Here is a 61,158-nt window from a genome sequence, read left to right as displayed (position 1 = left end):
GTGGGGATAGAATAGAAGAAAATCCCTCCATTCTTCAAAAGTTATAATTCCGTTATTATCCTTATCCACATGCTCTACAAAGAGAGCAAGCTTCTCCTCATCAATTTCAATCCCTGCAAAAGAAAACTGGCTTGACTTATAAGATGAAAGCAATCAACTAAGCAGAAACTATAGACTGAGAACGTCTTTTAAGATGAAAGAACCCCAAACACACACACACACACACACACACACACACACACAAACACACACAAACACACGCACACGCACACACACACAAAACAAAAAACAAAAATAAATAAATAATGAAAACAAAAAATTTGAGATAAACTAGAGGGCTTCAAGTTTTGAGCATTCAAATAACAATTAACAATGCTCCAGCATATCCACAAGATGAAAAAAAGAAGTTAAATTACTCTTCTCCCATATAGCAAGTAGGAAAATAAATGAAGATATAGAATGGGGCAATGAAATTGTTTCTTTATCTGTGCCTAATAGAACCTTGAAATATTGCATGCAGAATAAGTTAACAGGCAAATCATACAAGATTACAAGAACAACATTAATACAGATGAATCCTCTTCCAACCACAGACTACTACCCACTTCAATTAAGGTCCCCATGCACACCGATTTCAATTAATCTCCATAATTAATAACATGCACACTTAAGGAAAATTTGGAATTTAAAACAAGCTACCTAAGTTTTGGAAATTACTAACTCGCTGAGGCAATAAGAATTAGTCTTTACTTATCGCCTAAAGTTAAGAATTTTCAAGATATACATAAAACTAATAATGGAATGCTGGTATTAGGGTACAGATTACCAGTTTAGGGTAAGCTAATTGGTTTATGACTTATAAGATAGATAAATGGCCAATTGCCAAGTCAGTGGGGTGGGAGTTTGAATACAGTCACCATCCTGAGGTGGAAAAAAGAGAAGGTTTTAATGAAAAGATCCACTTAAAACTGATTTTTATCACTTTAAATTTCAACCATCAATCATGTGGGAGTTGGGAGAGATAAAATTTAAGATTCTCACATAACAAAGCCAACACCCTGTTGATTTAGCAGATGAGGGAAAATGGATGAGATTACTAAATTGATCTTTTGAGTTTTCTCAAATCTCACCTCGAAGTTCCCATGATCAATGTGTTGCCTTTTGCTCTAACCACCTTTAGGTTTTTAAAGTTTCAGTTGGATATGACTGCTAGATCTTCTACTCTGTTATCCCACATCTGCATCTTTCTTTATTCAACAGTGTTATGCTAAAATGGGTCAGGGTTGAACTCTAATCTACTCTTTATAATAGTAGCATCATCAAGTGAATCCAAACAAATGTATTGAGCATTGAAAGATGAAAACAATCAAACACCAAACTAGTGGAACAAGGAAGATACAACATACCTGCCCTAACAAATGCATCCCGAAGCTCTCCTGGAGAAATGCAGCCATCAAGTTCAATATCTATTGCTTGGAATATGTGATAAAGCTCAAGTTCCTTATCATCTATATACTGCCGGAACTCTTGGTAATCAACATGGCCATCTCTATTAGCATCACATACCTCTAAAAGATCCTTTGCATACTCCGGTATCTGGAGTTCAGACAGACCCGTCTCTATCCGTGCGTAGTCTAAATACCCAACATTTGCAACATCAAAGAAATTAAAAAGACTACGAATTCTCACCTCCCTCTCTTCTTTTGTCTCTCTTAAGGCCGATAGGACCTGATCCATTGTCACCAGTCCTGGTTTCCTAACTGCATTACTACTACAGCCAGGATGTCGTTCATTCTCAGCCATCGATTTTTCTTCCATTTTAGGGAATTCAACATGCTCAAAACATCTTTCAAACCATTTCTGACTGTCACGATTTATGAAATCCCAGCAATACACTATAATTAGAAACACGATATCAAAATCATATAAATAACTCATAGGAACTCCCTTTCAACCTAAAATCAGAAAGTGACAGCAAAAATAACTTGAAATTTACAAAATCCCAGCACTCCACTACAATTAGAAACACAATATCAAAATCAAATAAATAACTCATAGGAAGTCCCTTACAACCTAAAATTAGAAAGTGACAGCAAAATTACATGAAGATTGAGCCCTTTTGGGATTTCAGAATTTGATCCACCAACTCCCCTGAGTTCCAACCTGATTCTCTTGAAGAAACAATATCTTCACTAAAATGAAAGAAGAAAGAACAATGAGAAGGTCACAGAACCCTCAAGATTCGAAGAATTCAAAGGATTCCAGAATTCTCAGGCAATTAATAAATCTGAAGCAAGGAAGAAGGTCATTGTTGCTGTGTCTCCTTCACCTGGTCCAGAAACTTTCAAACTCCTTCACCCGGCAATGTAGCGGAGACAAGCATGCGAAACATGTCCAAGGAGAAAACGGAAATGGCTCCTCCTCCCGTGGACCCTTGGAAAAATTTCTTCAAGAACCAAACCCCGCCACCTGCCCCTACAAAGCTTGATCATATCCTGCCAGCGAAGGAGGAGAAATTGAGCATGGAGCTAAGTTTTCAAGATGCAGAAGTGCACGAATCCGAAAAGAAATGGGCCAACTGCCTGGTTGGATATTTCCTTGGCACAAGACCATATTTCCTGTCTCTAAAAGAGTCCCTCACTCGCAAATGGAAACTCACTGGATCTCTCCAAATGTTCACTCTCGAACATGGATTCATTCTCTTCACGTTCTCTAATGCGGATGAATGCACTCGGGTTTTAGAAGATGCTGGTCAAAATTATGGAGGAAGACCCCTGATCCTTCAGAGATGGGATCCCTATTCCTCCCTGGAAAAGAAGCAACTCCCAGAGATACCCATTTGGATCCGACTTCCGGGTTTTCCTCTTAAATTCTAGACTCAGCATTGTTTGAGTAGGATTGCAAGTTTGATTGGAAAACCGCTTTCTATGGATACTCAAACAGCAGAAGTGTCCAGACTCAACTATGCAAGAATGAGCATCCAAATAAGTGCTGATCAATCCCTTCCCGATTCCATCAAGCTCAAAACCTCTTCAGGAGTTATTATCCAACCAGTCATCCATGATTGGAAGCCTAAATCATGTTCCACCTGCAAAGATTTCGGCCATGGAACCGAAGAATGCATCCACCATCCCTGGCAATACCCACTCAAAATCAGAAAGGAACGGACACCGGTTCCAAAAATTTCGCATTCTGTTGAAACACATCCAAATGAAGCAAAGTCACTTTTGGGGATTCCTTCAAATCGTACTTCAATCGATGCTATAGCGAGTCGGGTTGAGTCCGCAGCAGAAGGAAATAGATTCTCGGCTCTAAATTATCTTCAACCTGATCCAATCCATATTGGAGAGACCAGTCCACAACCAAGGCAGATATCCACTAGTAATTCATTCGGTAATGCCATAGACTCCACAGTGGAGAACCCACCCATGTCTCCGAGTGCTCCCCATGACAATGGGGGGGAGCAAGAGGTAAGTAGAAAGAATCATAAGAACTTGTGGAAGAGCCAAAGAGCTAGGAAATTCAGTCAGAGCATGACAGACGCTCTTGGTTATAAGGTAAGCTAAGATTGTGGTATGTTCTATTGCCGGACTTAGCGATCATCTTCTGGTTTTTGTTATTTGTTTTGCGTTGGTGATCTTTCTTTTCTTGTTTTTTATCTTGTTGTTGTGTTTCCCCTCCCCTTTGTGTGATAGGGTTTTTGTTTACATTCCTCGTGTACATCTTTTTTTCCCCCCTTCTGGTCGGGGTCTTGCCTAACCCAAGCATACCCATTAAAAAAAAGGAAGAAGATCATTTTAAACCAAATTCGTTTTTATTAAACTAGTAAAAGATGCACGTGCAAATGCACGTGCGGCGACTAAGATATTTTACAGCATGGTTTACTTTTCACATGTATATGAATTCTCAAGCCTTCAAATATGTATTTTCACAGATATTATGTCAATATATTCAATATCAGGGCTCATTTTGTGTCATACAAAACATTCTTTATCCCATCGAAAGCAATCTATTCAAAACCATGGGTTGTTTTTTTGCTGAAAGCCTGCTCAAAACCGCAGTGGACTGTTGGTAGGTATTAGAAAACAGATTATAATCATAAATAATAGTGAAGCCGCAAAAATTAAACCTGAAAAACTTTGATAAAACATGATTTTCAAGTACTGATCTCATCCATTAAAACCCAGTTGCTGCTTTAGCAGCTATGGTACCTAACAGACAACTAATCATCAGATAACCAGCTGCCAGAAACTACAACAAATTTGGAGGGGTTCAAATAAAATAAATCTCCCTCACAAGGTTTAGGTCCAGTCCCTTGAGCATCTTCTTTGCAAAATACTCCCCTACCAAACTTCCAATTATTCCTTTGCTTCACAGCCCACCTCAAGTTCTTCTTTGCTGCAAAATACTCACCAACCAAACTTCCAACCATTCCTTTGTTTCACAGCCTACCTCATGTTCTTCTTTGCTCTTATTATTAGCAGACAATTGAAGGGACAGGCTGTTAGGTACAACACTTGAAATAACCTGATTTTGTAACTTGCTCAACGTGAACTGGTTTTGGCTGCAAATTCTACAAATGTGGTAAGTGGCTTGAGCTTCTTGTCTTGCATAGCCTTCAACCGGCTTTCATATAAAATCTATGATTTGGCTGACACACTTTGAATTTATTGCGACACACTTGTCGTGTCATGTCCGATGCGATACCCGTGTCGACACTCTTTTAGACTTAAGTGTACTGCTAGAAGTGTTAGTAACTTTATATATATGCATGTGTATGAGTGTGACATTATTTCTAGATTTTTAGAGGTTGCCATGTTAGGTACCTCATATCCATGTCGAAACTCGGCACACAAATCCATGTCCACAAATCATGATTACATGTACTCTATATTTTAGGCGTGTCTCTGTTTCTAATTTTGGGAGTGTCCGACACTCTCTGTCACTCGTATCCGTCTCCACAAATCATAGTATAAAATCCAATATAGATGTCTTGCTTGAATAGTTTGTAAAAGAGTTCAAAATTTAAAATGCCTTGAGATAATTTAACCTCCCGTGTATCTATGCTATTAAACATTTCTCATCAGAAAATGTTTCACTTTCAGTTTCTTTTATAACAAATAAATCCGTCAGATTGTCTTGGCTGAATAGTCTTAAAAATGTTCAAGTTTTCTATTAGATAGTTTTAAAATGTCAAAGATTTCAGACAATCAGGCACCCTTATTCTTATAAGAAGAACTATCACTCTTTTGTTTTCATTCAATTTTATATACAATTTAGAAATTTGGACATGCAGGTAGTGCCTAAAAAACATGGGGAAATAAAATGCAACTCATGGAAGAATTAAACTATGTGCACTATTTTGTTCTTAACATTTTTCTTGAAAGTACATAAATTTCATATTCGCTTTTTGAATGATGCATAAACACATTTGCTTTTCAATAGAAAATTGATTTTATTTTGCGTGGTGCAATGTAAAGATATCATTCTCATATTACAGTCCTTTGTTTGCATGTGCTCGTAACTAATGTAAGGAACTGGCTTTGCTGATGATAAAATACTCCACAAAAGTATTTTATCTTTTGTCTTTTATTTATTTATTTTGATTTTCTGTTGCAATTAGGATGTAGTTCGTTGACAATGACATGAGATATGTAAGTAAGGTGGGTATCCAAGGCTCTGTTTCCTGAGATATGCAAGTTTATTTATGAGCATAAATCTGATTTCATACAGTCGATTAGAAAATTCTGCCTTAGTAATGCTAACAGCAGCAGCAACGAATCTAAAAACTTTCCTTGGGAATGATTCCCTATAATAATGCTATTATAATCTTTCATTTCATTTAAATTAAATAATGCTAAACCTACATAATTATAGATAAATATGAATTAAAAGAAGCTGCAGTCATTGAATATTTATAAAACAAGATGAAAACTCTAATAGGAAGGCTATAAATCTAAAAGATTACCCATCATGAAGCATTTGGAAGTTGGAACTGCCATTAACATTTAAATCCAATGGAATTTTTAAACAGAAGAGATATCAATAACTAAGAGAAAGACCATCTGCAACAAAGAAATAAAGCTTATTTTTCTTGAAAACACAATTGTATGTGCACCACCGGCCTTTGCAATTGAAGGTATTCTTCAATTGTACCTTCTTGTCCAACTTTGTTTCTTCGAAGAATATACAGCTACAGCATAACCACAAAACATTGAGGCAACTCATACAAAGAGTATTTCCAAACAAATTATAGTCACCTCTTCAAGAGCATGTACACTGACTGTAGCTTGAGGTGAGCTGCAATCTAGGCACTTGTTAGAGTAACTGGACTTCAGAAGAAATGATTGATCAGCCTACACAGATATGGTTGCGCGGTTGATAGAAAGTGATACATGAACATAAGACAAACCTGGAGAGTAACTCCTGAGACTCATTTATTGCTAACGAATGATTGGAGTCCCTTAAGAATTTTCTGGATATAAAACTCCCAACGAAGTCGAATCAAGATCAGATTGTGGGTGCTGTCTACAGACCAAAATTCGGGTTGGCTAACTTGCCATCTATTTTTTTTCCTCACCTGCAATGGTTATTTGACCCCTTAACAATTAAAATGATGTCCATCAGTGAAGTATACTTCCCTTGTTTTACGAGCAAATTTAATTTCCTTATTGGTTGGATTCTCTGTCAAATAATCCAAGCATTCTATGAGAAATTGTGCAAATATCTGTCTGTAGACACCCCATTTTGACAGGGCCCTAAACCCGCGTATTCGAATGGAATTAATCCGAGCAAAAGAGAATGTGGGGCCCACTTGTGTGGGACCCGTTTGTGTGGGGCCCGCTAATGTGGGATCCGCTTGTATTCAAATAGAGAATAAGGACATCATCATTTTCTTTTGATTTTTAAAACGGGCGTAATGATTATGTTTTTTGTTTTCTTTTGGTATCCTATGCATGTAATGATTTTTTATTTTATTTTTTTTGAAAAATTAAGAAAATGGGGGGGACATGAGGGGGACAACCACTCTCATTTTTCTCTCCCCCTCATGATGACTCATGATGGTTTTCTTCTCTCTCGCGAAGAAAAACCAGAAAAAAAAGAAAAAGAGGGAACCAGAGAGAAAAAAAAAAAGGGAAAAACCAGAGGGGAGAGGGAGAGAGAGAGAGATCTGCAGAGGGGAAAGAGAGAGGGAGGGAGGAGAGATCTGTAGAGAGAGAGAGAGGGAGAGAGAGAGAGAGAGAGAGAGAGAGAGTCTTCTCCTCCGGCAATCCAGCCGGAATCCGGCGAGGCCAAACCCATCTCCGACCGGCCATCCACCGATCACCACCACCTTCTCCGGCATCCTCCCAACCAACCACTGGAGCTCCACCGGCATCCACATCTCCTCCACCCCACCTCCAGCGGGCCCCACCTCCAGCGGATCCCACATCAGCGGGTCCCACATCAGCGGGCCCCACACAAGCACGACTCTGTCAACACCTTCCTGGATCTCTTGTTCCTCCTATAGCTGGCGTAAGTTCAGTTTTTATTTTAGAATTATTCATTCTTTGCACTACACGGGTCCCACAGCGGGTCCCACATCAGTGGGTCCCGCAGCGGGTCCCACAACAGCGGGTCCGCAGCGGGTCCCATAACAGCAGGGCCCAGTGGGTCCCACATCAGCGGGTCCCGCAGCGGGGTCCCACATCAGCGGGTCCCACAACGGGTCCCACAACAGGGGGTCCCACAACAGTGGGTCCCACAGTGGGTCCCACATCAGCGGGTCCCACAGCGGGTCCCACAGCAGTGGTCCCACATCAACGGGTCCCACAGCAGTGGGTCCCACATCAGCGGGTCCCACAACAGCGGGTCCCACAGCGGATCCCACAACAGCAGTCCCAGCGGGTCCCACAGCAACGGGTCCCACAGCGGGTCCCACATCAGTAGGTCCCACAGCGGGTCCCACATCGGGTCCCACAGCAGGTCCCACAGCAGGTCCCACATCAGTGGGTCCCACAGCGGGTCCCACAACAGCGGGTCCCAGCGGGTCCCACAACGGGTCCCACAGTGGGTCCCACAACGGGTCCCACAACAGCGGGTCCCAGTGGGTCCCACAGCAGGTCCCACATCAGCGGGTCCCACAGCGGCGGGTCTCAGCAGGTCCCACACAAGCATACCGACTCTGTATTGCAGCCACCTCATTTTTCTGTTTATATATATATGTCAGCCCCCTCATCTTGATATTGTCAGCCCTCTTCACTTTAATAATGGCAACCCATTTCATTTTGGTTTGTACAGCCCTCTTCACTTTAATAATGGCAACCCATTTCATTTTGGTATGTGCAACCCTCTTGCAAATGGTGTTAACACCCTTATTTGTCCTCCATCTCTTTAAGAGACATGCCTTGTCTCATTAGCATATCTTTTTTAGAATTTCCAGTTTGAGAGTCAGTCCTTCAGTCAGTCCAGGAATTTTTCCTATCATCATAGGGGTTAGGATTCTGTCCATCCTCTCATCAAGTCGTGATCTTTACCCGCTCCTGCAAGGTATAGGATGCTGTCCAACCCTTGCCGAGTTATTTTCCTGATCGTTCCCCCGCAAAGCATAGGATGCTGTCCAACCTTTGCGGGATTCCAGAAGTCTCCCTACCCTTATGATGATAGGATTTTATTCTCTGGTGTCAAAAAAAACAACAAAAACATTCCAAAAACACTTAAAAACAACAAAAACATTCCAAAAACACTTAAAAATTCAAAAAAACATAATCAAAATCAAAAATCTCAAAAAATCTTGAGTCATGTGCAGAGTAGTTAGGAATTCTGGTCCGAACTACGGATGGCTTGATCCCTAGCTGAGGGGTACGTAGGCAGCTCAGGCGTGCTGCTGGCACCCTGAGTTCAGTCACCATTTTTACACCCTTTCACCATTTTCAGTCACCATTTTTGTAAATATTTCTCACAACTTTCACCATTTTTCATAACTTCAAAACCTCCCAAAAATACAAAAAACTTCAAAACCTTTTCAAAAAGATCTTCCCCTAGAGTTAGGAGTCTGTCCTAGATATTTAGGGTGTTTTAGAGTTAGGAGTCGGTCTTGATTTGTATTGATGTGGTGTGTCACGACCTCGTGTGAGTGTCCCTAGAGTTAGGAGGCCTCAAGTCGATCGGTTAGACATTTAGTCGAACCGATGGCTAGACTAGGAAGCATATAGTCAACCCATGGTTTTCCTTAGAATGCACAGCCTAGATACACATAGGATATAGGGCCCACTTGCATTAGCTTAAGGCTAATCAACTTGCATTAGTTAGGGCATATAGAGTCCTAAAAATTACAATCCACTTGAATTTAAGCAATCGCACAAAAAGCTTTAAACATCAGTCGAGTCTAGTGGATCGAGTCTAGGATAGCGGTCCTAGAGTTTTAGGCATCGTAGTTTAGAATAGGGCACCGAACTACGTTGGCTCTGATTCTTCCCGAGGCCGGGATACGTAGTGCAGCTAGGATGGATGGCCATTCTGGTCCGAGTCAAGTATTGCATTAGAGTCTAGGGTTTGTCGTGTCGGGTCGTGTGTCGAGTCGTGTTGTGTTGTGTGTTTTGCTGTGTTTTCTTATTTTTATGTACAGATCCTATACCTTTAGCTGTAACATGCATGTGCTTGTCCACCAGAACTTAGACACCAATTAGGCATGTCACTCATAACCTAGCTATTCTTAGGCGACATATCTTTCATTTCTTTTGTGTGTGCTTCTTATTCATCTCCGAGACATGCATGATTAGCTAGACGTTATCTCGGAGATATTCGTTCTCATTTCGCATGATTTTCGCCCAAAACTCTTCAAAATTAATAATAAATGGCATAAGAGACCAGGTGCTAGCACTTGGGCGAATTGGGGGCGCCTAATCCCTTCCTCATTCGTCATCAGGCACGAACCCTATTTTATATCTCTGGTTATCCGTTGCAACAGAGCACAGCATGGGATCCAGGGCCCACTTCCTTGGATGGCGACTCTTCTTTGTTTAAGGTACGCCTCGAATCTGGGCTAGTCCCCCGAATCGAGAGGTATCTCACTTTACATCGCCGCTCATGCTGTGAGGGGCACTCTTTCGAGAGTTCCTTGGCGGAGCTCTCCTTCACGTGGACGATCTAGAGAGACTCGCGCGGGGGCCCGTCCTCCACGCCCGTCCCGGATCTGGTTCCACAGACTGGCGACTCTGCTGGGGATTTCTTGAAACATTGCCTAACTCTGTAAAAATGCCATTGTTACTAATTTTGAGGAAATTTGGGCCAAAATCGAGTTAAATGGGAACTTTATCGTTAGAAATCCAGGGGCACCAAGTAGGCGCGTAAATAAAACAAGGGATTCACACATCGCACATCATACATTGTCATATTCTTTATTTCTTTCATCATTTTCATTATTGGCCTCAGGGAATAGATATGACGCGTACCAGATGGGAACCGTTGTATCTATTTCCGAGCTATGCGCCGGAGCTGCAGCCGTAGACACTGGGTGTGCTGGTGTTCTACAGCAGCCGATGAGCAATGAACATACTTTGTATAATGCTGGGTGTGCTGGCGTTATACATCAAGGGTATGGTCATAAGCATAGTACCCTGCAGAAATGCCCGGGCCCTACTTTTATTTCATTATATTATGTATATATATTAGTTTCTCCCTTTAGAACCAAAATTAGGGAACCCTTGCTAGGACACTATATATATGTACTCATATAGGACGAACATGTGCGACCAGCATATGTAAGCCTAGGATAGAAGTCAGCCTACCCATGTAGTGTAGAAGGGTAAGTCACACCGTGGTTACCCGCCGCGTTATCTAGTACACTCACAGACACTTCTGGGTCAAGATTTTCTTGGCTGCGCTAGATTAGACTAGGGTTGGTGCCCCTGGTTAGGATGTATATATATATATATGTATATTTATTATTAGATTAGGGCTTGCTTCTTAGTTAGGTTTCCTTCTAATCTAATCAATTTTTCCCCATCTATCCATTCTGTGGATTATCATCAGATTCTTGGCTCTTTTAGTCATGATCTGTCTTCCGTGAGCTTGATCATTTGATTGATCCTGATCAGACCGTGTTCCACATGTCGATTGTGAGTCTATCTTGCCATTATCATTATCGGAGTGTGTGTTCTTGCTGAGAGCCCTGCTTTATCTTGATCATGACGGCATACTCTTCATGTTTAGTTGCTGAGACCCTCCTAGTATAGCCGTCATGCTGCCAATTTTTTTTTTAGAACCCTTGAGCGTAATCATTATCCTTTTGGGTTCATTGACAAACCATGTGCTTACCTTACCACATCTCCTGGTATAGCCGTTATGCTGCCGAATTTTCTCTAAATACCTTGAGTGTGGTCATCATCCTTTTAGGCTTGTTGACAAACCATGTACTTGTCGTACCACATCTTCATGTACAACTATTAAGCTGTCGGATTTTGATCCAAGGGAAGGATGTGTTGGCGCTACCTTTTGTCTCAACTTGCGCATTACATTGTCATGCGATTAATTCTCATTGAGCTTAGTGTTTGTGGTGTCCATGAAAGGAGTCTTAGTCACTCGTCTGCCATCAACCCCAAAAGAGCTTTCATTTCTAAACTCGCTTGGTCTAGCCAGTCTGCTGTACCTTTTTCCTCTCACATTGCCCAGATGGCCGAGTACACTGAAAATCTCATCTTGACAGAAATGAGAGAGACGATGATGACATTCAAGACCTGATAGACAGGGATCCCCTCATTCTTCTTGAACTCAAGTGCTTCCAAGAACCCTACACCTAACCGTGTTGCACCTCCTGCACCCACCATGGGAACCATTTCACCCATTCAACCCTTCATATATCTTACCACCTTTACCTGTACCACCTCTGGGCTGGAAAATGATTGGGAAGAGAAAAGAAAAATATCAGAGCTTGAACTCCTTGAAAACATCATACCAGAGAAAGCCTTGCCATTGTCAGGTGCCAAAGAACAATTTGAGCTGGGTCAACAGAAACCGAAGAGGCCCTCCCTTCTGAGATTCTAACTCTAGGATTACTCTTTCCAATCATTATCGCCATTAATGAAGGCACGTTGTCCTTGAACTTTCAGCGCCAATCCGTTGCCTCCGATAAAGTGTCTCATCTTTGAAATTTGTTTTGAAGTGTGTATACCAACCCTCCTGTCAAAGTTGGTAAGTCTAACCATGTCAGTATCAATTCTAAGTATGTTGTGTTTACCGGTCTCTCTCATTGTGAGCCAATGTCCAATCTTTTGCTGAATTTGATGGAGAGCCTATCGTGGCACATCAAAAATCATTGTATGTACTTCAAACATTCAATGAAAAGAACATTTGATTCCAGTGTCGTCAATATTCTTGTATATGTTCACTCTTGGATCTAATGTTAATAAACAAATTAAGACACCCTCCTCGAATGAGGATGCCGATGAAATTCTCCTCGAGATTTGAAAGATAATCAAACGAGAGGAAGAGCGTCGAGCAAAGCCACTTGAAGATGAAATTGATACCGTGGATAGTGGTATCGAAATCCGAAACTCGGGAAATAAGGATTGGCAAAATCTCCCGAAGAGTGCAAAGAGTCGATAAACCTATTTAGAGGGTTCAAGGAAGTGTTGCTTGGTCCTATGAGGATAAATCAGAAGCGTGCCTTGGCACTGTTCAACGTGAGTCACCCTCAGCTTCAGACATCCGGTCGAAAGAAAAAAAAATTCAAATGAAGAATACCAGACATCAAATGCAATGAATGAAAAATTGAGAGAAGACTTTCAGACAACAAAGTCATGAGCATAGAGCATGAACCCCAAAAAGAATACTTGGGCTATACATTGCGATGGAATTTCAAGTTAAAGCATTCCAGGCGTAGGGGCATTCCCCACATCCAAGCAAAAAAATAAAAATCAGAATGAACAAAGAAAAATAAGATAGAATCCAGAGAAGAAAGGAGAAGGGAGCATGCCCCACGTCAACTCCTCAAGAACGTCAGAATCGCAGGAAGCAGAGTCGATAAATGGATTGAAAATTTCAAAATCATCTTCAGCATTCATAGAAGACCCAGAGCCGTAGAATCCCGAATATCAGTGCGAGATCCCAAAGAAAAAGTGGGAATTCAATCAGTCTAGCTTGCACAGTGCAGATGAAGTCTTGCCAGGAAATGTCGCCAGACTCCTCAAAAAAAAAAGAGAAAGGAAAAAAGTTCAAAGCCATTGAACCTTAGCCATTCAAGAAGCTTGTATGCCAAAACATCAGAATGCCATCCTTGGACGCCTGAGCCTTAAACGCCAAAAATCCCAAGTTCAAAAAAAAATCCTTTTGCGAACACCTTCGAGCCTCAACAAAATCAAACATTCTTTTCAAACACCCGCAAATTAGGGGTATTTCGGCCCGAACTACGTCTGACCTGATCCCCAACTCTTCGGGGGTACGTAGGCAACCTGATCAATTCAGGTTCGGTCAACCTTTGGGATAAAAATCAAATTATTCCCTTTCAACCTTTGGGATAAAAGTCAAATTATTCCCTTTCAACCTTTGGGATAAAAGTCAAATTATTCCCTTTCAACCTTTGAGCTTAAAAGCCAAATCATTCTGTTCCAAACCTCAGCGAACCACTCGAACCTGATCCTCCATTGTTGGGGTACTTAGGCAACCTGGCCAATCCAAGTCTAGTCGAAACTTTGAAATCCAAAAGAAATATCCAACCGTTTTGAACCCCAGCCCACCTAGAAAGTCCTTCTGGTGAACAAGCAGAGGTTCAAAGTCAAAAAAAAAAACGATGGAGTCTGAAGACCCGTTAGGCTGAAAACCCGAGAGGGCGGTCTAGGCAAAATTTAGGGTCATTCACTCGCTAAGTTGACAACTGAAAAGTCAGCTTAGGCAAAAGTTAGGGTATCGAGCCCGCTGGATTGAAAACCCGAAAGGGCGAACCAGGCAAAAGTTAGGGCAAGCGGTCCGTCAGATTGAAAACCTGAAAAGGCAATCTGGTCAATGGCAATGACTTCCAGCAAAAAGTGAATCATTGAGGTGGAGAAACAGTCTTCAACCAGGGTAAAATCTCGGAGTCCAAGTAGTGCCAGCAAGCTTACTTTAACATTCCTCTAAACTGAGGGCATCGAAACCGAGCAATCCAAGAGGGATAATAACCATGACATAAACACCGAAAAAGGAGAGTTGTGCATCTTGACACGGTCTTCGAAATACTCTAAGAGTGGCTAAGCCATACCCTTAAAAAATGACACATCAGATCCAAGAGTGAGTCAAAAGCGAGTCGAGTCCTTGGAACAATGAGAATCTTCTTTGATTGAGTCCTTGGAAATCTGTTCCTCCTTCATATTTGTGTTCCCTCTCCTTGCGAAGTCCAAACTGTCAGATGCTGGAAGAATGGGAGCGTGTCATCCAAAATGCGAAGAAAATTCAGAGTAAATCCTGGTTTAGGTATCAGAAGGGGCGGGAGACATCTTGTTCAAACCTACCAGAGACCTTAAGCCTCCAAAAGTGAGCAATGCGAAAGAAGGGATTTTCAGACTCAGCCATCATGGTTATTGTCCTATTCTCTCCATACAAAAGAACTTTGCATCCTTGAGCCTTCATGAAATGAAGCATCTTTTCTTCAACCATCATTGTCCTGCCTCCTTAAAACTCCTGTCATGGAAACACAATATACTAGGGGCATCTTTTATGACTTGCGTCATAAAAGATATCAAGCACAAAAGGCAATCAGTGCCAATGTCTTCAGTAAGTTGAGATAAGAGATGTACGAGTATATCTCGAGCCAAACTTCAAACTTCTCAGACAAGTGCACTCTCTGAAAGGTCAACTTCCCCAGAAAATCAATTTCCTCAGTGGAGTCTAGAATTTGCTCGCGCAGCCTTCAATCCCCGGCAAAATTCAGTTCTCTCAGAAAAAATGGTCAATACTCAAAACCTCAGCAAGTTACCTGTGTCTGGTTCTCAACAGAGATCGCACACTCCTAACGTTCTCGGCAAGAGACGATCAATCTTGTAATGGACTCGATCACAATCTCGATTTCTTGAATCAAAATTGTTCCTTCTTGAGTTTCGTGTTCTTGGTTCCTAGAGTGGTTTGATCATGATGATTGTCTAATTATACCGCTTTGTTGATCTGCCTAGATGCTGTCTTCTCAGATCCCAATTTAGGTTTGATCATGATAAGTGTCTAATCATTCCGCCGTGTTGATCTGTCAAGATGCTATCTTCCCAGATCCCAATTTAGGTTTGATCATGATAACTGTCTAATCATTCCGCCGTGGTGATCTGTCAAGATGCTATCTTCCCAGATCCCAATTTAGGTTTGATCATGATAACTGTCTAATCATTCCGCCGTGTTGATCTGTCAAGATGCTATCTTCCCAGATCCCAATTTAGGTTTGATCATGATAGCTGTCTAATCATTCCGCCGTGTTGATCTGTCAAGATGCTATCTTCCCAGATCCCAATTTAGGTTTGATCATGATAGCTGTCTAATCATTCCACCATGTTGATCTGTCAAGATGCTATCTTCCCAGATCCCAATTTAGGTTTGATCATGATAGCTGTCTAATCATTCCGCCATGTTGATCTGTCAAGATGCTATCTTCCTAGATCCCAATTTAGGCTTGATCATGATAGTTGTCTAATCATTCCGCCATGTTGATCTGTCAAGATGCTATCTTCCCAGATCCCAATTTCGGTTTGATCATGATAGCTGTCTAATCATTCCGCCGTGTTGATCTGTCAAGATGCTATCTTCCCAGATCCCAATTTAGGTTTGATCATGATAGCTGTCTAATCATTCCGCCGTGTTGATCTGTCAAGATGCTATCTTCCCAGATCCCAATTTAGGTTTGATCATGATAGCTGTCTAATCATTCCGCCATGGTGATCTGTCAAGATGCTATCTTCCCAGATCCCAATTTAGGTTTGATCATGATAGCTGTCTAATCATTCCACCATGTTGATATGTCAAGATGCTATCTTCCCAGATCCCAATTTAGGTTTGATCATGATAGCTGTCTAATCATTCCGCCCTGATCATCTGCCAAGATGCTATCTTCTCAGATCCAAATTCAGGTTTGCATATCTTCGACCTTTCGGTTCATTCGCAACCAGGTCAATCCTTGAGTTTTGACTCATTCGCAGTCTCGCTCATATCCTCGACCTTTCGGTTCATTCGCAACCAGGTCATAGGTTTGATCATGACAACTGTCTAATCATTCCGCCCTGATCATCTGCCAAGATGCTATCTTCTCAGATCCAAATTCAGGTTTGCATATCTTCGACCTTTCGGTTCATTCGCAACCAGGTCAATCCTTGAGTTTTGACTCATTCGCAGTCTCGCTCATATCCTCGACCTTTCGGTTCATTCGCAACCAGGTCATAGGTTTGATCATGATAACTGTCTAATCATTCCGCCCTGATCATCTGCCAAGATGCTATCTTCTCAGATCCAAATTCAGGTTTGCATATCTTCGACCTTTCGGTTCATTCGCAACCAGGTCAATCCTTGAGTTTTGACTCATTCGCAGTCTCGCTCATAACCTCCACCTTTCGGTTCATTCGCAACCAGGTTATAGGTTTGATCATGATAACTGTCTAATCATTCCGCCCTGATCATCTGCCAAGATGCTATCTTCTCAGATCCAAATTCAGGTTTGCATATCTTCAACCGTTCGGTTCATTCGCAACCAGGTCAATCCTTTGAGTTTTGACTCATTCGCAGTCTCGCTCATATCCTCGACCTTTTGGTTCATTCGCAACCGGGTCAAAATCTTAGGTTTCCGACTCATTCGCAGTCAGGCCTGTTTTCTAATTTCTTGACTCATTCGCAGTCAAGTTAATCTCTTTGACTTCGGTTCGTTCGCAGCCAAGTCATAATTCTGGCCTTTTGGTTCATTCGCAACCGGGTCAAAATCTCGGACTCTTCGGCACATTCGCTGCCAAGTTCTCGCTGATTTCTTGATTCATTCGCAATCAAGATAATCTCCCTGACTTCGACTCCTTCGCAGTCGAGTCAATCTTCCAATTCTTAACTCATTCGCAGCTCAAATCAAATTCCAGTCTTTTGGTTCATTCGCAACCAAGCTAAAATCTTAGACTCTTCGGCTCATTCGCTGCCAAGTTTCTTGCTGATTTCTTGATTCATTCGCAATCAAGCTAATCTCCCTAACTCTGACTCATTCGCAGTCGAGTCAATCCCTGACTTTCTGGTTCATTCGCAACCAAGTCAATTATTCGGTCTCATAGTTCATTCGCAACTCGGCCAGTATCCCTGACTTTGGCTTTTTCGCAGTCAAGTCAAACCCTTCGCTTTTCGGTTCGCTCGCAACCAAGCAAATTTTGACCTTCCGACTCATTCGCAGTCAAGTCAATTCTCGGCTTCTGGTTCAATCGCTACCAAACCAATATCTTTCCCGGCTCTCTCGCAGCCAAATCAATCCTTTAAAGTTTTGCAAGAGAGGCTATCTCATCCATATATCCATTATTGAGTTACGAGTTCAAGAGAGGCTATCTCACCAGCGTTTGTGGAGTCAGAGTCCGGTGAAAGGCTATTTCACCATGTTATCTTTGTGAGTATCATTTTCAAAAATCCAAAAAAAAAAAAAAAAAAAAACAAAAAAAACAAAAAAAAACAAAAGTCCAAAATTATTTTTTTTTGGGCCAGTCAAAATGTGTTGTCTGTTCAGCTTTGACTTTCGTGCGACAAGCACACTCTGCCAAAGAGGGGCATCTGTAGACACCCCATTTTGACAGGGCCCTAAACCCGCGTATTCGAATGGAATTAATCCGAGCAAAAGAGAATATGGGGCCCACTTGTGTGGGACCCGTTTGTGTGGGGCCCGCTAATGTGGGATCCGCTTGTATTCAAATAGAGAATAAGGACATCATCATTTTCTTTTGATTTTTAAAACGGGCGTAATGATTATGTTTTTTGTTTTCTTTTGGTATCCTATGCATGTAATGATTTTTTATTTTTATTTTTTTGAAAAATTAAGAAAATGGGGGGGACATGAGGGGGACAACCACTCTCATTTTTCTCTCCCCCTCATGATGACTCATGATGGTTTTCTTCTCTCTCGCGAAGAAAAACCAGAAAAAAAAGAAAAAGAGGGAACCAGAGAGAAAAAAAAAAAGGGAAAAACCAGAGGGGAGAGGGAGAGAGAGAGAGATCTGCAGAGGGGAAAGAGAGAGGGAGGGAGGAGAGATCTGTAGAGAGAGAGAGAGGGAGAGAGAGAGAGAGAGAGAGAGAGTCTTCTCCTCCGGCAATCCAGCCGGAATCCGGCGAGGCCAAACCCATCTCCGACCGGCCATCCACCGATCACCACCACCTTCTCCGGCATCCTCCCAACCAACCACTGGAGCTCCACCGGCATCCACATCTCCTCCACCCCACCTCCAGCGGGCCCCACCTCCAGCGGATCCCACATCAGCGGGTCCCACATCAGCGGGCCCCACACAAGCACGACTCTGTCAACACCTTCCTGGATCTCTTGTTCCTCCTATAGCTGGCGTAAGTTCAGTTTTTATTTTAGAATTATTCATTCTTTGCACTACACGGGTCCCACAGCGGGTCCCACATCAGTGGGTCCCGCAGCGGGTCCCACAACAGCGGGTCCGCAGCGGGTCCCATAACAGCAGGGCCCAGTGGGTCCCACATCAGCGGGTCCCGCAGCGGGGTCCCACATCAGCGGGTCCCACAACGGGTCCCACAACAGGGGGTCCCACAACAGTGGGTCCCACAGTGGGTCCCACATCAGCGGGTCCCGCAGCGGGTCCCACAGCGGGTCCCACAGCAGTGGTCCCACATCAACGGGTCCCACAGCAGTGGGTCCCACATCAGCGGGTCCCACAACCGCGGGTCCCGCAGCGGGTCCCACAACAGCGGGTCCCACAGTGGATCCCACAACAGCAGTCCCAGCGGGTCCCACAGCAACGGGTCCCACAGCGGGTCCCACATCAGTAGGTCCCACAGCGGGTCCCACATCGGGTCCCACAGCAGGTCCCACAGCAGGTCCCACATCAGTGGGTCCCACAGCGGGTCCCACAACAGCGGGTCCCACAACGGGTCCCACAGTGGGTCCCACAACGGGTCCCACAACAGCGGGTCCCAGTGGGTCCCACAGCGGGTCCCACATCAGCGGGTCCCACAGCGGCGGGTCTCAGCAGGTCCCACACAAGCATACCGACTCTGTATTGCAGCCACCTCATTTTTCTGTTTATATATATATGTCAGCCCCCTCATCTTGATATTGTCAGCCCTCTTCACTTTAATAATGGCAACCCATTTCATTTTGGTTTGTACAGCCCTCTTCACTTTAATAATGGCAACCCATTTCATTTTGGTATGTGCAACCCTCTTGCAAATGGTGTTAACACCCTTATTTGTCCTCCATCTCTTTAAGAGACATGCCTTGTCTCATTAGCATATCTTTTTTAGAATTTCCAGTTTGAGAGTCAGTCCTTCAGTCAGTCCAGGAATTTTTCCTATCATCATAGGGGTTAGGATTCTGTCCATCCTCTCATCAAGTCGTGATCTTTACCCGCTCCTGCAAGGTATAGGATGCTGTCCAACCCTTGCCGAGTTATTTTCCTGATCGTTCCCCCGCAAAGCATAGGATGCTGTCCAACCTTTGCGGGATTCCAGAAGTCTCCCTACCCTTATGATGATAGGATTTTATTCTCTGGTGTCAAAAAAAACAACAAAAACATTCCAAAAACACTTAAAAACAACAAAAACATTCCAAAAACACTTAAAAATTCAAAAAAACATAATCAAAATCAAAAATCTCAAAAAATCTTGAGTCATGTGCAGAGTAGTTAGGAATTCTGGTCCGAACTACGGATGGCTTGATCCCTAGCTGAGAGGTACGTAGGCAGCTCAGGCGTGCTGCTGGCACCCTGAGTTCAGTCACCATTTTTACACCCTTTCACCATTTTCAGTCACCATTTTTGTAAATATTTCTCACAACTTTCACCATTTTTCATAACTTCAAAACCTCCCAAAAATACAAAAAACTTCAAAACCTTTTCAAAAAGATCTTCCCCTAGAGTTAGGAGTCTGTCCTAGATATTTAGGGTGTTTTAGAGTTAGGAGTCGGTCTTGATTTGTATTGATGTGGTGTGTCCTGTCGTGTGAGTGTCCCTAGAGTTAGGAGGCCTCAAGTCGATCGGTTAGACATTTAGTCGAACCGATGGCTAGACTAGGAAGCATATAGTCAACCCATGGTTTTCCTTAGAATGCACAGCCTAGATACACATAGGATATAGGGCCCACTTGCATTAGCTTAAGGCTAATCAACTTGCATTAGTTAGGGCATATAGAGTCCTAAAAATTACAATCCACTTGAATTTAAGCAATCGCACAAAAAGCTTTAAACATCAGTCGAGTCTAGTGGATCGAGTCTAGGATAGCGGTCCTAGAGTTTTAGGCATCGTAGTTTAGAATAGGGCACCGAACTACGTTGGCTCTGATTCTTCCCGAGGCCGGGATACGTAGTGCAGCTAGGATGGATGGCCATTCTGGTCCGAGTCAAGTATTGCATTAGAGTCTAGGGTTTGTCGTGTCGGGTCGTGTGTCGAGTCGTGTTGTGTTGTGTGTTTTGCTGTGTTTTCTTATTTTTATGTACAGATCCTATACCTTTAGCTGTAACATGCATGTGCTTGTCCACCAGAACTTAGACACCAATTAGGCATGTCACTCATAACCTAGCTATTCTTAGGCGACATATCTTTCATTTCTTTTGTGTGTGCTTCTTATTCATCTCCGAGACATGCATGATTAGCTAGACGTTATCTCGGAGATATTCGTTCTCATTTCGCATGATTTTCGCCCAAAACTCTTCAAAATTAATAATAAATGGCATAAGAGACCAGGTGCTAGCACTTGGGCGAATTGGGGGCGCCTAATCCCTTCCTCATTCGTCATCAGGCACGAACCCTATTTTATATCTCTGGTTATCCGTTGCAACAGAGCACAGCATGGGATCCAGGGCCCACTTCCTTGGATGGCGACTCTTCTTTGTTTAAGGTACGCCTCGAATCTGGGCTAGTCCCCCGAATCGAGAGGTATCTCACTTTACATCGCCGCTCATGCTGTGAGGGGCACTCTTTCGAGAGTTCCTTGGCGGAGCTCTCCTTCACGTGGACGATCTAGAGAGACTCGCGCGGGGGCCCGTCCTCCACGCCCGTCCCGGATCTGGTTCCACACTGTCTTGTTAATCACTACCCCAAGCCTAACACACACTTTCTTGTTAATCACCACCCCAAGCCAAGCACACAGTCTACGGTGAGGGAGTTTGACTTGTTACCTTACTCCTTGAAAGGCCATATATGTTGTATAACTGTATTTTATTTGGAGATTTTTTAGCACACAAATCAAAAAAGGAGGAAAACCTAATAAAGGAACATGTATATTAAAATTAGGCTTGAAACCCAAGTCTGTCTGTCCTATATGTGAAGAAGTGATGCAACTGAAATAAGACAAATGATGCAACTGAAATAAGACAAATTGATGGTGGATGCGCGCCTATATTCATATACATTTTGTGAGGGAAAGCACGAATATCCAATGTGGAATGTAGAAATGACATTTTCTCAATTCAGCATACATAAATTAAGAAAGCTTTTTTTTTAAAAATGAATTAGGAAATCTTTTATAGCCTTTGTTTTTCACTTTTTATATACTATAAATCATTCTATATCTTGATGTGGATAAACTAATTACAATGATGAAAAATATACTGAAAGGGAGTGCTGCAACATCTATCTTTATTGACTCAAGCTATTCAAGAATTCAACATTTGAAGCCTTTAATAAAAAGAATCCAACCCTTGAAACTACAAAAAGCAATAATTTAATGTGTAAGAAGGTACCATATATATGAAATTATTGCATACCAAGCTAAAGTTAATGTAATTAGTTCTTGGAGAACCAATCGTACACGCAGAAGATTACTGAAATTTGATCTACCCCTTTGGGAAAATGATTGATCACACCCATGTGATTTCAGAGTAATTAAAACATGAGTTCACTCAGCATCAAAAAGAGGCCCGTCAATCATAAGAGTTTATTCTCGGGAAAAGTAAGCATAGAAACTGAAACCTATTGAGGATATGGAAAATCAACAATAGTCGGTCTTGTTCTGACATAATTTCATAAAAAAGAAACAGGAAAGAACGAAACAACAGAGCTTACTTCATGGTGCTAAGGATTTTCCAAACCATTCGTCTACGACACCAAAGTACTGCAACAACAGCAAAAGAAATTAACTACAATTTCAACATAAATTAGATATATCATCAGGAAATTTTGATACACGACTTTCAAAGGAAACTACAATTTCAACTTTATTCTAAAATCCCTATATTAGGGGAAAAAAGATTCTTGGTACCCAGTATAAGAATAAAAGCCACAACCATTGATAAAAACTAAGACATGATTTATAGGGAAGCAAGAGTACTTAAGAACAAATAAATACGAGAAAAACCTAAACCAATTGTAATCTAAACCTCACCCTAAAATCTTGGAAAAAAAGACATAAAAAACCCTAATAAGAGAACCAGTAGCAAGCAAACTTAGCTTTATGAAGCAGGAGAAAATAAATAGGAACTGTATCTTGTATCTGTATGTATCGAGAGAAAAAGTACATTGTTCATCAACCACGTCTGTAAGCTAGTAAACAAAAATCTTAAACCCCTCATGGAAGGCAAAACAATTCAATTGCAGAATAAAATGATACAATCCAACTGCAGAAATTAAAAATTAAAGAACTTCCTATCAATCAATTGCAGTATAGTATGCTACAATATATCAAATTCCACTCCTTCCTCCCCAAGTCTCACCTCCTCCCTCCTCCTTGGCTCCTACCTCACAAACATTTTGTCAACTAAATATTAGGAGGGAGAAAACAGCATTTATAGAAAATCTCAAAGATAAATATATGCAACTCGTTCGTAGAAACTAAAGTGTAAGAATCTTAAAATTGTCTTTTGCCATTCAAAATAAAAATAAAAATACCCCACTAAAGTGTAGGAATTTATCATATGTACATAACTCAAAATGATAATATCTTGTAGACAAAGAAATCTACTTATTTCAGTTTATACATTTTTCAGGTAACTGATACTCCAAATTTCATTGAAATTATTTTTTATTTGATAAATTCGTCAAATCAAATGGAATAAAGAACTCAAAATCTAGGAAACCTCTTGTAGACATTGAATCAATCACGAGAGATGCTGACTCAAATTAATTAAAATTGGCAATAAAATGAAAAATGAAAAACTGTAGTGGGATTTCTCATGCTCTCTTTATGCTTTCTCCACTCCTTCCTTCTCAAGTCTCACCCCCTCTCGTCTTCGATCCTATTTCACAATCGGGCCAATATAGTTATTGTTCTCCCCATTAAAAGGTCAACACGGATTTCCATTCCCATTTCATCTCTGATTCTCTTACTGTTGTAGAGAGACTTGACTCACCTTGATGTTTACACTGAAAGTTCCAGACTGCAGAGATGGAGCGACATCGGCATAAGAAGAAAATAAAAAAGGGGAAAAAAGCAAAAAATTCCACCAAATCATCTGCATAGAAAGAAATTCAAAACAGAGATAAAATTAGGTTAGGAAAAAGAAAGAAAAACAGAACAAAAAAGAGAAGGGAAGCACCCCAATTCAAAATTTGGCCCATGTTGCAAATGCCAAGTAGATCAGGTGAATGCCCGGCATTCAAAAACCATACGGTGATGGAAGAGAGAGCCCGAGAAGCTAAAAACCTACGAAGATGGAGGAGAGCTCGAGAGGAGAACTATACACACGTGGGTGGAGGTTTTTGTTAAAAACCCCATTTGTAATTCAATGCGAAAGTGGGACACGTATTCTGCTAATGTGGAGAAACCGAAGGCCTATGTGGGGGCACGTGTTCTGTTTGCGGAGAAACCGAAGGAAAGCACAGAAAATAATAACTGGATGCGTGACATGAGGAGAGTACAGCTGGCAGGATTTCTACCCAAATCTTCACCAGGCGAAATGGCGTAAATGCCCTTTTGAAATATGACATATAGGGAAGATTTAGGAAAACACATTCGGGGATACAGACGGAAATAGGAAGGGGCAAATCACGAGACGAATTTATGTGATGCTAGAATTTTGGACGCAATAGAGGGGCAAAGGAGGATGCTGATATGACGAGAATGCCCTAAAAAATTGGGACCTGTTTGGAAGTTTTACAAAAAGATAGGCAGGACATAGATGGAATTTCGACAAAAGATGGTTGACGAACTTTCGTTGGTCTAGGCTTTTAGAATAGTAAGGATTTTTTAGTTTTTGTTTTTGCTTTTACCTATTTTTTAGGTTAAGTTGGAGTGGGAGTTTTTTTTCAAGGGGAAGTGGAGACGTTATGTAGAAGACATTTCAAATGTCTCAATCCTTCTTCTTTTTTCTCATTAAAACTTAGGGAAAATGATCAGAAAAATGTACTTTCTAGCTAAAATTGTCAGAAAAGGGGGGTGATTTCTAGATTCTCAAAAAAGGTTGGAGAGAGAAAACTTAGCCAATTTTGGAACCACAATACCCTTACATACCTCATGAAGTTAACCCATCCAACCATTCATTTTTCACGTTTTCCAAAGGCACCTTTTCACCTTATTTCATGATTACTACCCTCAACGAAACCTTCTTCTTCAACATATTCTCTTCTCAAACAAATGAAAAAGCTTCCATTAAACCACTTCTCACAATCCCATAAGAACTTTCCATTATTCAATTTTAGCTTATTCAATCACTTCTCTTCTCAAACCAATAGTATAAAAAACTTGTGACCTTGGCTAAGTTCTCTTCTCAAAGGCTTGTAAAACCCTTAAAGCAATAGTTTAAAAACCTCTTCTTTAATCTCTTCTCTTCTCAAAGCCAAACCTTGTATTTAGAAGCCTGGGTTCTTGCGATCTATCTATGATTTCATTTTGCATCAAATTTAAGGTATTCCCTCCCTCTTAACTTTGTTTTTTGAAAATAGAGGTTCAGAGTGATAAATAGTGGTTCTTATTGTCGAAATAGTGGTTCGAAGTGCCAATTAGTGTTAAATAGTGGTTCTGTTAAAACAGTGATTTGGAGTGGCAAACAGTGGTTCCGATTAACTAAATAGTGTTTCTTAGTATTCAAATAGTGGCTCGGAGTGGTATGTAGTGGTTCTTAGTGTTTAAATAGTAGTTTGGAGTGATAAACATATGTTCTTTAGTGTTAAAACAATGGTTGGGGGGCCTAAATAGTGGTTCTTAGTGTGAAATAGTGGTTCTTAGTGTTAAAATATTGGTTTCGAGTGTTTAATAGCGGTTCATATGGGTAAATAGTGGTTCTTAGTGATAAGTAGTGGTTCTTAGTGATAAATAGTGGTTCTTAGTGATAAATAGTGGTTCTGAAGTTTTAAAATAGTGGTCCGTAGTGTTAAATAGTGGTTTTATTTAATCAAATAGTGGTTCTTAGTGTTTAAATAGTGGTTCGGAGTGGTATTTAGTAGTTCTTAGTGCTTAAATAGTGGTTCAGAGTGGTATTTAGTGGTTCGTAGTGTTTAAATAGTGGTTCAGAGTGGTATTTAGTGGTTCTTAGTATTTAGATAGTGGTTAGGAGTGGTAAATAGCTCTTCTTAGTGTTAAATAGTGGTTGGGATTGTAGATAGTGGTTGTAATTAATTAAATAGTGGGTTTAAGTGTTAAAATAGTTGTTTCCAGTGCTAAATAGTGGTTCTCAGTGGTTTTAAGTGTGAAAATAATATGCTTTGGATTGTTAAATACCGGTTCTAAGCAAGGTTTAAAATTTCGATTTCGGTACCAGTTTCGGTCTTCCCTAAAACCGAAATTTCAACCGAAATTCCAAAATTTCGACCGAAATTTGGTACTCTCGTTCGAAATTCTAGAGAAAAATTTCAAACACTTTTTATTTTATTTTTAAAAGTCATTTTCTCAAAATGTGGGAAATGGTGAAATTTCTAATTTTGCCAAATATCGGTTTCGGTCTCCACTGAAAACCGAAATTTCGGATTTCGGTCGAAATTTGAAATTTTAAACCATGGTTCTAAGTAACAAAATACTGTTTATTACTGTTAAAATCGTGATTCTTTCGTTCCTATCATATCCTTGCAGGGTTTGTGAATATGGTAAAGCGAAGGGCTTCCTTTATCCTACATGTTGATGGATGCTTGGAGGATGCAATATCCTTCGAATACATTGGCGAGAAAAAGATGCCTCTAATAGTGAATTGAAAAATTAAATTCTTGGAATTGGAGACCCTAATTTACAACAAAATTGGGACTGTAGGAGCTGAAGTTGCAGTTTACAACCTGTTGTAAAAAGAAGTAAATAGGTCGACTTGAGGGTCAACTTCTTCAGTGCATTTTACAACCTGTTGACATAAGAAGTAAATAGGTCGACTTCTTCAGTACAATTTACACCTGATGGCATAAGAAATAAGTAGGTCGACTTCTTCAGTGCATTTTACAACCTGTCGACATAAGAAGTAAGTAGGTCGACTTCTCCCGAAAAAAAAATATCCCAGTTCGGCATGTCCCACTTAATTTCATATAATTCAAACGGACAAAGATGAAAGGGAGACATATATGCCACAAATGGATCCCACAAATAGGTCCCACACATTTAAATTAACAAACTTTAGAGATCACCTTTCTTTTGGATTGTTTAAACATCTTCAAATCACCACCGCTAACACCATCACCACACTGATTACTCCCTATACTCTCCTTTCGCTTACAACCACAATTATCTGATGAACATGTCACGACAAACACAGAATTTGCCCACAATGAACATACAAACACCAAAATTGATGAACATGTTTACATTTTTTCCTTCTGAACATGTCAACCACATTACATCAAGGTAAGAGATAAATTATCAGTACTTTGAAAGAACTTTCACAAGAATTAAGCTAACTAAATACATTACATAACACATTCAAATTTCCCATCCCTAAGGTTCAACGACTGGATGCACTCATGAAACTTCGAAGGGTAACATCTAGATGCAATATATTTTGCCTATAGAAAAACACAATATCATAAAAGCATAAACACTACAACTCTAAATTGATGGAATCAAGTTGACGGAATAACAATGCTTTTAGCCAACCATTATGTCGGGAGATGCTACAAGGTCCGTAGAAGTAATCTGCAAAAAAACCATTGTAAAATACTCAAATATGTCAAATCATGGACGGCAAGATTCAATAACAGAGTATCAAACACAAATATTAAAAAACCAATCCACCGGTAAGATAGATGGAATCCAATCCAATCCACTAGTAATGTAGATGGAATCCAACTATTGAACCACTATTACAACTATAGAGGCCATTGAACCACCATTGAACTACTATAGAGGGCATTGAAACACTATTGAACCTATTACAACATTAGAGGGCATTGAACAACTATTGAACCAGTACTGAACCTATATTACTACTATAGAGGCCATTGAACCACCATTGAACCACTATATTGAACAACTATTGAACCATTACTCAACCTTACAACTACTATAGAGGCCATTGAACCACTACTGAACCACCATTGAACCAACATTCATTGAACAACCATTGAACCACCATTGAACCACTATAGAGACCATTGAACAACTATTGAAACACTACTAAGCCAATATTACAACTACTATAGAAGCCATTGAACCACTACTGAACCACCATTGAACCACCATAGAGCCTATTGAACCACCATAGAACCCATTGAACCACTATTGAACCACTACTCAACCTTACAACTACTATAGAGGCCATTGAACCACTACTGAGCCATCATTGAACCACTATAGAGGCCATTGAACAACTATTGAACTACTACTCAACCTCTATGGGTTCAGAACCACTATAGAGGCCATTGAACCACTACTGAACCACCATTGAACAACTATTGAACCATTATTACAACTACAGAGGGCATTCAACAACTACAGAACCACTATTGAAACACTATTACATCTATAGAGGCCATTGAACCACTATTGAACCATCTTCAGGGCATCTATAGTGGTTCTGTACCCATAGAATCCATCAATAAAGGTCTTCTTCAAGCACAAAAAACCTTCCACCCATGAAACCCTAATAGAAGAAACCCTACATACGATTAAAATGGAATTAGGGTTTCTGTTCTTACCGTTGAAAATGGAGTAGGGTGCCAGCGACGATAGGTTTCACTTCACTGCCGTTAGGGTTTGATTTCTCCAACAAAACGTGGTGGAAGAGAGAAGATGGAGTGTGTGCAACCCCACCGGTTGGGTTCACTTCGCCACCGGTGGGGTTCGATTTCTTTGAACGTACAGCCCTACAGGTGGAAGAGAGAGGACAGGTTGGGGTTGGGGTTTGCACGGAGAGAGGACGGGTTGGGGTTTGCAGCAGTTTGGGGTTTGCACGATTTGGGTTTTGTAGCGGGAAGGGGGGGAAGGTAAAAAAGAAAAGTAAAAGATGAAAAAAATCAAAATGAGGCATGTAAGGGTATTGTGGTCCGAAAATTGGCTAAGTTTCCTTTCTCCAACCTTTTTTGAGAATTTAGAAATCACACCCCCCCCCCCCCCCTTCTGACAATTTTAGCTAGAAAGTACATTTTTCTGATCATTTTCCCTAAAACTTATCTCTCTTATCATCTCTCTCCTTCACAATACAAAAAAGAAAGAAAAAGGAAATGATATTCCCCCCTGTGATGGATAAAATCCCCCTTTCAAGTTATTTGTTAAGTTTTATAGGCAAATAAAAACGTTAAAGGGGGGAGGGGGGGGGGGGGGGGGGGGTGTGAATTTATCCTCGAGCAGTGAAACATTCTCACAGAAACCGTCCGGGGATTGGGGGGAGGGGCATATCAGTTCCCAAGAAAATATAGAAAACCTCTTCGTCTTTCTATATTTTTTTCTCTAAAAAAAATCATCTTTTCTTTTCTAGAAAAAATGAGAGGGGGAAGGAAAAAAGAAAAGCTTACATGTAGTGATTAAGACAGGGGCAGTGATATTTCCCCCCCTCTAATGGCTATTTCCCCCCGCTTTAACAGAAATCGTTAACTTTTATGAGTTAAAAGTTAACGAAAACTGTAAAGGGGGGGGGGGGGGGGGGTGTATTTTTTTCTTCCATTCGCAGACTCACTGGGTCAATTCGAAACTCGAGGAGAGGGAGGAAAAAAATATAGTGAATTTTCTTGGACCAACTCACGCTAGAAGAAGGGCTTGAACCTTCGACCTTGTGGTTAACAGCCACACGCTCTAACCAACTGAGCTACTCCAGCAATTTCTTTTCGTTTTTGGTAAAATATCTTAAATAGCTTTCGTAGTACTCTCTTTCTTTATAGAACATTCTAGATGATTTTTCTGTAGAGACAGTGTAAACCGTTTTATAGAAGAAGTCGTTTCCGGGGACATGAAAGTTTTTTCCATAGAATATTGATTTATCAAGTGGTTAGAGAGGGATGGAATTGAGAGGGAATGAGTAGCGTGGTAGAAAGGGGGCTAAAAGTAGGGAAACAGAAAAACTCCACCCAAAATCAAGGTTTTAAATTTCGACTGAAATTTCGGATTTTGGTCAACACCCATAACCGAAACGTTCCAAAACTGAAATTCCCGAAACGTACCAAATTTCAGAAATTTCAATATTATTTTAATATTTTATTTCCTTACAGAATTTCAGCCGTAATTTCGGTCAAAATTTCAGGAGAAAAATCCGTTATTTCGATAGCTTCTACTGAATTTCGACCGAAATTTCAGTTTTGGTGAGGCCCGAAATTATAGCTGAAACCGAAATTTAAAACCTTGCCCAAAATAGGGATTTTGTTTTCCTTATTCTCCAGCCACTTCGCCCAATCTTCTCACTCATGCCCTCTCAATTCTCGCTTCCCCACTCTACCTACCCTTCTCTCTATCATTTGGTAATTAAGCTAATATTCCATGAAAATGAATTTCATGGTAGCCAACCATGGCCTAAGCCTTGTAATAAAATCATTCGTCTCTTTTCATTCTTGGGTCAATCATTTGAAAATTAACCATCTGAAATAGGTTATTTTGTCCAATTTTCTCTAATGTTTCCAACCATAACCAATGCACCATGATTTGAAAAATCCAACAAAAATTCCAAGTATTCTTTGTCATATTGACATATTCTATAGATTATTGAGAAATGTGTAAGCAATTTCGCGCAAAGTCATTTCCCGGCCTTTCTTTTTCAAGTGAGACGAGCCACCTCGTAGCAGAATTTGTCCTATTCATATGAGGTGGCACTTCGCTCCTGAAAAGTGGGTCCGTTGCAAAATTGCCTAGACAAGGAAATGAAACCATAATTTGAGATTAAATCTAACAAGGCTTTATAACCAACTTAGACTAATTTATTGAACTAATTAGCCAAATCTATTAGTCTCATCTCTAGGATTTGCTAGCGTCCATCACAAAAGGCATTTCATGGATGGTCTGTTGCATGTGAGAGCAGCCACCTCGTTAATGAAGACAAAATCTGCTGAAAAGTGAGCCTGTGGGGCTGCTCTCACATGCAACAGACCATCCGCGAAATGCTTGGTTATGATTTATTTAGAGGGATTTTATCATAAAATGAAAGTCCATCTAAGTGAAAACTTGAATCATGTCTGTTCAAGTTTTTTTTTTTCCTGCGTAGTCAAACAATGGAAAAGTTGGGAAATCTGGAAAAGTCTCTCCTTTCCAAACTTTTTCAGAAAATCCGTGCAATCCAAACAGGGCGTTAGGACATGTTTAGCAACAATGAATTTTTTTTTCCCTTGGAAACAATTTTCCAAGCTTTGCAAGCCCTTTTTATGTTTTATGCAAGACTTTCTAAGGTTATTTGCCAGAAAAGTTTTAGCTGAAATAATTTTTGCCGAAAAAAGGCCTTAAAAACCTTCCTAAATCATTTTCCAGAGAAAATTTTCTCATGGTTGCCAACACATGCCCTCTTTAGATTGCAGGAATTTTCTGGAAAAGTTCTTAAAAGCAAAACTTTTCCAGAATTTTTTGTTTTTCCATTGAACTTGAACCACTGCAATTCAATTTTTATCTAGATGCCTTCAATTTATAACGATATTCCTCTAAATAAGCATATCATTTTCCTCTAAATAGTGAAAAAGAAGAAATGTTTCGAGGAAAAATATTGCGAGAAATATTTTTCTTGCAAACCAAACAAGGCCTCAGCGAATCGACGCGAGGTATGTATGCTCTTCTTACATACATTTTTTCACTCCTAGGCCATGTATAATCATGATAAATTAGTGTCTCCAAGTGGTGAAGGGTAGGGAGCGTGGGAGAACCGGAGGAGAGAGATTTGAGAGGGTACGATTGGAATGAGGGTGAGAAGTTAATACTATTTTAAGTAGAGTTTTTTGTTTTCTGAATTTTAGCCACTCCTCACCACTTGGAGACATTAGTTTCCTGATTTTTACCCAGTTCACATGTCCTACGCCTCTCTCTCTCTCACCATTTGGAGATGATAGTTTATAACGAAAAAAATTAGTGGTATCCAAAGGTGCCCTTAAATCTTAATACTACATATACACACACATAAGAAAGAGAGGGGAAGCTCTTATGCTTCCACTTATTTAATCATCGGTGTCATCATCACAGACATGTAACATGTATTTGTAACAAACTTGCTAACCATAGGTCTAGGACGACTAGGATTTGGGCCCGGGCATGGGCTCTTGATCACTGTCCTGGCCGAGATGACCACCGGCACATGATTTCATGCAATTGAGGTTCATCTTCCCACACTGGCTGAAGCATATCGGCGAGCCCAATCCTGTGAGAGGGCATCCGGTCATGCAAGAAAACACCTGCTTAATGCACGTGGAAAGGCATTCCCCGAGCGAAATAGGCTGATCCGCAGCCTTAGAGCTAGCAAAGAGAAGCACAAGATAGAGAAGGGCGAACCAACTTCGCAAAAATGCACCCATGTTTTGTGAAGATGTGTTGTTAGTATGAAGAAGAGGGTGGGGTTTATATCTTTATTTAAAGGCTATAAAACTCTTTAACAAACCCTTGGGTGCAACTCACACATTCCAAAAGCATGGGTGGTTTTTTGATCGTAGAGAGACGGCAAGGCTTACCTTGAAAGCATTGCGTTAGGGAAGACTACATTTCCCAAGTTTTGCGTGTAGGGGTTCATGTTGGTAGGAAAATATTTTGTTACATTGGAAAATTGGGAATTGTTCAATGAGACTATTAGAGGTTTAACATTAATAAGCTAGGCCATGTGATGTCTAGAGAGTCAAAATCATTTGTTAGAATTCATTAGTTCGAAGATTTCAAACCATTTGATCTTTCACTCTTTTTTACCATCAAAACTTTCTTGTGGTGGGAAGTAATTTCTTCATTAAGTTCTTCTCCAACCAAAACTATCATTTTTCCACTCCTACGCCAACAAGCAACTTTAATGAGTAAAAGTAGTACCACCACTCGTGCCCTATTGAATCATGCAAGAAAGTGATGTAGGGTATTCACTATTCAGTAGGGCTGCAACTCGGGTCGGGCGGGTCGGGTTGGGTTTTTTTTCGGAAAACCCAAGATTCCCAAACCCGGCCCTTCCCATGATAAATCTCGGGTCGGGTCGGGTCGGGTCGGGTTTTTTCACGTTGACGCAATTTTTTAAGGAAAATTCTTGTTTGGCAAGGCAACTCAACTCATAGAAGCAGAAATTACACTCACATTGCACTTGAATCAAACAATGATGTAATTACACTCACATTACACTTGAATCAAACAATGCTGTAATCAAACAATGTTGTAATTACAATCAAACACTAGAATCAACTCAACTCATAGAAGCAAAAATTACACTCACACGCAATAACAATGGGTGCGTGGGTTTTCACTTTTAACTTTTAGCTAACAATAGAAAAAAATGTACATACTATAACTTATGTAACTCGGGTCGGGTCGGGTCAGGTCGGGTCGGGTCGGGCCCCTTCAAACCTGTCGGGTAGCTTTAATTCAATTCTCAAAATTAATTTTACATCACAAATCGCTTTCAAAATGACATAAATATTACTCTTGCGTGAATAAATATGTGAATAGCAAATGCAAACAGTAACATGAATAGTACGGTCGACAATCATGTGAATAGCGGACCCACCTAACATGACTTAACTTAAAACATTAATGAATGAAAAAAGAAGCATACCAAACTCCAAACATAGCCAACTACTACTTCCAATACTGGAAAGAAAATTGACCTCGAGTTCTACTTCATTCCCATCGTCAATTTCTTCCCAATTTCCCATAATCTTTCTGAAGTTATACTCTCTCTCTTTTTTATTGTTAATGAATTCATAAAATAAAAAGCGAAACAGGAGATAACCCCAACAATTGAGAAAATCAAAACATACAAAGAAAAAAGGAAAAAAACCAAACAGAGAGCCCAAAACAATCAAGGAGGGAGGGAGTAGAAAACTTCCAACTTTGCCCTCGACACCTCCTCCCGAGCCTATCAGCCTCACCGTTTGCCGATCTTCTTACATGATGAATAGCAATGGAGGCTCCCGCCACTCAATCCGAGATCTCATCCATTCACCGCGCAAACCGCCGTGGATGAGCCTCACTTCCCTTCAACCATCTCATCACGTTCAAGGAGTCGCCCTCTACTATGACCTTGTTTAGGATCTCTTGGTCAATCACTATAATACCGAGGAAAACCAATCTAATCTTTGCCTCATTTGAGTCGGCAACCCCAAAAGGACCCGAATAGGCCCATAACATATTTCCATTCTCATCTCTAAGGAGGCCGCCTTCTCCTGCCGAACCCGGGTTCCCCAAACTAGAGCCATCAAAGTTCAACTTTAAATAACCTCTACAAGGCGGCTTCCAAACCAGATTTATGGCTTGTCTCATTTCCCTACTATTACCAACCTCTGGCCATCCTTGCCATAAATCATAAGCCGATACTAACTTAAAGATCGGTAGCACTCGAACCCAAGAAATGGTTAGAGCTAAATCATAACGTAAAGTGAGGGGACTTCACTAAGCCTTCAAAAGTCCTAGCGTTTCTTTCTTTCCAAAGCACTCATATCGTTGCTGGGAGAATCACATGCCATAGAATTTTTCCTTTTTTGTGCCATGGGACCAAAGACCATCCTTCTATGACCTCAACTAACCTTCTTGTAAACACCCACAATATGCCAAACCTAGATGCCATATGTAGATAGGGGTTTTGCATTGAAGTAATATGAGGTCAACTATTTCTCCAACCTCTGCGCCTAAGGCACAGTGATCTATGACCCACATATGCCGATTGTGAAGGTGATCAATTGTGAGGATCTTATCCATGCATGTCGTCTAAGAAAAGGCACATACCCTAGGGGGAGCCAGAATTGCCTAAACCTTAGCCACTGGCGAGGCTGCAGGATTGGATGCAATCAACTTGTAGAATGATTTGAAACTGAAGACACCAGAGGAACACTAGATCTAAACCCTTCCATCTTTGCCTGTTCTTCTAATGTAACAGGATGCCAACCCTTGCAGAAGGCTTGCTACCGTCACCATCTCCCTGTCAAATAGGTTCCTTCTGAAAGATAGCCTCCACACTATCCCTTCTTCCCCTCGATCAAAATAATCCTTGACCTAAATCTCTCGGTTTTCCACCACCTCAAACAAATATGAAAAAGCTTCTTTCAGGGGGGCCTCACCACACCACTTATGATCCCAGATTGTTTTTCTGTCATCTGAATATACTCAGTATCTGATACCCTCTTCAAACTTACTTCTTTGGGATAGGTTATCTCTCCACACTGACACACCCCCAAGGTGACATGTATCGCATGATATCCACTTCCCTGGTTGTGCTCCATATTTCTCCTCAATGACCCTCACCCACAGGTGGTGCCCTTCTTCCCCAAACCTTCCTAACCACCTGCCTAATAGAGCCTTGTTTACTTCCTTTACTGTTCTAATACCTAGCCCTCCTGCTTTGATAGGTTTACAAACTTCCTCACAGCTAACCAAATGTAGTTTCTTCTTATCATTTGCCCCACCCAACAAAAATCTCTGCCGGATTTGTTCAATCCTGTTAACCACACTCATTGGGCACTTATACACTGATAATTGGTAGATAGGGATGTTAGTGAGAACTGACTTAATTAGTGTTATTCTCTCCCAAGAGAAACCAGGTTTTGCTTCCAAGTATCTAATCCTTTTTTTAACTCTTTCAACTATTTGGCTTCACTGATTCTTCGATGGGTTGCTCCCCCTAATGGACGAGATATGAGGTGGGAAAATGGTCCATACTACTATCCAATAGACTCGCCAGACCGTCAAGCTTTTCAAGGGGAACGTAAGTGCCAAAGAACCGAGACATGCGGAAATTTGATCTTTGACAAGAAATCAACTCATAACATCTAAGGATGGCCTTTAGCTTGAGCACCATATATTCCATGAAATATTTTTCATGATTGGCAAATAAGCCCTAAGCATTTAATTCGACACTAAATTTCTTAAAGGGTCCCTTTATTTCCATGTAAAATGGATATAAAACGAAATTTATGCTCATTTTTAAGTCGAAAAAATGGTCATAAAATTTGATTTACTTCGAACCGGAGCCAAAATGCATAATATATAATGAAAGAGAATGAGAAGTGTCAGAGAAAACAAAACAAAACAAAAAAAAAAACCGACACTCAGGTCTTCAATTTACGCTTCTCGGTTAGCTAGAAGCGATGAATGTGAAACGACCAATTACTCCGAAAGCTTAGGCTGTTAGAGTTGGTGATATTAATCATTTATACTTCAACACTTCCCCTCGCATATGCTCCCTCTTTTTTTGGGTTGGCTTTACAGGTGGACTTTTAATATCAAGGAGGTGTGAGCTCCCATACCGTGTGAATCAATAAATTTTTCAAAAAGCTTAAGCTGTTGGGAGTTGGAGGAGGAGTTATTTAATCTTTTATACTTCAACAATTACCATGTGATGGGGTCCAAAATATGCAACCAATCGGCTGTTGACACGTGGCCCTCACAGGGACCACTGCAAAGCCCACACCTGTCCCCTGCTAGGTAAGCTGCCTGGACCAATCAGGGACTTCCACCTGCCCTTACTAGGCATGAAACCTGGTCCAGTCAGGTGTTACCACCTGTCCTGGACAGGTGGCTCAGAATCACTATAAATAGCCTTCACTTGTGCTAAGGTGAGGGTTCTAAGATCTGAAATCCAAAATCCTAAGCTCCTCAGTTCGGAATTGCTCTGCACTCCTGCTCATACTGACTTGAGTGTCGAAGCGCCCGTCCGGAGCACCACTCCGGGCTGGTCTTCTGACCCTTTGTCTTCTTGTCTGTGCTCTTGTGCTAAGCGCAGGATTCCATCAGCCCTTCAGGTCCAGATCAGCGCTTCAGGTCCAGATCAGTCCTTCAGGCCCAGATCAGTCCTTCAGGTCCAGATTCGCCCTTCAGGCCTAGATCAGCCCTTCAGGTCCAGATCAGCCCTTCAGGCCCAGATCAGTCCTTCAGGTCCAGATCAGCCCTTCAGGTCCAGATCAGTCCTTCAGGCCCAGATCCGCCCTTCAGGCCTAGATCAGCCCTTCAGGTCCAAATCAGCCCTTCAGGTCTAGATCAGTCATTCAGGCCCAGATCAGCCCTTCAGGTCCAGATCGGTCCTTCAGGTCCAGATCAGTCCTTCAGGCCCAGATCAGTCCTTCAGGTCCAGATCAGTCCTTCAGGCCCAGATCAGCCCTTCAGGCCCAGATCAGCCCTTCAGGTCCAGATCAGCCCTTCAGGCCCAGATCAGCCCTTCAGGCCCAGATCAGCCCTTCAGGTCCAGATCAGCCCTTCAGGTCCAGATCAGCCCTTCAGGTCCTTCAGGTCCAGATCAGTCCTTCAGGTCCAGATCAGTCCTTCAGGCCCAGATCAGTCCTTCAGGTCCAGATCAGTCCTTCAGGCCCAGATCAGCCCTTCAGGCCCAGATCAGCCCTTCAGGTCCAGATCAGTCCTTCAGGTCCAGATCAGCCCTTCACGTCCAGATCAGTCCTTCAGGTCCAGATCAGTCCTTCAGGCCCAGATCAGCCCTTCAGGCCTAGATCAGCCCTTCAGGTCCAGATCAGCCCTTCAGGCTCAGATCAGCCCTTCAGGCCCAGATCAGCCCTTCAGGCCCAGATCAACCCTTCAGGTCCAGATCAGTCCTTCAGGTCCAGATCAGCCCTTCAGGCCTAGATCAGTCCTTCAGGTCCAGATCAGTCCTTCAGGCCCAGATCACCCCTTCAGGTCCAGATCAGCCCTTCAGGTCCAGATCAGTCCTTCAGGTCCAGATCAGCCCTTCAGGTCCAGATCAGTCCTTCAGGCCCAGATCAGCCCTTCAGGTCCAGATCAGCCCTTCAGGCCCAGATCAGTCCTTCAGGTCCAGATCAGCCCTTCAGGTCCAGATCAGTCCTTCAGGTCCAGATCAGCCCTTCAGGCCCAGATCAGCCCTTCAGGCCCAGATCAGCCCTTCAGGTCCAGATCAGTCCTTCAGGTCCAGATCAGCCCTTCAGGGCCAGATCAGCCCTTCAGGTCCAGATCAGCCCTTCACGCCCAGATCAGCCCTTCAGGCCCAGATCAGCCCTTCAGGTCCAGATCAGTCATTCAGGTCCAGATCAGCCCTTCAGGCCCAGATCAGCCCTTCAGGCCCAGATCAGCCCTTCAGGCCCAGATCAGCCCTTCAGGTCCAGATCAGCCCTTCACGCCCAGATCAGCCCTTCACGCCCAGATCAGCCCTTCAGGCCCAGATCAGGCCTTCAGGTCCAGATCAGGCCTTCAGGTCCAGATCAGCCCTTCAGGCCCTGATCAGCCCTTCAGGCCCAGATCAGCCCTTCAGGTCCAGATCAGTCCTTCAGGTCCAGATCAGCCCTTCAGGCCCAGATCAGCCCTTCAGGCCCTACCATAACCTGTTACCAATTTTAGACCTAACACCATGTACATGTCATTATCAAAACCCGGAAGAGCAGATATCTTTCTCTCTCAATAAAATCACAAAAGACAACTAACTTTTTATAACAGTAAGGTTTTTAGCCGCCTCAATTCTCCAAGTGGGACATATCATATAATAGTAAGGCCTGTTCATCATATAATTTCTCATCTACCCAAAACAACTTACCAAATTAAAGACACACTCTCTCTCTCTCTACCTACCTACCCAACACATACAAGAGAGAGTAGAAGAAGAGAAATGGGCCGCCTCTCGTGGCCTCCTCCACATCGCTTGTTGGCGAGCGCACCCTCAAACCCACGTGCCACCCCATCTGCCCGTCCCTCTAACCTACCCTCCATCTCCTATATAACCAACCCACCCCCCGGAACCCTTTTCCATCAGATCTTCTCCTTAGACATCTCACCTGAAACCCTCTTAATTTGCAGGATATACGTACTTTCCATTTAAAAAGAAATTCGGTCTGGTCCGGCCCTATAGTAATTAATTAACCATGTCCAAGTTGCAGGAGATCCGAGATGCACAGAGAGCCAAGGGTCCGGCCACGGTGCTGGCCATCGGCACGGCCACTCCGGCCAACGCAGTACTCCAAGAGGAATATGCAGACTACTATTTCAGGATCACTAAGAGCGAGCACATGACTGAGCTGAAGGAGAAGTTTAAGCGCATGTGTAAGTCTCCATTATATATTTAAGACAATAACCAATTTTTCCAAAAGCTTTAGTTGTTAAGAGTTGGCGTTATTTAATCATTTATCCTACCTTCATTGTTTGCATTTTACAGCTTACACCCCCCTTGTTTTAATAATCACACCCATACGCCTCTCACTGTTATTTACATTTTTCAATGGAGGAGTCTTGAATGAAGAGAGGAAAATGCATGGCACCACGAAAATATTTGGAGAAAGAAGAGATGGGCTCTGATATTTACACCCATCTCTCTCTCTCTCTCTCTCTCTCTCTCTCTCTCTCTCTCTCTCTCTCTCTCATTATCCATGACTATAATTAACCTCCTTTTTATCTCTCTTAAAAATTGATAAATTTTCATTTTTAAAGTTTTATTTTTCAATTTTCAACAAACTTTAAAGCTTTAAAGCATAATACACGTTGCAGCAATTATGTTTACATAAATAGATATAGAAAATTAATTAGTTCAATATTTTTTCACATGAATTTTGTTAATTATATCTAAATATTGTTTGTTTAATTTTTGGTAATTAGATTATTGTCATTTTTCTAACTTCAAAAAATCCTTTTTCCCTAAAGAATAAGAGAAATAATGTTTTTTTTCTTTTCTAATACACAGTTTCTTTTCTTCCTTTTTCCTTTTTCCTTTTCTTTTTAACAGTATATGCTCCAGTAACATGCTATGTTTATTTAATTTTAATTATTCCTCTCAATATTAAGGTTTTTTTTTTAGGTTAATTCTAGTTTCTAGTTGAAGTAAAAAAAAAAAAGAAAAAAAGAAAAGGAAGCATAAGCAAAATAGACATTAAAAAAAATCTTAATAATACAATTTAGAAAAAAATTAAGTATTTTTTATAATTTCCATTAGGAGGCTGTATTTAGAAGTTACCACCCTTAAAATTAGTCATGCCACCCATTTTGCGTTTAATTTCTATGAGTGGCCACTTTCCAGTTTCCATTTCTACACCAACCCTTAAAATTAGTCATCGCCGATCTGGACGTATTAGCTTCTATCTCTCCAACTGTCTACTTTGATAACAACCATAAATTGGTATTTAGGTATTAACCACACTGAAAATGATACTTACACCCCCTCTTCATGCATTTTCCATTTATTGAATAGACATCTGGCTTGAATGCGGACCAAACTATGAGGTGCACATTTAGAGCCTCGTGTATATGCGTGTCAAGGCGGTCCACTTCACATCAGATTCACTGGTGCACATTTATATCTTTGGTCACGATTCGTTCGAAGACGATCCTTTTCCAAGTGTTTTTCGGGTCTAGCTACTTTGTTAGTATTGGGATCTATTTCTTGTCGTGCGTCAGTGTCATACTACCCCTAGCGTCGTCTATCTCACTTCACACCACCCACCTCGTCAATGAAGACAGTAGCTTTTGTCTCCATTCATAAATAAATATATTTATTTATTTTGAGAAGGATATTTTGAGAGGGATTGAGCCCCTAGCTCAATTGGTTAAGGCTTCCCACCGGAGGTCGGAGGTTCAATCCCAGCTTACATACCAAAAAATAAAAATAAAAATATGAAGGGTATTTTCGTACATTGGCACCCTCCTTTGAGTCCTTTCCATTTGGATCTAGGCAGCTCCATGTGACTTCTGACCACAATTGGAAAATATTTCGGATCTTAGGATTAGGACTGCAAATGAACCGAGCCAAGCCTTGGGGTGTTCGGCCTTGGCTCGTTTAGTTTTTATGAAGGCTTGTGTTTGGCTCGGCTCGTTAAGTGGAACGAACCAAGCTTAAGCTCGGCTCGTCTCAAGAATGATAAAAACATACATCTGTGGGATTTGAACCCAATCCCCCTCTAAATCCAACGCCTTAACCACTAGGTCAAACTTTCATTGGTTATAAACTACCCACATTCTTTTATTTTATATATAAAAAGCAAGCATAATTCAAGCTTTAAAGCACGGCTCGGCTCGGCTCGTTTATGAACCGAGCCTAAAAAGCTCGCGACCTTTTCCGAGCCGAACTATACAAAGCTCAAGTTCGGCTCGTTTATTTGGCGAGCCTAATTTTTGGGCTCGGGTTCGGCTCGTTTAGTAAACGAACGAGCCCGAGCCGAACTTTTAACGAGCCAAACCCAAACAATTTCGCGAGCAGGCTTGGTTCATTTGCGGCCCTACTTAGGATATGAATCAATTGGAAATTGTTCGAATCCAACTTTTGGGCACAAATCCTGTTCATTAACATCAATATTCACAAGATTACTTTGGGTCTGTATCTACTGTAGGCCCGCACTAGACAAAAGGCAACCCCACATCATGGGTGAGCCCACTGATGACGATATTATGTCTACCCACTTGTCTTTTCCAGCTCCCACCCTCTATATTTATGACTACCCTTTTTACACTACGAGGACGTGGCCCTGGGAAGAGAATGTGGAACAACAAATTATTCCAGAAGATAAGCTGTTAGAGAAGGTGCTATTTAAACATTTATACTTTGACATTCCCCCTCACCTGTGGCTCCCCTTTTAGGGTTGGTCGTACACGTGAATTTTTAATCTTAAAGTAGCCAATTACTACAAATTAAAGCTTAAGCTATTTTTTCTCATTGGAAAAGAAATGATATTTCCACCCCCTCTTGATTAGGGGTGGCAATGGTTCGGTTTCGGTTCGGTTCGGTTCGACCCCCAAACCGAACCGAACCGAAATTTGAATCGGTTTGGTATTACCAAACCAAAACCGAACCAAAACTGAATTTTCGGTTCGGATTCGATTTGGTTCCGCCAATTTTGCCACCCCTTACTCATAATAATTGGAAATATTCGGTTTCGGTTCGGTTTGATACCCAAACCGAAATTTGAATCGGTTTGGTTTAACCAAACCGAAACCGAATTTTCGGTTCGGTTTAGGCTCGGTTCCAGTTCGGTTCGGCAAATTTTGCCACCCCTACTCTTGATTGCTTTTTCGGACCTTTGCAGGCGATAAATCGATGATCCGAAAACGTTACATGCACGTGACTGAAGAGCTGCTCGCGGAGAACCCTAACATGTGTGCCTACATGGCCCCCTCGTTGGACGCCCGGCAAGACATTGTCGTCGTTGAGGTCCCCAAGCTCGGCAAAGAAGCCGCGGCCAAAGCCATCAAAGAGTGGGGCCAACCCAAATCCAAGATAACCCACCTAGTCTTCTGCACCACCAGCGGCGTTGACATGCCTGGTGCCGACTACCAGCTCACCAAGCTCCTCGGACTCCGCCCCTCCGTCAAACGCCTCATGATGTACCAACAAGGCTGCTTCGCAGGTGGCACCGTCCTCCGTCTCGCGAAAGACCTCGCCGAGAACAACGTTGGGGCCCGCGTTCTTGTCGTCTGCTCCGAAATCACTGCCGTCACCTTCCGTGGGCCCTCTGACACCCATCTCGACAGCCTTGTTGGACAGGTGAAACAATCAATTACTCAAAAAGCTTAAGTTGTTAAGAGCATGGGATTTGCTAGGCAATTTCGTATGCCTACTTTTTAGCAGATTTTGTCTTACTCATTTAATTCATCCCTGTCCTCTCTTTCAAAAGCGACCCCCAAAATGGCTTTAGGCAAAATTGTTGGACAGGTGAAACAATCAATTACTCCAAAAGCTTAAGTTGTTAGAGCTGGTGTTGATAATTTAATCATGGGATTTGCTAGGTAATTTCGTAGGCTTACTTTTTAGCAGATTTTGTCTTACTCATTTAATTCATCCCTGTCCTCCCTTTCAAAAGCTACCCCCAAAATGTCTTTCGGCAAAATTGCCCGGCAAATCCCTCTAATCATTTATAGTTCAACACTCCCATCCGAGGTTTTAAATTTGGGTTTCGATACAGGTTTCAGACCCTTAGAAATCAAAATTTCGGCCGAAATCCGGCGAAACAAAGAAAATAGTATTTTATTTGATATAAAATTTCGGCTTAAATTTCGGTAAAATAATTATAAAAAAAATCAGGTTTTTTGAGTGAAATTTCAGAAAAAAATAAAATTTTGACCGAAATTCTGAAATTTTGGCCGAAATAAAATACCGTTTCGGGTAAGTGTAATTTCAGTGTCGGTCTCAACCAAAATCCGGTCGAAATTTAAAACCATGCTCCCCTCATGTGTGGCCCCCTTTTCTTGGGTGAGCGACACATGTCACTTGTCGCCGATTCTGGGTTGGCCATTCACATGAATTTTTAATATCAAGGAGCTAGTTGGTTTTGAACCTGAGATATAATGACTCCGTGCATGTGAAACAACCAATAGCCCCCTCCCCCGTCACCATAAAAAAAAAGGGTCCAAAAGCTTAAATTGTTACAGTTGGTTATTTAATCATTTATATTTCAACACAGGCACTGTTCGGTGACGGAGCTGCCGCGGTCATCGTCGGCGCCGACCCGGATTTAGCAATCGAGAGGCCATTATTCCAACTCGTCTCAGCCGGGCAGACTATTCTCCCGGACTCGGACGGTGCAATTGACGGCCACTTGCGTGAAGTTGGGCTTACTTTCCACTTGCTTAAAGACGTTCCCGGGCTGATCTCTAAGAACATTGAGAAGAGTTTGGTGGAAGCGTTCGAGCCATTGGGGATCGAAGACTGGAACTCGATTTTCTGGATCGCTCATCCGGGTGGGCCCGCTATTCTTGACCAGGTCGAGTTGAAACTCGGGCTCAAGCCCGAGAAGATGAGGGCGACTAGGCACGTGCTAAGCGAGTATGGGAACATGTCGAGCGCGTGCGTTCTGTTTATAATGGATGAGATGAGGAAGAAATCAGTGGAAGAAGGGAAGCAGACGACTGGGGAAGGGTTGGATTGGGGTGTGCTGTTTGGGTTCGGACCGGGTCTCACGGTCGAGACAGTTGTTTTGCATAGCCTTCCTACGACCGTGACTCACTGAGTCGAGCTTGTGGTGACCACGACTCACTGAGTCCTGGTTGGGGTGGGACTAAAAGGGTGTTGCTTTCTGGGAAAGTTGGAAGAGACGACCGTTGGACTGTTGTTGTTATGGTGTGGGGTGGCTTAAGCGATTTTAAATTATTTGTTTTTAGGGGAAATTATGTTTTTGTTGTTGGCTATAGTATGTAATAATTTTATGTGCTTCAAATAAAATGTTTTTACGATTAATGGGCAGGTGATTGCCATCAGTTGTACTCTTGGTACTAGCCTATCATAACAAGTAAACAGATTATGTACACGTGTGACCAGGGGCGATGCCAGAAATTTTGCAGGGGGGGGGGGGCAAAAATTATAGTAATTTTTTATGTAGAAGAAATTTTTATCTAAAATTTTGCACAAGGGGGCAAAAATTATAGTAAATTTTACACAAAGAAGGGAGATAAAAATGGTAACTTTAAAATTTTAAACTTATTTTCTACCTTAGGGATGATTGGAAAGGGGGGCATATTTCTTTTAAAAGGGATAAGTATAAAAAGATATTAAAAAATAAAGAAATATTTTTATTTTTTCCAAAAAATAAGGGGGGCAATTGTCCCCCTTTCCTTACAAGTGGCATCGGCCCTGCGTGTGACGGATTATGTACACGTGTGACGCAAATGTGGCTCAGATCAATAATTCTAGCAAAAAAGGAAGAAAAATAAAATTTGAGGATCTTATTAGTGCGTAGGGATGTCAATGGTTCCCCTTCGGATAAGATCTACCTTCCGATCGGATCTACCTGTGTATAGGATTGTGCTGCTACCAAGTTTCTCAAAACCAATTGGTGATGGAAAAGGTACGTGGAACCATTATCTTTATTCAGTAGCACCCTAGCGGGACGGGACGGGTTTATCATACCCTGGTGCGGTGTAGGCCCTTCAAGCACAGAGGCATTGCTGCCCCCATAAGCCAACACTAAGTCTTTGACACGTTCAACTCAAATCTCTTATCGGTAGGATAAGAAACAGAGCATTCTTTAAATCCTACCTTCTGTGTCTCCATCAGGATCCATTTTAAATTCGACTGTCCATCGGAGTGTCCTAGTATTTCTTACTTGCATTTTACACAGTTAAAATTCTCATAAGAGGGCGAGCACGAAGGTGAGTGGTAAATGTGAGGGTGAGCCACAATGGCATCGGCATAGTGGGCTAGCGACTCGGGGTTAATGGTTACAGAAGGAAGAAAAGAGGATGACTTGAGACATGAGAGAGATGAATGAAAAAAAATATAGGAATAGTTGAAAAAAAAGCGTATGTCCTATTTTTACTAAAATGCTCCTGAAACAATAATATAAGTTCGGATCCTATGATAGGGTCCTGAAATGTTTCTAGGATCCATGTATATAGATCCTGTGTGCTTAAGTTTGGATTCAGATGGTACATCGGACCGGCCGTCAATTGACATTCTTAACAGAGGTCAGTGCAGCGAAAAAAGTTGGAGGAGGTCAATTTTAATTTTACCACCTAAAAAGTAGGAGGGGGCTTGGCATATACATATTCCTAGGAAAAATGACACCAAACTTAGGAAATTGATTTTAATTGTCACTCCAAATAGCATGCATGGGCTTCACTCTATGTATATAGTATAGATAGATATAGATTTTTATAATTTAAGGCCAGTGATAAATCAACCACCATACATCTTAAATAGACTCCTATTTAATGTAAAACGTTAGGGCATTGAATAATGTTGCCACCTGCCGTTAAACACCATACAAGTGTGTACAACTCACACGCCCTAACATTTTTTGTTAAAAGGGGTCAATTTAAGATATATGGGGGTCGATTTATCACTCCCCTAATTTAATTATGGAAAATGATATATTCGTCCCCTCTTCTTCTCTAGGCTACCTCCTAGTGTAAAACAAGTGATCATAAATAGAGTATAGGGGTGGCCCAAGGAAGAAAAGGGGGCAAATATATCACTTCCCTTTAATTACTCTTAATTATTCACTATATAAGGTATATGATATCCAAAGGGAAATGATATTAGCACAACCATGTTCTGTTATTTTCACGGTCCTAGCTTGTCTTTTCTTTTTTAATGGGCTCTTGAGAGCTTTTTGGGAGCTGTAATAACCTTTGACAGCTCTTTAAATACTAAAAGACAAGCTAAGACCGTACAAATAACAAAACATGATTGTGCTGATATCATTTCCCACGGATCGGGATATCAACAACATCAACAACGTAGGCCTTTAAATCTTTAGGTCATGTTTGGCACCCATGAATTTTTTTTCATGTAATATTAGTTTATCAAGTGTTGAGAGAGGCATAGAGAGAGTAAAAGAGGGAGAGAAATGAGAATAAATAAGTGAGGACATCGTGCAAATTTGTAGTAGCTGAAAAACAAGGAAAACAAAAGTAGAGTTTTTTGTTTCCCGGTTTTCAGCCACCTTGCACCTTCTCCCCGTTCACGCCCTCTCATTTCTCTCCCTTTCCCACACTCTCGTCGCCTCTCATCACCTTTATAAACTAATATTTCATAGAAAAAACTTTCATGGCTGCGAAACATGGTCTTAATGGATGTCATTCACATGGTAAAAGTTACTCCTATACATGGTTTACTAGGTTTAAAATAATAAATCAAGTTATCCCCGAAGCTATTTAAAACCTCATAAATATATTTCTTTCGTTAGTTATTGATTTAAACTTTTATTAGATTTTTTTTGGTACGTAAAACTATACTACTAGGGCGCTGATGTCCCCCCCTAGCGTTTTCTGTGAGAGTGGTTCAGTGCTTTAGGATAAATTCACCCTTTAAACGTTTTTCTTTTGCCTTTAAAACCTAATGGGGGAGGGGGAGAATATCATTTCCCTACTACTATACTAAATATATAAAGTGAAGCCCACCTCGGTTGTTTAAGATCGATTTCCTAAGTTTGGGGTTGCAGGCGATGGACCGACCATCTCTTTCACACGAGTAAAAGTGCCGAATTTTAGGGGTGTCAAAGAAGTGGGGCTAATAATTTAATCCATGAAAATTTTCCTAAGAAAACGACTTTTCCAGTGTTTGCTAACCTCTTTTTTCAAGTAAAAATTATGCTTTTTAGGATTTTTTTAATGTTCACCGAACAAATAATGACTAAATTTCCATAAGAATTCAGAAATGGTAGTACGGTTCATGGAATAACAAAAATTAACAAACCCACCATACCTTCGAATGTTATTTTTCATGGAATATTTTGTTTTCCATGAAAAATACTAAAGACCCTCTATGTTAAATCCCGTGTGTAGGTAAAAGTTTGAACAAGCAAAGATTTTTGGTAAGAAGGAGAATTCCATGACGAGGAAAGGGCGAGCGAAGGAAAGAAGAGAAAAGAGGCTCCAAGAAATTGCCGAGCAACGGAAAATCCCTTACACCCAAACCCAAAGGTAAAAAGAAACCCTAACTCCCTTTTCAATACTTGTGTTTTTCCCCCTTTATCCTTTTCAAATCTTCTCCTTGTTGAAGAAAATCAATGGAAATCTGAGTCTCACAATCCACTGGTAAGAAGAAAAAAAAACTCGAAATCTTCGTTATTGTTTAGTCCATTGAGAAGTCTCTGCAATTGGGGTTTTATGACCCGATCTATGGAACATTTAATCACACACGTTGAATCTTCGTTATCTGATCTCTGACTGAAATCTTAATTTATTAGGTTGCGTTTGGATCACTCTTTTAAAACCCACGGGGTCATTTGGACTAGCTCTAGTAGATGGTTGATCTAAAGAGTTTGATTGTAAAAACTGGATGAAATGGAAGGGGGAAGGCATTGAATTTTATTCCAATACCAAAATTGCTGATTAAGCTGTAGTGGTAGGAATTGAATGTTCAATTGAATACAAAAGAGGGAGGAATGGGGCTGTATTTCAAGCATTGCAATCTAAAGCTAGTGTGATATGAGTGTTCTTTATTTTTTGAGATATATTACTAATATCATTAATGTTTACTCGAAGAACTAAATTGAATCAATCAAAGTTTGTTTTCAGCAGTACATGAATTTTGTAACATAACTCAAAACCCAAAGTTTCTAGGTCTGTTTTTGGTTTATGGGGCTTCTAAACATTCCCTAATTTGCCTACTTAATTAGATAGAAGGAAAAGAAAAGATTCCCAAAATTTTGACAGAAAAATGTCGCGACCAACATACTTTCCAATCTTCTCTTCCTTATTAATTTGATTTTTGCAGGGAGGATGCTTCTGCTTCAGTTTATGTTTTGGTCGTTTCTATTATCTAGTCCAATAAGAACTGCTACAATTTTTTACTAGTTTTCTGCCTTCTATTTTATATTTGATTTCTGATTCTTGATGGGCATATTTTGTTTATTGAACTTGAGTTTACCATGGTAATAATTTTCTTCTGAATTATGGTTTAGATGGTGGTCCTCAGAAACAATTGCTGTGGTGACTGGGAGTAACAGAGGAATCGGATATGAGATTGCACGACAACTTGCAGCAAATGGGTTGACTGTTATTCTTACATCAAGATGCATCACTAGAGGCCATGAAGCAATAAAAGCCTTACAAGAGGAAGGTCTAAATTTGGCTTTCCATCAATTGGACATTGTGGACTCTGCATCTATCAAGCTATTTGCTGAGTGGATAGCAAAGAATTATGGCGGCCTAGATATTCTGGTGATATATCTATTGCCTCTTTTCACTTTCCTTGCACACAGTAAAAAATATTCCCATAAAATTGATGTGATTTTCATTTTGTTTCCAAGATCAAGCCACTTTTACCTCTTTCTCTTATGTTACATTTTTATAGTTTCCCCTTAAATGGCTAAAAACCTTACGTTGGGATATTTATACCTAGACTTTTCAGCGAAACAGAGGTGCCAAGTAAACCTAAATGTCACATGCAAGGCACAAGACACCGTAATTGACCATGGACATGTATTTCTCTTTCAAACACAAAAATGAGGTATCAGACATTTCAGCCCCAGGAGATCAACATCCTGACATGTTCATAACTTCATATAGCTAACACTGTTATTGAAAGATATATTATTACATTAGTGTTTCTTCATAGAAGCATAATATATAAAATTTAGAAAATCGTCAACCCCATATGAATTGAATTTAACTGAAAAGCAAGCGAGAGAAAAAAGGTTAATTATGTTTTTTCTTCATAACTGCATTATCATGTTCTGATGGGTGTCGACACTGCAATATTTAAGTAAAAATATTTAGATTGTAAAGAAGCTTAAAATAGCTAGGGACCCTCGGGATTTGTACTAATCTAAGTAGTTAGTGATATACTAAATAGAAAATGGCTATCTTATTGTAGCAAATATCATGTGAAGTTCAACTTCTCAGCTGTGTGTGCAGGAATTCACTTTCATTTCCAGCAATTGATGGTTTTCTTAGTGCTCTTAGGCACTTCACCAAGTCAAATAGTTATAGACTACTATTTGAGCACTATCTTTTCTCAATGGACTTTCAGGAGATTTTCTGTGATACAGACTCCTTATATGTAATTTTGTTCTTTCATCTTCTTTCCATGACTATTTCCTTCAACTTGGTTCCACTACTTAACGATGCTACCCTTTTCACTGCCTGAAGGTCGATTCATGCATATGACTGGTGCAGGTAAACAATGCAGGTGTTAATTTTAATATAGGGTCAGACAATTTGATTGAATTTGCTGAGAATGTTATTGCAACAAACTATTTTGGTACAAAATGGATGACTGAGAGCATGATCCCACTGATGAAACCTTCTGCTTCCGGTGCTCGAATAGTGAATGTGAGCTCAAGACTTGGTAGACTGAATGGAAGGCGAAATGTAAGTTAGCACAACTGTGTCTTTTTTGTCTCTTTAAGGTGAAACCTGCTAGCTATATAGCCACCTGCCAGATTTCCTGGCATGAAGCGTTTCCTTTTGATTCATGGCCTTGGTTCTTGTTTTATTTTTTGCACTTCGAGTTTCCAGAAAAAAGTTTCACAGTGGGCTGAAGTACAAGTACCTGTTATTTTTCTAGTTACTCTTGCTTCTTGGATAGACCAAGGGTTAAAGACTTGAACTTGACTCCCAACTTGTTGAGGGCCTGATTCCTGAGTTGACAAGCATTCTAGTCAAGTACTCTATTGAGTTTTTGCATTTTAAAGGCTTAATTTATACTCCAATTTTGATTAAGTGATGAAGTTTTTATCAACTCAATTGAGTGTTATATTTACCTTATACTTGATTAAGTTTTTTGAGTGCTTTAGCATGACGAGTCCTTAATTTCTTTTGAGCATCAAACCATATTTTAAGCATTTGCTTAAGTTTAGAGAAACCAAGTAACCCCTTCAACTCAACTTGGATCAAGATTGAGTCAAGTAATTTTGGGATGCTTTTCAACTACTATAGCAAAGTTATTAAACCTTGAGATAGACAATAACCTTGAACGTTTGATTCCTATGCTTTCTCACAAAGCGAGAGAAATATTGTCTGATAATTCAAAGTCAGTAATCACTGAAACATTCGTGTTTTTTTTTTAATTTTTGGTTTTAATTTTTTTTTAAAAAAAACACCTGTTTGGTTTTACTGTAAATTCCCATTTGTTTTATGACACCTATGCGCTGAATTTTGAAGTGCAAAAGCATACTTGTTTCGTATTGATATAATTCATATGCTTTAATCTTTTGACAGAAACTTGGGGATATAGTCTTGAGAGAGCAACTTGCCAAAGAAGAATGTCTCTCTGAGGAACTGATCGACGCTACTGCTGCTAAATTTCTTGAACAAGTGAAAGATGGTAGTTGGACATCTGGTGGGTGGCCACAAATGTTCACAGACTACTCAGTATCAAAACTGGCACTTAATGCTTATACACGTCTGATGGCAAGGAAACTCTCCAACAGCCCCAACGGTCACAAGATCTATATCAATTGCTACTGTCCGGGCTGGGTGAAGACTGCCATGACCGGTTGGGAGGGGAATATTTCGTCTGAGGAAGGTGCTGATACAGGTGTCTGGGCTGCCTTACTTCCTGGCGAGCAGGCCACGGGAAGGTTTTTTGCTGAGAGGCGTGAGATAAGCTTTTAAAGGCACTCTAGCAGAAGGCAAATTAAGAGTGGAGCAGGTCCGCTGTTGTGGTCGTTAATGCAGTGATCGTGGGGTCCATACTAACTTGAACAGGAATTCCTTCCAAATCCGAAAGGTGAAATGACGGAGTGGAAGCTTTATTATGTCATTGGGCCAAGTCAAATGAGCCACTGAATCAGAAGATTCTCAATTGTTGAGAAGGCTGAATAATTCATGGGTTTGGGAATGGTCACATCACCTATTCACAGTGATGTAGTCTCACAACAGGGCAGTGGCGAGGGTCATAAACAAGCTCAAGTTATCTGCATACCAACAGCATTAAGGTTTTGATTACTAAAACATTAGCTGATCAGTTTTCCTTGAAGAATGGAGAACCCATGGTGTCATGAGAGGATCAGGTCTTGCTTTCTTTGTCAGATGAGCTATGAAATTGGGCGCGGGTATACCCTGCTTTCGTTTTTCTTCAATTGACTGGGTGATTCATTTCTTCCAGGTAGAACTTCATGGACAATCTCTAGTAGTAATGCTTTAGTATGGAGATGCTAGAGTTCTAGAGTTGACTTTCCATGTATGAGAATCTATCCACTAATGATATTATTAACAGGGGGTGGGGGGGGGGAGAATCTATCCACTTTGCACCCAACAAATTTCTCAGGTTTCTTTTGCGTATGGTAAGAATCACGTCACAGAAACCTCAGATGGTGCATATTTTTAGCAACATGTTGGTTGCCGCTGAGCACATGAAATTGCAGGGTACGAAATGGCTAGTCTTTCTCCCTGTTAGTGTTAGATATGAGATGCACAAATAAAACACGAGAAAATAAATTATACATTAGAAGAAAGTGACACACAGTATGCACGAACAGTATTATATGAATAATAGTGCTTTTATAACTAATTTTTTACAAGGTAAATGTAGAGCTAGACCTTTTAAATTTAGCTATAAAGAAACCTACATATATTTTTGAGAGAGAGAGAGAGAGAGAGGTGTAGCTACACATACGTGTAGCTAACTTAGCTACACCGACGGCTTAATACAGTGGGCCCCACATTGTTTGGGTGATGCAAACCATTCATTTGATGGGCCTTCACATAGATAGGGTGTGCCCAAAAAATCAGCTCCATAGGATCATCCCAACCCTACGATTTGTGGAGGCAAAAATGGACGTGTAAAAACCTTCACAAATCTGTCCATTTTTGCCTCCACAATTTGAAGGGTTGAGATCATCCAATGGAGCTGATTTTTTGGGCACACCCTATCAATGTGAGGTCCTATCAAATGAATGGTTTGGATCACCCAAATAATGTGGGCCCACTGTATTTTAAGCCGTCGTGTAGCTAAGTTAGCTACACATATGTGTAGCTTCACTTAACTCATATATATATGTGTGTGTGTGTGTGTGTGTGTGTGTGTGTGTGAGAGAGAGAGAGAGAGAGAGAGAGAGAGAGAGAGAGAGAGAGAGAGAGAGAGAGAGAGATTTACATGTATGGTAATGTATTTGATAGTTAAAAGGAACTTGGAATTTATAAGATTTTAACTCTTCTTGGGAGCCACCCAAGTTTTCTCATTATCTATGGCATATATATAGATATTAGATTTATAAATTCCCTTAATTTTATTGCTTGCTTGGTAAGGAATTTAATATCTATATAGAATTCACAGTTATAAGGTTTTATAATATCTTTTTGTTATATAAAGTATCTAATAAATAGAAAGATTTATAGTTAAGTGACAGCCCAACCTTTCCCTTTTTTCATTGATGTTCTAGTTATATATAGCCTAGGTATGAACCTATGGATTGAGTTTTATATGGTGTCTGCGAGTACGTGCAAGTATTTTTAAAAACTATAATGGGGCCTACATTATTCGATGATCCAAACAATTCATTTGTTGGGCCCCAATTTAGAGGAAAACATGAGATGACACACATGGTCTTGGTTTCATGTTGATGAGATAATCTCAACACCAAGATCCTTATAAAAATATTGCAGAATTTTAAAACTTACCTTGTTGGTCCAAGGTTTAGTATGATCCAATAATGTTTGGACACATGGCAATAAATTAGAATTGAAGTCACTAATGAATGGGTTTTTGTGTGTGCTGGATGGTGATTGGTGAATGTTGTTATGTTGTGGACGGACCAGGTTGGGGGTTGGGGGTGTTCTTGAGATGAGAAGGGGAGGGATAACCAAAATGGATGCTAAAGGGATTTTTTCAAGAATTCTTCAATTATTGAGAAAATTTGCCCCTCGTGAAATCTTCCATCTAGTGTGAACTCTTTATTGTTGCCATAGTTTCAAAACTCCCAAGCATCATCGTCTAATTGTCTAATTGCCCAAGTCAACTCCCTTTTACCTTGTCCAAGTTCTTGGCCGAGTCCACATTTTTCTCTACGAAGTTCAAAACTCCTTTGACTCTCGAGTTATAACCATGCCAACCTAGTATTCGATCATGTCGGTTGAGTCAACTAAGATTTGTTTTGGCTGCATTATGGCCCATCTTATGGCAATACTGGAGCAGAAGTCCAAGGAGTTGCGCACATACGGGGATAGCAATGATTTTTACCTTGTTTGTGAGAAGATTTGGCTGCCATTGTTTTGTGAGGAGGTAATGCTCATCAATTCTCCAAGGACCACCATCTCTGATCTTCGAAAAATCATCTGTAGAGTAGAGCTGAAATGGATAATAATCATCCATGAAGTCGATTACGTGTATTTTATCTTTTAGTTTCCTTAGCCTTGTCGCCTTAAATTCTGATGTAGTTTAGCAAAACCCTCTATCTGGGGAGTTATTTGAGGATGCTGTGCTGCAGTGTTTGGCAATTCCTTTGAAGGAGCCATAGAGGGATGATGAAAGTAGTCATCCTAATTTACTTCCTTGCATGCTTTATTCTTTTTGAACGATACTTCCTTGCATGCATGGATGTATTGTATTGGTCAGGTGATGATCCGGTTATCATCTTGTTCAACCAGATAAGAATCACGTCACAGAAACCTCAGATGGTGCATATTTTTAGCAACATGTTGGTTGCCGCTGAGCACATGAAATTGCAGGGTACGAAATGGCTAGTCTTTCTCCCTGTTAGTGTTAGATATGAGATGCATAAATAAAACACGAGAAAAGAAGTTATACACTAGAAGAAAGTGACACACAGTATGCACGAACAGTATTATATGAATAATAGTGCTTTTATAACTAATTTTTTACGAGGTAAATGTAGAGCTAGACCTTTTAAATTTAGCTATAAAGAAACCTACATCAATAAGGTATATAATATATATATATATATATGTGTGTGTGCGTGTGTGTGTGTGTGTGTGTGAGAGAGAGAGAGAGAGAGAGAGAGAGAGAGAGAGAGAGAGAGAGAGAGAGAGAGAAATTTACATGTATGGTAATGTATTTGATAGTTAAAAGGAACTTGGAATTTATAAGATTTTAACTCTTCGTGGGAGCTACCCAAGTTTTCTCATTATCTATGGCATATATATAGATATTAGATTTATAAATTCCCTTAATTTTATTGCTTGCTTGGTAAGGAATTTAATATCTATATAGAATTCACAGTTATAAGGTTTTATAATATCTTTTTGTTATATAAAGTATCTAATAAATAGAAAGATTTATAGTTAAGTGACAGCCCAACCTTTCCCTTTTTTCATTGATGTTCTAGTTATATATAGCCTAGGTATGAACCTATGGATTGAGTTTTATATGGTGTCTGCGAGTACGTGCAAGTATTTTTAAAAACTATAATGGGGCCTACATTATTCGATGATCCAAACAATTCATTTGTTGGGCCCCAATTTAGAGGAAAACATGAGATGACACACATGGTCTTGGTTTCATGTTGATGAGATAATCTCAACACCAAGATCCTTATAAAAATATTGCAGAATTTTAAAACTTACCTTGTTGGTCCAAGGTTTAGTATGATCCAATAATGTTTGGACACATGGCAATAAATTAGAATTGAAGTCACTAATGAATGGGTTTTTGTGTGTGCTGGATGGTGATTGGTGAATGTTGTTATGTTGTGGACGGACCAGGTTGGGGGTTGGGGGTGTTCTTGAGATGAGAAGGGGAGGGATAACCAAAATGGATGCTAAAGGGATTTTTTCAAGAATTCTTCAATTATTGAGAAAATTTGCCCCTCGTGAAATCTTCCATCTAGTGTGAACTCTTTATTGTTGCCATAGTTTCAAAACTCCCAAGCATCATCGTCTAATTGTCTAATTGCCCAAGTCAACTCCCTTTTACCTTGTCCAAGTTCTTGGCTGAGTCCACATTATTCTCTACGAAGTTCAAAATTCCTTTGACTCTCGAGTTATAACCATGCCAACCTAGTATTCGATCGCGTCGGTTGAGTCAACTAAGATTTGTTTTGGCTGCATTATGGCCCACATCCGCGTTTTGAAACACTGATCATAGCATCAACTTGTATATGCCTACTGATTTTGCACCTCTGGATATACAAAACCATCTTATGGCAATACTCGAGCAGAAGTCCAAGGAGTTGCGCACATACGGGGATAGCAATGATTTTTACCTTGTTTGTGAGAAGATTTGGCTGCCATTGTTTTGTGAGGAGGTAATGCTCATCAATTCTCCAAGGACCACCATCTCTGATCTTCGAAAAATCATCTGTAGAGGAGAGCTGAAATGGATAATAATCATCCATGAAGTCGATTACATGTATTTTATCTTTTAGTTTCGTTAGCCTTGTCGCCTTAAATTCTGATGTAGTTTAGCAAAACCCTCTATCTGGGGAGTTATTTGAGGATGCTGTGCTGCAGTGTTTGGCAATTCCTTTGAAGGAGCCATAGAGGGATGATGAAAGTAGTCATCCTAATTTACTTCCTTGCATGCTTTATTCTTTTTGAACGATACTTCCTTTCATGCATGGATGTATTGTATTGGTCAGGTGATGATCCGGTTATCATCTTGTTCAACCAGATAAGTCCAATTTTGTTTTGAGAACACTCATGGAGTGCTGCTTTGAAAGGTATTGTCTGTTTCTGTTTAGCTGCACTAGGTGTGTCTTTCGTACGGCGATTCATTTGGGGATGGTTATTCTCCATGTTGGGTTGGGGAGACATTGAGACTAAATGTTGATTATGAGAATCTTGTTGATGTTTGGTAGGGTTTGGATTATTTTTGCTAGGGTCAGTTATTTGCAAGTTGTTTGTTTTTTGTTTAACTGAACTGGGTATGTCTTCCATAGGTTATGTTGCATCTGTACGGGTATGAGTGTGGGAATCCGACATGAGTATCAAGTATTGGATTTGGCAAACCTTAAAAAGAAAGATACGTGGATTCGTAAAAATATTTTAATCAATTCTCAAATTTTATTTTTTTTGCATAATAATATGGCTGTAGCTTATAACAAGTAATATATTAACATTTTTAATAGGTTATGTAAATAAAATGTTTTGTTTTTATATAAAAAACTTGCTATTAGGATGAATAAAACTCAAAAACATGGGGTAACTGTAGAGTTGTGACAGCAGTATTTAGAAAAAAACAGAGAAAAGTAATCTATAAGTGTGGCAGTGAATCCTGAGTATTGGAATCCAACATTTTTCCGAGAGGATACTTTGTTCATTAAGAAGAATCCGTGTAACATTGTCCATAGGATGACTTGTTTGGGATGATTTTTCTCGGTGTTGGTTTGGGGAGCCATTGGAACTATAGGTTGATTATGAGAATCGTGCTGATGTTTGCTTGGATTATTTGTGGGATTTTTAGCTATTTGCATATTGTCTCTTACGCATGTTGTTAGTGGGTTCGATTGTCTGCAAGCGTTGGGTGTGGAGATACTATCTCGGTTTGGGTCATTGGATGGTTCTCTTTTGGGCTTTTCTTGCCTTTCCTAATTTGGACAGGAAAACTTGAGGGTTGGCTGTACATTATTAATCAGACATGGGTGAGGGAGGAAGATCACACCCACAGCAGCTCTCAATTTTACCTTGGAATAAATATGCTATCCTTGGTGGTTCTCTAGGTTTCTGTCTCATAGAAATTCAACAATGAGAACATTCATGATTGGCGCCCATACATGTTGCCACTTGAGGTATAGTCTGGATGATGCCAATGTCACCTTTGAACCTATGAACTTCAAGCTTTTTAAGCTTTCCATAGTGTAATATAAAGAGTTGCGCGGCTTAAGCTTTCATTCTTGTGTTCTTTGTATAAGACTGACTCGTAGTTCCTGACGAACTAAAAAAAAATTCTGGAGAAATGCAAAATGGATGGGTCAACCATGTCAGCATGTTTTTTTTATATAGTTAGTGCAAGCATTGAGTCTACCTTTAACATGTTCAAAGCCCTCAATGCTTCTCATTCTCTGCTTGTTGTGATATGGGTAATATTTGCGATACACAATTCTCTGATTTTTTTATTTTTTTTTCATCCTGTCTGTTTGGCGTGGGACCAAGACCACATGGGTTTAGGGGTGTCAATGGACCCAGATAGTTCGATGGACCATCGAAAGCTGAACTTAAACTGATAGGATCTAGACACATTATAAGAATTTGCGGACGCATTTCAGGACCCTATCATCAGGATCCAAGATTACTAATTTCAGAATTGTCCGGTTTGGCTTATTTTTGGGCCATTGGATCTCTAACATAGAGTTTATCAAATGGAAGGTCTGGATCAATTAAATTATTCACAACAAGTAATACTTACCTGCATTAACCCTTCTTCCCTAAGTTACTACATGCTTTATGTTGATTTTCAATGACACTTCCCACCCATTTTCTCTTTATTTTCTTTAAAGCATTTTGCTTCCCACTTCCAAAAAAAAGTAATCAGAAAACTAATTCTCCGACGCCCTTTTGTGGGGATTCGGTGAAACAGGTGCCCTGGTTCAGGTTTGCTAAGGAACCCAACCTAAGGATCTTTGGCAGGGCTTATAGGCCTAGGTTTATAGTTGAACGACTGGTATCTCTAACAAGCCCACCTAATATGGGCTTGGGGTTGGGCCTGACGTACAAACATATTTAGCAAGATAGAACTATTTATTCGGGCCAATCAATAGTCAAGCCAGGCAAGGGTAAACCTCGCATGAATCAGTCCACTGTAACCTAGGGATATCCAAGCAGAGAAGTATTTTATTTGGTTGAAGAAAATTGAAACCTGTTTGCCTAGATGCCCAACGGGCTTTGAGTTAATAACTTCCCTGAACCGAAGAAGTGTTCCTCATCACATGGCTTTCTGCTTTGATTATCTTTCTGCTTTGATTAATCAACTTATTCTTTCTGCTTTCCATTGTATGCAAGAGAAAATCTGATAATCAATGTCATTAGTCTTGTCAATATGAAGCTTTGTGGCTTCACTTCAGGCCTTTAGATACAATGGCCTAGACTTGGGCCCAACCTCCAAATCACTTGTAGGTTGGGCCCAGTACACATTCATGCTCTATAAGAGCATCAATAGTGTATAAAAACTTCTTTTTTAACACAGCTAGTCAAACTCAAACCCCTTTAATGGTGCCCATATGGGCTTAGATAGTCAAGTGTTAGAGCATCTTTGTTTAAGCATGATTTTGCCACTTTTCACTATATGAAATCTAAAACTGTCACTTTCTGTTGATCTTGAAGGATATCATTTCCGGGGATATCTTCTCATCTCCTCACTTTACATTTTTCTAATCAGTTTTTAATTGTTGTTGCAATTTCCAAAAAGATATCAATAGCCAATGAAAGAGCATTTAATAAATTGAGGAGTGTCATTATCAAAAAACGGGATACAGATATCAGATATCATTTCCCTTTCTTCTTCTTTTTTTCTACATAATGATCAATATCATTAGTCCTATCAGCCTGAATTTCCCCCGGGTGTGACCTTGGGCCTTCATAAGTTGGATTTGCTCTGACAATCATGGGCTTGGGCTCAAGAGATTAATTAATATTGAATTTGCATTGGATCCACAAATCCAAGGACCGCCGAAGGTTGAGCTGCATACCCTAGTGGCTATGGTCCGCAACGTTGTGTTAGAGACAAACCCATAACTTACCCACAAAAAGAAAACTTAAAATTAATCAAGGATTAGTAAACTAACACTAACCCACATTTTTCTAACCAAAGAGCTCTAGGGTCCAAAAATTCAACTATTGAGGCTTGTTTAACTACATAGACTCCATGTGCACAAGCTCTACCCTCATATGAAATTTAACATTATGTGGGCTTTGGATTAGGATTAGAAGCTAACATGCACTGTAGTTTATTCTATTAAAAAAAGCCGAATCGGATCCGGGCCGAAGGCAATCATTCAAGATAATTTATGTTAATGGGACTCCCCATGACCATGTGCCCTTCACCTTGGGTTGCTTTCCTAGTCTATGGGCTAGAAATTCAGTATAATATCTTTGATTAGATTCACCCATGCTCATGTGGCTTGTCCCCTGATGATCCTGTAATCTTCACAACAACTTGGAATTTTATAATCAGGGTTAACTAATTCTTGGATCCGATGTCTTCGTTAGATTCGTTTAGCTTATGAGATTGAGAAGACTGGTGTCAAACACTCACTAGCGAAAAGCAGGATGACATGGGGCCAAATTCTTAAAATAATCAGGTTTTGCTGTTGATTGGTTTTACTAATTTCAGTGATTTTCCATAGAACTTCGTATTAGTTTTGTACAATCTCATTGGCTTAATGTTAATTAAATGACCTAAATGGTTGTTGTCTGTCATGTTCTTAATTAAGCAATCCCTAAGCATTTGTTGCCTTCTTTTCTAACATACTGGTTTTGAGTATAGAGAAAGCTAAAATTAAAAGGTAAGAGGCATGTGGAAGGCAAGATGAAGCTTAAAACCTTAGTTATCATTATTCAACTGTTGCTATTTCAAAAAAAAAAATCATTATTCAACTGTTTGAAATGTGTTGGAGATTTGAATTTTTCAGATTACCAAAGACCAACTTGGCAATTAGAAGTGAAAAGAAAATGAGAAAGAGATAGGGATTGGGATATTTAAGGGTTTCAACTAGGTCCTGTAATCAAGGTTCTAGCTACCAGTGGGAGGGTTCTCAAGGGTTTTGTTTTCTAGGGTTTGAAGATGGCGTTTAGATGCAAAAGAGGGTTCCCAAATTATTTGATTAGGGCTTGGATTTTGGAGCTTGTGCCTTTGATTTTGAGGTTTGTAAGCTTCTAATAGGGGTTTTATATTGAGCCTTTGAGCTTTGACTAAGGTCAAATGGGTTCTCTTAATTTGGTTTCACTATGACTTTTAATTGCGTCAGCTCATTAGTTTCAACTCTCAACTAGGATTTTTCTAGGGCTTTGGGTCATGCAACTTTGATAAAAGGAAATTGCTAGCGTCCATCGCAAAAGTCATTTCGCGGCTGGTCTGTTGCATGTCAGACTTGCCACCTCGTGAATGGAGACAAAAGTTGTTGTCTTCATTCATGAATTCATGGCTGGTTTGACATGAGCAGACCGACAGTGAAATGCCTTTTGCGATGGATCCTAGCAAATCCCTTGATAAAATCCAAATGGGTCTTTGTGGCTTTATTTGAGGCCCCAACATATTGGTTTCTTGATGTCTCTTTTAAAGGGTTTTCGATTTCTAAGTTCTTTTTTTTAATGGGTTTATTTAAGCCCTAGGTTTCTAAGCTCTAACCATTAGAAATGGGAAAATGATATAACACTGCTTGTTTTGACAATAACACTCCTCATTCTATTAATCCAATTTTTTTTTTATAATGACACTCCTCACTTTATTAAACACCTTTCTTGATCAGCTGCTGATAGCTATGTGGAAACTGCAACCAGTTATAGCATCTACTAAGAAATGTGTAAAGAGAAAAGTACGGCGTGGCCGATGTTTAGTGAAAATACAGACTAAACAGATTACTGGCACCTTTTAAAATAAGAACCAAAAAAGGGCTAAACTTCAAAATCGGGTTGGAAAAAGACCCTGATACCCTTCTGACATCCACAAAAACGTCATTCAGCTTCCTTTTTCATTACTGGCGTGTTTCACGAGGTTCTTTTGGTTCGTCTGGTATTTGAACTGAAGAATCTTGGGTTCATTTCTATCTTGGCCGTGGAAAATACCTAGAGATGGTTGGATGCCTGACACGTGTTGAAAAACTTTTTGGAATGCTAGCGGCTCTATACATAACCGGTTTGGTTTGGATTTGAAATCTTTTTGTGAACCCAGAGTCCTTGGGTTCATTTAAATCTTGCCCATCGCCAATATGAATAGACGGTCGGATCCACGACACGTGGACATCAATATGAAACGGTGGCGTCTTCTAATAATACCCCTCTCTGTACCCATTATTCCCCTCTCTGTAACCATTATTTCCATCGGCGAACCCATTATTTCTGCCGGCGTACCCATTATTTCCGCCGGTGTACCCATCCCCTATCTGTAACCATTATTTCCATCGTCGAACCATTATTCCTATTCCCCTCGCTGTAACCATTATTTCCATTATTTCCGTCGGTGTACTCGTTATTTTCGCCGGCGTACCCATCCCCTATCAGTAACCATTATTTCCATCGGCTTACCATTATTCATATTCCCCTCTCTGTAACTATTATTTCCGCCCGCGTACCAATTATTTATGCCGGCGTACCCATCCCCTATCTGTAACCATTATTTCCATTGGC

The 61,158-nt window shown here is 40.5% G+C and overlaps 2 protein-coding genes, 1 long non-coding RNA gene, 1 other non-coding gene and 1 pseudogene across 5 annotated transcripts in view; 2 read left to right on the top strand and 3 right to left on the bottom strand.

Annotated features, from left to right (window-relative positions):
• Positions 1-1,938, bottom strand: part of LOC143846021 (calcium-dependent mitochondrial ATP-magnesium/phosphate carrier protein 2-like) — a 3,278-nt pseudogene extending 1,340 nt beyond the window's left edge. The window contains exons 1-2 of the transcript XR_013234624.1: positions 1,407-1,938; positions 1-113 (exon numbers count right to left, since the gene is read on the bottom strand). The exon at positions 1-113 is cut by the window's left edge and continues 668 nt beyond it. The product of XR_013234624.1 is annotated as a calcium-dependent mitochondrial ATP-magnesium/phosphate carrier protein 2-like (transcript). The remainder of the gene's footprint in view (positions 114-1,406) is intronic.
• A 4,013-nt stretch (positions 1,939-5,951) lies between these two features.
• On the bottom strand, positions 5,952-23,784 carry LOC143847016 (uncharacterized). The gene is made up of 3 exons (XR_013234901.1): positions 23,192-23,784; positions 22,182-22,230; positions 5,952-6,580 (listed from the first exon to the last, which is right to left on the bottom strand). It is a non-coding gene; the product is annotated as an uncharacterized LOC143847016 (long non-coding RNA).
• A 5,418-nt stretch (positions 23,785-29,202) lies between these two features.
• Positions 29,203-29,276, bottom strand: TRNAN-GUU (transfer RNA asparagine (anticodon GUU)). The gene has a single exon. It is a non-coding gene; the product is annotated as a tRNA-Asn (tRNA).
• Positions 29,277-38,169: 8,893 nt separating this feature from the next.
• TT4 (Chalcone and stilbene synthase family protein) lies at positions 38,170-43,711 on the top strand. Its single transcript, XM_077356213.1, has 3 exons — positions 38,170-38,598; positions 41,565-42,022; positions 42,939-43,711. The coding sequence occupies exons 1-3, from the start codon at positions 38,421-38,423 to the stop codon at positions 43,482-43,484; spliced, it is 1,182 nt and encodes a 393-aa protein (XP_077212328.1). The 5' UTR covers positions 38,170-38,420; the 3' UTR covers positions 43,485-43,711.
• Positions 43,712-46,739: 3,028 nt separating this feature from the next.
• LOC143847398 (uncharacterized) lies at positions 46,740-51,136 on the top strand. Its single transcript, XM_077356212.1, has 4 exons — positions 46,740-46,896; positions 47,880-48,138; positions 49,096-49,290; positions 50,140-51,136. The coding sequence occupies exons 1-4, from the start codon at positions 46,805-46,807 to the stop codon at positions 50,533-50,535; spliced, it is 942 nt and encodes a 313-aa protein (XP_077212327.1). The 5' UTR covers positions 46,740-46,804; the 3' UTR covers positions 50,536-51,136.
• Positions 51,137-61,158: the final 10,022 nt, after the last annotated feature.

The sequence above is a fragment of the Tasmannia lanceolata genome, unplaced genomic scaffold (genome assembly GCF_043159265.1).
Source record: "Tasmannia lanceolata isolate RefF3 unplaced genomic scaffold, GAP_Taslan_0.1 ptg000015l, whole genome shotgun sequence".
Taxonomy (NCBI): Eukaryota; Viridiplantae; Streptophyta; class Magnoliopsida; order Canellales; family Winteraceae; genus Tasmannia; species Tasmannia lanceolata.
Note: the sequence above shows the minus strand (reverse complement) of the source record. Positions and strands in the feature narration are given on the sequence as shown.

Bases quoted from the DNA above. Each gene is read 5' to 3' on its own strand.
- LOC143847398 (XM_077356212.1), top strand. From the start codon at position 46,805: ATGACGAGGAAAGGGCGAGCGAAGGAAAGAAGAGAAAAGAGGCTCCAA. The intron at 48,139-49,095 runs GTGATATATCTA...TGACTGGTGCAG, and splicing joins ATGGCGGCCTAGATATTCTG to GTAAACAATGCAGGTGTTAA. The intron at 49,291-50,139 runs GTAAGTTAGCAC...ATCTTTTGACAG, and splicing joins GACTGAATGGAAGGCGAAAT to AAACTTGGGGATATAGTCTT.
- TT4 (XM_077356213.1), top strand. From the start codon at position 38,421: ATGTCCAAGTTGCAGGAGATCCGAGATGCACAGAGAGCCAAGGGTCCG. The intron at 38,599-41,564 runs GTAAGTCTCCAT...GGACCTTTGCAG, and splicing joins GGAGAAGTTTAAGCGCATGT to GCGATAAATCGATGATCCGA. The intron at 42,023-42,938 runs GTGAAACAATCA...ATTTCAACACAG, and splicing joins TCGACAGCCTTGTTGGACAG to GCACTGTTCGGTGACGGAGC.